This window comes from Triticum aestivum, chromosome 7A (genome assembly GCF_018294505.1).
Source record: "Triticum aestivum cultivar Chinese Spring chromosome 7A, IWGSC CS RefSeq v2.1, whole genome shotgun sequence".
NCBI lineage: Eukaryota > Viridiplantae > Streptophyta > Magnoliopsida > Poales > Poaceae > Triticum > Triticum aestivum.
In genome coordinates this window covers 132,116,599-132,188,687 of record NC_057812.1, presented here as the reverse complement: position 1 = coordinate 132,188,687, position 72,089 = coordinate 132,116,599, and the positions used below count along the sequence as shown (strand labels likewise).

General features: G+C 44.3%; 2 protein-coding genes across 2 annotated transcripts; both read left to right on the top strand.

Annotated features, from left to right (window-relative positions):
- The first annotated feature begins 42,307 nt into the window (after positions 1–42,307).
- On the top strand, positions 42,308–44,174 carry LOC123150470 (pentatricopeptide repeat-containing protein At3g29230). Its single transcript, XM_044570318.1, has one exon. It carries the CDS (start codon positions 42,533–42,535, stop codon positions 43,934–43,936), a length of 1,404 nt encoding a protein of 467 aa, XP_044426253.1. The 5' UTR covers positions 42,308–42,532; the 3' UTR covers positions 43,937–44,174.
- Positions 44,175–45,275: 1,101 nt separating this feature from the next.
- Positions 45,276–46,920, top strand: LOC123153478 (12-oxophytodienoate reductase 1). The gene is made up of 2 exons (XM_044572584.1): positions 45,276–45,710; positions 45,960–46,920. The coding sequence occupies exons 1-2, from the start codon at positions 45,371–45,373 to the stop codon at positions 46,727–46,729; spliced, it is 1,110 nt and encodes a 369-aa protein (XP_044428519.1). The 5' UTR covers positions 45,276–45,370; the 3' UTR covers positions 46,730–46,920.
- The last annotated feature ends 25,169 nt before the right edge of the window (positions 46,921–72,089 follow it).

Sequence of the window (72,089 nt, the reverse complement as noted above, 5' to 3'; positions counted from 1 at the left end):
ATCGGGTGTGATAAGCTCTACGTTCACATACAACAGGTGCAAGCCAGTTTTGCACGTGCAGAATACTCGGGTTAAACTTGACGTGCCTAGCATATGCAAATATGGCCTCGGAACACTGAGACCAAAAGGTCGAACGTGAATCATATAGTAGATATGATCAACATAGTGATGTTCGCCATTGAAAACTACTCCATCTCACGTGATGATCGGACATGGTTTAGTTGATATGGATCACGTGATCATTTAGATGACTAGAGGGATGTCTATCTAAGTGGGAGTTCTTAAGTAATATGATTAACTGAACTTTAATTTATCATGAACTTAGTACCTAATAGTATTTGCATGTCTATGTTGTTGTAGATCAATGGCACGTGCTACTGTTCCCTTGAATTTTAATGCGTTCCTAGAGAAAGCTAATTTGAAAGATGATGGTAGCAACATACAGACTGGGTTCGTAACTTGAGGATTATCCTCATTGCTGCATGCTACCTCTTGAGCATGCGTTGGTTTTCCCTTGAAGAGGAAAGGGTCATGCAGCAAAGTAGCGTAAGTATTTCCCTCGATTTTTGAGAACCAAGGTATCAATCCAGTAGGAGACTACACACAAGTCGCCTAGTACCTGCACAAACAAACAAGAACCTCGCAACCAATGCGATAAAGGGGTTGTCAATCCCTTCACGGTCACTTACAAAAGTGAGATCTGATAGAGATAATGAGATAAATATTTTTGGTATTTTTGTTGTATAGATTGAAAAGTAAAGATTGCAAAATAAATAGTAAACTAGAATTGTAGATCGGAAACTTATATGATGTAAAGTAGACCCGGGGGCCATAGGTTTCACTAGTGGTTTCTCTCAAGATGGCATATATTACGGTGGGTGAACAAATTACTGTCGAGCAATTCATAGAAAAGCGCATAGTTATGATGATATCTAGGCATGATCATGAACATAGGCATCACGTTCGTGTCAAGTAGACCGAAACGATTCTGCATCTACTACTATTACTCCACACATCGAGTGCTATCTAGCATGCATCTAGAGTATTAAGTTCATAAAAATAGAGTAAAGCATTAAGCAAGATGACATGATGTAGAGGGATAAACTCAAGCAATATGATATTGATACATCTCCAACGTATCTAGTTTTCCAAACAATTTTGCCCTTGTTTTGGACTCTAACTTGCATGATTTGAATGGAACTAACCCGGACTGATGTCGTTTTCAGCAGAATTACCATGGTGTTATTTATGTGCAGGAGCAAACGTTCTCGGAATGACCCGAAACTTCACGAAGACACTTTTCAGAAAATAAGAAAAATACCTGCCAAAGATGAAGGCCAGGGGGTCCACACTCTTGCCATGAGGGTGGGGGGCGTGCCCCCCTACCTCGTGGCCCACCTGTTGCAAGTAAATTTGTATGTGCCAAACTCTAAACCTTCAAATAAATATCTTGTTTTGTATGCTCAAATAGCTCATGTATCAACTAGGGCTGTCTATATCTTCCATGTTAGGCGGGTTATTCTCAAGAGGAGTGGACTCCGCTCCTCACTCATGAGATAAATGGTTGATCACCGGGATGCCCAGTCCCATGCTTTATGCAAACTAAATCAAAATAATTGCAAACAAAACTCCTTGTGGGACTCTTGTTAGTTGGAGGCACTCGTTGTTTCGAGCAAGCCATGGATTGATGCTTGTTAGTGGAAGGGGGAGTACAAACTTTACCATTCTGTTTGGGAACCACCTATAATGTGTGTAGCATGGAATATATCGCCATCTCTTGGTTTTCATGTTGACAATGAAAGTATACCACTCAAAATATTATTCACCTCTATTTCAAAACCGAGCTCTGGCACCTCTACAAATCCTTGCTTCCCTCTGCGAAGGGCCTATCTATTTACTTTTATGCTAAGTCGTCATCCTCTTATTAATAAGCACCAGTTGGAGAGCACCGCTGTCATTTGCATTCATTACTGTTAGTTTACATTGAGTATGACTTGACTGGATCTCTTTTACCATGAATTACAATGTCTTCTCAGCCCTTGGTCTTTAAAGGTGCTCTGCATTTATGTTTTGTGGTCTCAGTAAGGGCTAGCGAGATACCATCCTGTTATATCATATTATGATTGTTTTGAGAAAGTGTTGTCATCCGAGATTTATTATTATGGCTCGCTAGTTGATTATGCTATTGATATGAGTAAACTTGTGACCTATGCGTTATTGTGAATGTGGTTAGTTATAATCTTCGTTGAAAACTTGAATGTTGGCTTTACATATTTACAACAACAAGAGCAAACAGAGTTTGTATAAGTTTTTCTTTATCACTTTCAGTTTGTCAACTGAATTGCTTGAGGACAAGCAAAGGTTTAAGCTTGGGGGAGTTGATACGTCTCCAACGTATCTACTTTTCCAAACACTTTTTCCCTTGTTTTGGACTCTAACTTGCATGATTTGAATGGAACTAACCCGGACTGACGCTGTTTTCAGCAGAATTACCATGGTGTTATTTATGTGCAGGAGCAAACGTTCTCGGAATGACCTGAAACTTCACGGAGACACTTTTCAGAAAATAAGAAAAATACCTGCCAAAGATGAAGGCCAGGGGGCCCACCGTCTCTGCCACGAGGGTGGGGGGCCGCCTGCCCCCCTAGGGCGCGCCCCCTACCTCGTGGGCCCCCTGTTGCCTCTTGACTCCAACTCCACCTCCATATATTGAGTTTCGAGGAGAAAAAATCAGAGAGAAGAAATCATCGCGTTTTACGATACGGAGCCGCCGCCAAGCCCTAAAACCTCTCGGGAGGGCTGATCTGGAGTCCGTTCGGGGCTCCGGAGAGGGGAATCGTCGCCATCGTCATCATCAACCATCCTCCATCACCAATTTCATGATGCTCACCGCCGTGCGTGAGTAATTCCATCGTAGGCTTGCTGGACGGTGATGGGTTGGATGGGATCTATCATGTAATCGAGTTAGTTTTGTTAGGGTTTGATCCCTAGTGTCCACTATGTTCTGAGATTGATGTTGCTATGACTTTGCTATGCTTAATGCTTGTCACTAGGGCCCGAGTGCCATGATTTCAGATCTGAACCTATTATGTTTTCATCAATATATGAGTGTTCTTGATCCTATCTTGCAAGTCTATAGTCACCTATTATGTGTTATGATCCGTTAACCCCGAAGTGACAATAATCGGGATACTTACCGGTGATGACCGTAGTTTGAGGAGTTCATGTATTCACTATGTGTTAATGCTTTGTTCCGGTTCTCTATTAAAAGGAGGCCTTAATATCCCTTAGTTTCCGTAAGGACCCCGCTGCCACGGGAGGGTAGGACAAAAGATGTCATGCAAGTTCTTTTCCATAAGCACGTATGACTATATTCGGAATACATGCCTACATTATATCAATGAACTGGAGCTAGTTCTGTGTCACCCTAAGTTATGATTGTTACATGATGAACCACATCCAGCATAATTCTCCATCACCGATACATTGCCTACGAGCTTTCCATATATTGTTCTTCGCTAATTTACTTTTCCGTTGCTATTGCTATCATCACTACAAAATACCAAAAACATTACTTTTACTACTGTTACCTTTTTCTACCATTATCACTACTATCATATTACTTTGCTACTAAACACTTTGCTGCAGATATTAAGTTTCCAGGTGTGGTTGAATTGACAACTCAGCTGCTAATACTTGAGAATATTCTTTCGCTCCCCTTGTGTCAAATCAATAAATTTGGGTTGAATACTCTACCCTCGAAAACTGTTGCGATCCCCTATACTTGTGGGTTATCAAGGCTATTTTCTGGCATCGTTGCCAGGGAGCATAGATCTATTATTTGAGTCACTTGGGATATATATCTCCTTATCATTATGAAGAACTTGAGAGATCCAAAAACCAAGATCTATCCCTCAACTACGAGGGGAGGTAAGGAACTACCATCTAGCTCTGCACTTGATTCACCTTCTATTTTGAGTAAGCTTGCAACACCTACACCTGCTTTTGCTATTCGTTCTGATATGTCACATGTTATGGATGATGCCACTTCTGCTATGCATGATACCTATGACGAAACTACCTCTATGCCTGATACTACTATGCCACTTAGTGCTTTTCTTGATGAACAACTTGCTAGGGATAGAGAGATTGAAAATATTGAATTTGATGATACTGATGAAAGTGATGATGAAGAACCACTTGCCATTCCTAAGGGTTATGTTTTTGATGAAGATGCTTCTTTAGCTATTTTAGCTTGCAGAAATAGAACTGAACTTAAAAAATTATTAGCTAAATGGAGTAAGCAATCCCTAAATGATAGAATGAAACCTGACCCTGCTTTTGCAACTTCACCTATCTTTGTTACTGATAAGGATTATGAATTCTCTGTTGATCCTGATATAATTACTTTGGTTGAATCTGATCCTTTTCATGGTTATGAATCTGAAACTGTTGTGGCACATCTTACTAAATTGAATGATATAGCCACCCTGTTCACTAAAGATGAGAGAACTCACTACTTTTATATCCTTAAAATATTTCCGTTCTCATTAAATGGTGATGCTAAGATATGGTTTAATTCTCTTGATCATGGTTGTGTGCGTTGTCCCCAGGATATGATCTATTACTTCTCTGCTAAATATTTCCTTGCTCATAAGAAACAAGCTGCTTTAAGGGATATATATATATAATTTTGTGCAAATTGAAGAAGAGAGTCTCCCACAAGCTTGGGGAGGCTTCTCCAATTACTTAATGCTTTGCCTGATCATCCTCTTAAGAAAAATGAAACACTTGATATCTTTTATAATGGACTAACTGATGCCTCCAGAGATTACCTGGATAGTTTTGTTGGTTCTGTTTTCAGGGAAAGAACACCGGATGAAGCTGAAATTCTATTGAATAATATGTTGACAAATGAAAATAATTGGACACCTCTGGAGCCAATTCCTGAGCCTATTCCTAAACCAACTCCGAAGAAGAGGGGTATTCTATTTCTCAGTCCCGAAGATATGCAAGAGGCAAAGAAATCTATGAAAGAAAAAGGTATTAAAGCTAAAGATGTTAAGAATTTACCTCCTATTGAAGAAATACATGGTCTTGATTTACCGCTTGTTGAAGAAACATATAATCTTAATCCTTTACCTATTGAAGAAACTCATGGTCTTGATAACCCGACACAGGTAGTAAAGGTAAATTCTCTCTATAGATATGATAAAGCTGTAATCCCATTTACTAAAATTGCTAGCTCATGCTTAGATGAGTTTGATAAATTTATGGCTAAGCAAGAAGACTTTAATGCTTATTTTGGTAGACAATTAAAATAAAATTCAAATATGCTTGGACACTTGGGTGATTATATGGCTAATGTCAAAGGTGAACTTAAACTTATTAGTAAACATGCTTTTATGGTTACCACTCAAGTAGAACAAGTACTTAAAGCTCAAAATGATTTGCTCAATGAATTGAATAGTAAAGATAATGATTATGCCGTTAGAGTGGCTACTAGAACTAGTAGAATGAATTAGGAACCTTTGTATCCTGAAGGCCATCCTAAGAGAATTGAGCAAGATTCTCAGAGAAATAATTTAGATGCACCTAGTTCTTCTAAAAGGAAGAAAAAGAAAAATGATAGGACTGTGCATTCTTCTAGTGATCCTATTGCTGAAACACCTAAGAATCCAAATGATATTTCTATTTTTGATGCTGAAACACAATATGGTAATGAACCTGAAACTAGTGATAACGTTAATGATAATGTTCATAATGATGCTCAACCTAGTAATGATAATGACATAGAAATTGAACCTGCTCTTGATCTTGATAACCCACAATCAAAGAATCAACGTTATGATAAGAAAGATTTTGTTGCTAGGAAACATGGTAAAGAAAGAGAACCATGGGTTCAGAAACCCATAAATTTTCCTCCCAAACCATCCAAGAAAAAGGATGATGAGGATTTTGAGCGATTTGCTGAAATGATTAGACCTATCTTTTGGCGTATGCGATTAACTGATATGCTTAAAACCAACCCTTATGCTAAGTATATGAAAGATATTATTACAAATAAAAGAAAGATACCGGAAGATGAAATTTCCACTATGCTTTCTAATTACACTTTTAAGGGTGGAATACCAAAGAAATTTGGAGATCCAGGAGTACCCACTACACCATGCTCTATTAAAAGAAACTATGTTAAAACTGCTTTATGTGATCTTGGAGCCGGTGTTAGTGTTATGCCTCTCTCTTTATATCGTAGACTTGATTTGAATAAGTTGATACCTACTGAAATATCTTTGCAAATGGCTGATAAATCAACTGCTATACCTGTCGGTATTTGTGAGGATGTGCCTGTTATAGTTGCAAATGTTACTATTTTAACGGATTTTGTTATTCTTGATATTCCCGAGGACGATAGTATGTCTATTATTCTTGGAAGACCCTTTTTGAATACTACAGGGGCTGTTATTGATTGCACTAAAGGCAATGTCACTTTCCATGTTAATGGTAATGAGCATACGGTACACTTTCCGAGGAAACAACCTCAAGTTCATAGTATCAACTCTATTGGAAAAATTCCATCGATTATATTTGGAGGTTTTGAATTTCCTCTTCCTACTGTCAATAAGAAATATGATATTCTTATTATTGGAGATGTGCATATCCCCGTTGAGGTGACATAGTGTTATTCGAAATTTCTCTGGTTCCATGTTATTCGGAATGAGTTCGTTAACAAGACTTGATCAACCTTGTTAGTGGATTCCTTTTGATGATCATGAGATGGATGAAACTAGAAGGCACAACCTTTTGTACCCCACTTTTACTTTCTATTATTTATATTAAATAAAATAAAAATAAATATTTGTCTGCCTGTTATCTGAGTATCCGTGCAATATAAAATACCTCGAAAATAAAAGTTGTCCAAATGCCCTGAAAATTAAATATTATTTTTTCTACAATATTTGAGGATTTATGGAACTGAATGCACACCAGGGGGTCAACCACCTTGCCACGAGGGTGGAGGGCGCGCCCCCTGCCTCGTGGGACCACGGTGGCCCTCCTTCACTTATTCCTGCACCCACACACTTCATCTTCCTCCCCCAAACACGAATAACCAGCTCAAACCTGAGTCCAAGCTCGTTTTGCTGCCATTTTCGATCTCCTTGCTCAAAGCACCTCTCACAAAACTGCTTGGGGAGATTGTTCCTTGGTATGTGACTCCTCCATTGGTCCAATTAGTTTTTGTTCTAGTGCTTTATTCATTGCAAATTTGTGTTGCTTAGGTGACCCTATTCTTGAGCTTGCATGTCAAATTTATATGGTCAAAAGTAGTTTTGATGCATGATATAGGCCCTAGGCACTTGTAGGAGTAGTTGCTATCAATATTATTGAGTTTGGTTTACTTTTATTTTGAAGTTACTAAAAAATTTCAGAATTTTTCAGAGGAAGAAAAATGCTTAGGAAAATGTTCCAAGGTGGTTCTTCAAGGAAGCAAGGACCCATGCTTGCAATGCGTGATGCTGACGAAGAGCCACCAAGAGACGCTCCAGTGCGTCCTTGTGAGTGGCCTTCTGAAAAATTTATGGATCGAGCAGGAATAAAAGAAGAATTCAACTCATATTTGCATAACACTGATCTCATGAGCTTCAAGGAAGAGAAGTGCAGTCAGTATCGTGAGCTCACTAGCTCCTTTGTGAGGAGGTTTGAATTTTCAACTTCACGTAATTCTCCAACTGTCCTGTTTGATCTTTATGATAAAACTTATACCATGGACTTAGAGGATTTTACCACTGCATGCAAACTTCCACAATGGGGTAGTATAAGGGATCCTCGCAAATCTGAATTTAGAGATTTTCTTGCTAATATAACTGTGGGAGAATCTAGAGATATTACACAAGCTACCATAGGGAGCATTCACTTTCCTGCTATACATTATTTTGCTCTCTTCATAGGTATATGCATAAATGGTAAGGATGAGGCATGTCACATGTGTGTCCCCGATCTTAGTATTGTTAGGAGTGCTGTGCTAGGAGACAAATCATATAATTTGGGAGCCATTGTTGCACGTAGGTTGCATCCTAATAGACGTAATGGAGATTTCTTTGGTGGAATTTATGCAACCTGCATAGCTAATTTTCTTGGTACAGATGTACGCAAAGATGATATTGAACTACCTCCTGCCTATCTATATTTTAATGCTATGGTTCACCACCAGTTTGTCGAGAGGAACGAATCACCTCTCCAGTATCGACTAATCTTTGAGAGACACCGTGTTGTCCGTATTACTCTCCCTGCTCCTGCCTTCTTTGATTATCAGGCAAGAGGAGGATATACTATTACCAGAGAGGAGACAGATGAGTACGAGAGGAGAGAGGAGGCCGCTCGTCGCCATGCTGCTGCTCAGCAGGCGATAGCTGCCGCATCACAGTACGACCCCAGCTACTATTCTGGATATCTGCCAGGCCAGCCATGGCCATAGACCAACTTAGGCCAAAAGCCTAAGCTTGGGGGAGTACGTATTTCTCACTGACATTGCATTTATGCTCACACACTCATTGCTAGATGTCGGTGCTCATACTTTTTCATTGTATCATCCATGCTAGTTTACCTTCCTTCTTACACTTTCTTCTTGTGTGTTTAATAAACCTTAAGAAAACCAAAAAAAATAGGTGTAGCTTTTAATTAGTTTACTTTCCATGCTTGTAGTAGTAATTAAAAAGAAAACCCAAAAATATTTCCTGTTCTTCTTTTGCTTGTTGGGAGCTTTCCCGTGTAAATAGTTTTATTTCTTTTCTTTTCTTTGGGGTCGATAGGAGAAGACCATGATTAAATTGTTGAAGTGGCTCTTATATGCATTATTGTTGATCTGACAAAAGAGCCCATATTGCCTTGTCTTCTCCTGTTTATTGAATGCTTGCAGATTCCAGCTTAGTCCAATGCACGTGCACTATTATTATTATTCACACTATTCGGTCGTGCAAGCGAAAGGCAATTATGATGATATATGATGGACTGGCTGAGATGAGAAAAGCTGGTATGAACTCGACCTCTTTTGTTTTTGTAAATATGATTAGTTCATCGTTCCTGATTCAGCCTATTATGAATAAACATGTTTGCAATGACAACTAGAGATCATAGTTTCTTATGCCATGCTTGATTAGCTATGAGTTATAATGGTTTACCTTGCGTGCCAACATGCTATTAAAATGGTTATGATGTGGTATGATAGGGTGGTATCCTCCTCTGAATGATTTAAGTGACTTGACTTGGCGCATGTTCATGCATGTAGTTGAAACAAATCAACATAGCCTTCACGATATTTATGTTCATGGTGGATTATATCCTACTCATGCTTGCATTTAGTGTTGATTAATTTTAATGCATGTTCATGACTGTTGTCGCTCTCTAGCTGGTCGCTTCCCAGTCTTTTGCTAGCCTTCACATGTACTAAGCGGGAATACTGCTTTTGCATCCAAACTCCTTAAACCCCAAAGTTATTCCACATGAGTCCACTATACCTACCTATATACGGTATCTACCTGCCATTCCAAGTAAATTTGTATGTGCCAAACTCTAAACCTTCAAATAAATATCTTGTTTTGTATGCTCGAATAGCTCATGTATCAACTAGGGTTGTCTGTATCTTCCAAGTTAGGCGGGTTATTCTCAAGAGGAGTGGACTCCGCTCCTCACTCATGAGATAAATGGCTGGTCACCAGGATGCCCAGTCCCATGCTTTATGCAAACTAAATCAAAATAATTGCAAACAAAACTCCCTGTGGGACTCTTGTTAGTTGGAGGCACTCGTTGTTTCGAGCAAGCCATGGATTGATGCTTGTTGGTGGAAGGGGGAGTACAAACTTTACCATTCTATTTGGGAACCACCTATACTGTGTGTAGCATGGAATATATCGCCATCTCTTGGTTTTCATGTTGACAATGAAAGTATACCGCTCAAAATATTATTCACCTCTATTTCAAAACCGAGCTCTGGCACCTCTACAAATCCTTGCTTCCCTCTGCGAAGGGCCTATCTATTTACTTTTATGCTGAGTCGTCATCCTCTTATTAATAAGCACCAGTTGGAGAGCACCGCTGTCATTTCCATTCATTACTGTTAGTTTACATTGAGTATGACTTGACTGGATCTCTTTTACCACGAATTACAATGTCTAGTCAGTACTTGGTCTTTAAAGGTGCTCTGCATTTATGTTTTGCGGTCTCAGTAAGGGCTAGCGAGATACCATCCTGTTATATCATATTATGATTGTTTTGAGAAAGTGTTGTCATCCGAGTTTTATTATTATGGCTCGCTAGTTGATTATGCTATTGATGTGAGTAAACTTGAGACCTACATGTTATTGTGAATGTGGTTAGTTATAATCTTCGCTGAAAACTTGAATGCTGGCTTTACATATTTACAACAACAAGAGCAAACAGAGTTTGTAAAAGTTTTTCTTTATCACTTTCAGTTTGTCAACTGAATTGCTTGAGGACAAGCAAAGGTTTAAGCTTGGGGGAGTTGATACGTCTCCAACGTATCTACTTTTCCAAACACTTTTGTCCTTGTTTTGGACTCTAACTTGCATGATTTGAATGGAACTAACCCGGACTGACGCTGTTTTCAGCAGAATTACCATGGTGTTATTTATGTGCAGGAGCAAACGTTCTCGGAATGATCTGAAACTTCACGGAGACACTTCTCGGAAATAAGAAAAATACCTGCCAAAGATGAAGGCCAGGGGGCCCACCATCTTGCCACAAGGGTGGAGGGCGTGCCTGCCCCCCTAGGGCGCGCCCCCTACCTCGTGGGCCCCCTGTTGCGCCTCCGACTCCAACTCCACCTCCATATATTGAGTTTCGATGAGAAAAAAATCAGAGAGAAGAAATCATCGCGTTTTATAATACAGAGCCGCCGCCAAGCCCTAAAACCTCTCGGGAGGGCTGATCTGGAGTCCGTTCGGGGCTCCGGAGAGGGGAATCCGTCGCCATCGTCATCATCAACCATCCTCCATCACCAATTTCATGATGCTCACCGCCGTGCGTGAGTAATTCCATCGTAGGCTTGCTGGACGGTGATGGGTTGGATGGGATCTATCATGTAATCGAGTTAGTTTTGTTAGGGTTTGATCCCTAGTGTCCACTATGTTCTGAGATTGATGTTGCTATGACTTTGCTATGCTTAATGCTTGTCACTAGGGCCCGAGTGCCATGATTTCAGATCTGAACCTATTATGTTTTCATCAATATATGAGTGTTCTTGATCCTATCTTGCAAGTCTATAATCACCTATTATGTGTTATGACCCGTTAACCCCGAAGTGACAATAATTGGGATACTTACTGGTGATGACCGTAGTTTGAGGAGTTCATGTATTCACTATGTGTTAATGCTTTGTGCCAGTTCTCTATTAAAAGGAGGCCTTAATATCCCTTAGTTTCCGTAAGGACCCCGCTGCCACGGGAGGGTAGGACAAAATATGTCATGCAAGTTCTTTCCCATAAGCACGTATGACTATGTACGGCATACATGCCTACATTATATCAATGAACTGGAGCTAGTTCTGTGTCACCCAAGGTTATGACTGTTACATGATGAACCGCATCCGGCATAATTCTCCATCACCGATCCATTGCCTACGAGCTTTCCATATATTGTTCTTCACTTATTTACTTTTCTGTTGCTATTGCTATCATCACTACAAAATACCTAAAACATTACTTTTACTACTGTTACCTTTTGCTACCGTTATCACTACTATCATATTACTTTGCTACTAAACACTTTGCTGCAGATATTAAGTTTCCAGGTGTGGTTGAATTGACAACTCAGCTGCTAATACTTGAGAATATTCTTTGGCTCCCCTTGTGTCGAATCAATAAATTTGGGTTGAATACTCTACCCTCGAAAACTGTTGCGATCCCCTATACTTTTGGTTTATCAGATATAAACCCCATCTTTTTATCCTCGATGACAATAATAAAATATGTGCCTTGCTGCCCCTGCTGTCATTGGGAAAGGACACCGCAAGATTGAACCCAAAGCTAAGCACTTCGCCCATTGCCAGAAAGATCAATCTAGTAGGCCAAACCAAACTGATAATTCAAAGAGACTTGCAAAGATATCAAATCATGCATATAAGAATTCAGAGAAGAATCAAATATTGTTCATAGATAATCTTAATTATAAACCCACAATTCATCAGATCTCGGCAAACACACCACAAAAAGAATTATATCGAATAGATCTCCAAGAACATCGAGGAGAACTTTGTATTGAGATCCAAAGAGAGAGATGAAGCCATCTAGCTAATAACTATGGACCCGAAGGTCTGTGGTAAACTACTCACACATCATCAGAGAGGCTATGGTGTTGATGTAGAAGCCCTCCGTGATTGAATCCCCCTCCGGCAGATCGCCGGAAAAGGTCCCCAGATGGGATCTCACGGGTACAGCAGGTTGCGGCGGTGGAAAAGTGGTTTCATGGCTCCCCCTGATGTTTTCAGGGTAGAAGAGTATATATAGTCGAAAGAAGTAGGTCGGTGGAGCTGCGAGGGGCCCACGAGGGTGGGGGCGCTCCTGCCCCCTGGGCGCGCCGCCCTACCTCGTGGCCGCCTCGCTGATTCCTTGACCTCCACCCCAAGTCTCCTGGATTGCGTTTGTTCCAAAAAAGATCCTCGCGGAGGTTTCATTCCGTCTGGATTCCGTTTGATATTCCTTTTCTGCGAAACACTGAAATAGGCAAAAAAACAGCAATTTGCACTGGGCCTTCGGTTAATAGGCTAGTCCCAAAAATAATATAAAAGTGTGTAATAAAGCCCATTAAACATCCAAAACAGATAATATAATAGCATGGAACAATAAAAATTTATAGATACGTTGGAGACTGCTACCTCTTGAGCACTGCGTTGGCTTTCCCTTGAAGAGGAAAGGGTGGTGCAGTAAAGTAGCGTAAGTATTTCCCTCAGTTTTTGAGAACCAAGGTATCAATCCACTAGGAGACCATGCGCGAGTCACCTCGTACCTACACAAACAAATAAGAACCTCGCAACCAACGTGATAAAGGGGTTGTCAATCCCTTCATGGCCACTTGCAAGAGTGAGATCTGATAGAGATGATAATAATAAGATAAATATTTTTGGTATTTTTATGATATAGATTGAAAGTAAAGATTGCAAAATAAAGTAGATTGGAAACTTGTATGATGGAAAATAGACCCGGGGGCCATAGGTTTTACTAGTGGCTTCTCTCAAGATAGCGAAAGTATTACGGTGGGTGAACAAATTATTGTCCAGCAATTGATAGAAAAGCGAATAATTATGAGAATATCTAGGCATGACCATGTATATAGGCATCACATCCGAGACAAGTAGATCGAAACAATTCTGCATCTACTACTATTACTCCACACATCGACCGCTATCCAGCATGCTTCTAGAGTATTAAGTTCATAAGAACAGAGTAACGCCTTAAGCAAGATGACATGATGTAGAGGGATAAACTCATGCAATATGATATAAACCCCATCTTTTTTATCCTCGATGGCAACAATACAATATGTGTCGTTTCCCTTTCTGTCACTAGGATCGAGCACCGCAAGATTGAACACAAAGCTAAGCACTTCTCCCATTGCAAGAAAGATCAATCTAGTAGGCCAAACCAAACTGATAATTCGAAGAGACTTGCAAAGATAAACCAATCATACATAAAAGAATTCAGAGAAGATTCAAATATTGTTCATAGATAAACTTGATCATAAACCCAAAATTCATCGGATCTCGACAAACACACTGCAAAAGAAGATCACATCGAATAGATCTCCAAGAGAATCGAGGAGAACTTTGTATTGAGATCCAAAGAGAGGGAAGAAGCCATCTAGCTACTATCTATGGACCCGAAGGTCTGAGGTAAACTAATCACACATCATTGAAGGGGCCATGGAGTTGATGTAGAGGCCCTCCGTGATCAATGCCCCCTCCGGCAGAGCTCCGGAAAAGGCCCCAAGATGGGATCTCTTGGGTACAGAAGGTTGCAGCGGTGGAAATAGGGTTTCGTGGTGCTCCTGGATGTTTGTGGGGTATATGGATATATATATATAGGAGGAAGAAGTAGGTCGGTGGAGCAACGAGGGGCCCATGAGGGTGGAGGGCGCGCCTAGGAGGGTAGGCGCGCCCCCCTACCTCATGGCCACCTTGTTGATTGCTTGACGTCCACTGCAAGTCCTATGGATCATGTTTCTTCCAAAAATAACGTTCCCGAAGGTTTCATTCCGTTTGGACTCCGTTTGATATTCCTTTTCTACAAAACACTGAAATAGGCAAAAAACAGCAATGTGGGTTGGGCCTCCGGTTAATAGGTTAGTCCCAAAAATAATATAAAAGTGTAAAATAAAGCCCATTAACATCGAAAAAAGATAATATAATAGCATGGAACAATAAAAAATTATAGATACGTTGGAGACGTATCAGCATCCCCAAGCTTAATTCCTACTCGTCCTCGAGTAGGTAAATGATAAAAATAGAATTTTTGATGTCGAATGCTTTCTAGAATATTCTTCAATGTATTTTCCTCTATTGAGGCAAAAATGTTCAGATCCGAAAGATTCAAGATAAAAGTTTATTGTTGACATAAAAAAGTAATACTGCAAATATTCTAATCAAGCAATTATGTCTTATCAAAATACCATAGCCAAAGAAAACTTATCCCTACAAAGTCATATAGTTTGGCCATGCTTCATTTTCGTCACAAAATGCTCCCATCATGCACAACCACGATGACAAGCCAAGCAATTGTTTCATACTTAGCCTTCTCAAACTCTTTCAACTTTTACGCAATATACGAGCGCGAGCCATGGACATAGCACTATGGGTGGAATAGAATATGATGATTGAGGTTGTGTGAGAAGACAAAAAGTCTCACATTGACGCGGCTAATCAATGGGCTATGGAGATGCCCACCGATTGATGTCAATGCAAGGAGTAGGCATTGCCATGCAACGGATGCACTAGAGCTATAAATATATGAAAGCTCATCAATGAAACTAAGTGGGTGTGCATCCAACTCGCTTGCTCACGAATACCTAGGGCATTTGAGGAAGCCCATCATTGGAATATACAAGACAAGTTCTATAATGAAAAATTCCCACTAGAATATGAAAGTGACAAAACAAGAGACTCTCTATCTTGAAGATCATGGTGCTACTTTGAAGCACAAGTGTGGAAAAGGATAGTGAAAGTGCATTATATCGACTAGAGGGGGGGTGAATAGGCGATTTTTATGGAAGTCTTCAAAACGTGGAAGTTATGAAGACAAACGATAGAAATAAACCTATTACCCTGCAGCGGAAGGTAGACTACACTAGGCAAGCCATAGTCAAGTATTCAATAGAGTGAAAGCACAATGACTAATAGCAGCAATGTAGTAAGGATCAGGTAGGAAGATATTGTGAAGCCACACAGAACACGCAGTCACTCAGTGAAGACAAAAGATAGTGTGAACATACAATGACTTCACAAGGAGTAACAGTAAGTAAAGGGAAGGGAAGATGAAACCAGTGACTCGCTGAAGACAATGATTTATTGGACCAGTTCCAGTTGCTGTGACAACTGTACGTCTGGTTAGGGCGGCTAGGTATTTAAACCTTAGGACACACAGTCCCGGACACCCAGTCCTGAACACACAGCTCAGGACACCCAGTCCTCACCGTATTCTCCTTGAGCTAAGGTCACACAGACCTCGCCCAATCACTCTGGTAAGTCTTCAAGATAGACTCCCAAACCTTCACAGACTTCGTTCACCGGCAATCCACAATGTCTCTTGGATGCTCAGAACGCGACGCCTAACCGGCTGGAGGATGCACAGTCCTCAAGTGTAATAAGTCTTCAGATCACACATACAAGAAGACTTAAGTGATGCCTAATTCTCTTTGGCTCTGGGTGGTTAGGGCTTTATCCTCGCAAGGAATTCTCTCTCAAAGGCTTCGAGGTGGGTTGCTCTCAAACGACAAAAGCCGTACTCTGAATTTGAGCAGCCAACCGTTTATGGTTGTAGGGGGTGGGCTATTTATAGCCACTTGGCAACCCAACCTGATTTGTCCGAAATGACCCTGGGTCACTAAGGAACTGACACGTGTTCCAACGGTCAGATTTCAAACTCACACGGCAACTTTACTTGGGCTTCAAGCAAAGCTGACTTGCCCGACTCTGGACAAGATTCGCTCTCAAAGTCTTCACTCGAAGACATAGGTTTTGTTTAAGCATCACTTCAGTCATTCTGACTGGTTCTCTTGGACCCCACTTAACAGTACGGTGGTTCCTATGACTCAACATAGAAGAAAGAGAACTACGAAAGATCTAAGTCTTCGAGCTCCATAGGCTTCATGTGGTGTCTTCTCTTGTCATAGTCTTCAATGTGAATATCTTCATATACCACCTTTGACTTCAATGTCTTCATACATTTTTAGGGGTCATCTCTGGTAGGAAAACCGAATCAATGAGGGACTTCTACCTGTGTTATCCTGCAATTCTCACAAACACATTAGTCCCTCAACTAGGTTTGTCGTCAATACTCCAAAACCAACTAGGGGTGGCACTAGATGCACTTACAATCTCCCCCTTTTTGGTGATTGATGACAAACTAGTTGAAGTTTTCAACGGGGAATATAATCTGTGAAATTGTAAAGGATAAGGAATTGTCTTCATAAGTTGCAAGGGCTCCCCCTGAAGATGTGCATATAAGTAATTTGCTTTTGGAATGCAAATGCACATGGCAGGTTGTACTTGTGGAGATCCACTTCAACTTATGATGACAATCCACTATGCATGTGAAAGTATATGAAGATAATGACATGCATAATGGAAAATGGATGTCTGCAGAATGATCTAAGTGCGGAATTTATCGTCGCACATGCGGAATTTATCATCGCAACACAAGGTGGCAGATAAGTAGCAGATGACCATCGAGTTTAAGTGTTACAACTCAAAGAACCAAATGTAGCAAAACGAGATTTGTAAGCACGAAGCAAAATATAAAGCACTCGCCCATATGGACCCGCTTGAAGACTATCAACCTCATATGCTTCTCCCCTTTTGTCAGTAAGGACCAAAAAGGTTTGAAGACATAGAGCATCTACTCGATCCCATGAGGAGTAGGTGAAGCAGCAGGGTCGTTGGTGGTGTTTGGCGGTGCTGAAGAGTTTGGAGCAGAGTCGAAGCGTGCTGAAGGAGGTGGCAGTGAAGTAGCATCGTCTTCATCCTTGATCACTCTGGCATTCACAGTTGCAGCTGAGGAAGAGAACTCAGAGTCTTCAAGGGATGGAGTTCGTCGCAGCACTGCCCTTTGAGGAGGTGTGGAGTCAAACTTGAATCGCTCAGTGAAGCCATCCTCTTGAAGATCATCTTCAGAACACATCAGCGTTAGCCCTTTCCATGTGCGGCGAGAGGTTTCATGGGCAACAAAAGCATTCTTGGTGGCAAGATTGCGAATGCGATTAACATCCACCAAGAGGCTTTGCATCTGACGCTTCAGCCAGTCATGATGCCTATCCTGTTTCTGATAAAGAGCCACAAGAAGCTCTCGGTCGTTGAGAACACAAGTGCGCTTCTTGGGTCGTGGAGCAGTTGTACTGTCAGTGGCTTCAGTGAGACCAGGATGCGGTGCACGTGTAGTGCCAGCCAAAGGATACACACGAGCGACTGCTTCAACTCCTTCAATGTTCTGAGAAAAACTCTGATGCTCTGCATTCTGAAGACTTAGGGGTTCCTTGGCAGGCTCAGGATAGATGGCTTCAATCGACATATCCACATCAGGCAGAAAAATGTGATGATTGCGAGCAGATGGCTGATATGAGATAGTGGAGTGAAGTTTGATCAGCCGCATGATCCATGGGGCATAGAACTTCAAGTCAAACATATTAGAGCCTGATGCAGCAAGTTGGCGAATGAAGAAGTCATGTGCATTGAAGCATTTTCCATGAAGAATATAGAAGACCAAAGTCTTCATTGCACCTTCAAGCTTGGCATGTGGAGAGTGCCCTTTGATGGGCCAGAGAGTTCGCCTTATGATGTGATAAATAGTCCTTGGCAGATACTCTAGGTCTTCAACAAAGAACTCTTTGGGATATGCAGCATCTTGGGGTAATGGCTTCATCATACTGAGCATCTGACTCATGTTAGGTTCAGGCTTCTGAAAGATGCTCTCCACAGCTTCACTATGAAGTTGACAGCCAGATTCGTAGAGATCTCTGAGAGTGGGCAGACCAGTGAGCTCAATGATGTCAAAGGCTTTGGCTTCGTGATGAACGTTTCCTGTCATCCACTCCAGGACCCAAGTCTTCGGATCTCTGTTATACCCGCGGATGTGAAGTGTGGCATAGAATTGGAGCAGCAACTCTTCATTCCAATGCTCTTGGTCAGTGACGAATGGCAGCAATCCAACTTCTTTGAAGCAATCCAGAGCTTCTTCGAGACAGGGCAGACCAGCTATAGCTTCAATGTCAAGACGCTTGTGGCGGAAGATGCGACCTTGATTGTATAGAATGCAGGAGTAATAGCTTCGCTGCGGATAGCTCCAGAACCGATCAGATGATATCCTTTCCCTTGAGTAGGGGTTCCTGGAGCTACTGAAGAATGTGTTGTCTGCTCTGAAGCCATTGATATTGAAGGAGCCAGGTGCTGATGCAAGACCTGGGAACCTTGGCAATCTTGGGATTGGCTTCTGTACCTGAGGCATGTGCTCAACATGATAGTCGAACTGGGGACCGCCAGCAGACTCAGGAACAGAAGTGGTGGGATCAGTGGCTTCGCTGACTTCTGGTGCTTTTGTTGGTGAGGGCTCCACATTAGCTTCAGCCATGATAGCGTCAGTGGCTTCAGTGGTGTTGGTGGTGGCAGCCTCAAGATTTTCAACCTCCACTTGAAGAGCTGGAGGGTCGGTCACAATCATGTTCTCCTCGAGAACCGCTTCTTGGTGGGATAGGGGAGTAGCAGCTTGTGGGACTTCTTCTTCATCGGCTGATGCAGCCGGAATGTCTTCAGCAGTTTCAGCTTCAGACGCAGAGACTGGAGGCCTAGGTCCTTTGCGAAGCCTGCGCAATGCAGGCGACGCCTGTGTAGTTGGAGTTGGCTGGGCCTCAAAGTCTTCTTCCTCTTGTGGGTGATCATCCCATGAAGCATCCTGAGCGATTGGTGTCAGAGGACGACCAATGCTGATGAGTTCGCTGTTCTCGAGCTGAGGAAGGACTGCACCATCTTCTACATGGTCATGTTGACCAATGTCTTCAGCAGCGATGGGATCAGCTGCTGGAAAGTCTTCAGCTTCATGAGCCTCTGTGAAAGCAGGCTCATGGATTGTCAGTTGGCGTCCAGCGTCAGGACGAACCATGGAGATGGGTTCAACAATTAAGGGCTCTGTGGGAGCAGCCTGTTCCTTTTTGGTCTTCCGCTTCTTCTTGGAGGGAGCAGTAGCAGAGGCTTCAGGATGTTTCCTCTTTCTGGCTTCAGCCTCAGTAGTCCTCGTCTTCTTCAGTTCTGAAGCGGTTGACCTGGCCTTTGGCTTCGAGCCAGTCATGCTAGTTGGGAAGACAATGGGATCTGCTTCCTGCCTTGGTGCGTCGGGTTCAGCCGTAGCGGGCTTCTTCTTCTTCTTTGCAGCCATCCTGGGGTCAATGCCAGGACGCCCAAGGGCCTTGCGCTTCTCAGCCTCATTGTAGGCTTGCACACATCTGTCAGCCAGAACCTTCATGCGCTCACGCGAACCCTGAGCTTCTGCATGTTTCTTTAGAAAGGCTTCCTTGAGCTCGTGCAGCATAATCTTGAAGTTCTTCACTTCTTGCACGCTGAGCTTGGCCATATGCTTCTTGAACTGAGCCTTTTCAAAGTCAATCTTCTACTTCAGTTCAACAATGCGTTGGGCGATAGCTAGTTCTGAAGCAATGGCGCCATGGAAGGCGACACTGAGGCCAATGGGTAGTTGCAAATCTTCGAAGATGATGTTTGGCGTGTCAAACCACTCATCAATGAAGTTGTGGATGATTGTTACATCAAAGAGAGGCAGATCATTGAAGATTTCTGCTTCTTCTTTGCTCTTGATGAGTTGCTCAAGAGCATCATCTGCAAGATCTTCATCACTTGACAGATCAATGGCATCATTGCGCAGAATGGCAGCAGCTGTTAGCTCTTGGCCGGTGTGTGGCAGAGGCATCTTGACCTTCTGGGGCTTGGAGATGCGTGATAAATCTTCGGACTGCACACTGTCTTCAGGAGGTGCAGTTGCCAGTGGCTTCGCCCGTGAGATTTTTGGTGAAGGGGCAGGCTTTGAAGCTTTAGGCTTCTTCAACTTCTTTGGCTTCGGCGCTGCAGGCGCTTCATTTGATTCAGCGTCAGCTGCAGGCTCATTCACTGCAGTCCCTTGAACCAAGATATGGGTGATGAGGCCTTCAAGGTTGTAGAAAGGACCAATGACATTGGGTTCTGCATCTCGTGTGCCGTCAGCCCTTGGAGCTGAGGGACCAGGGTTGAAGTCTAGTCCCAATGTCTTCTTGTTTTGCTTCGCTGAGTTCTGGGCAAACTGGAAGTTGCACTTGAATAGAATGTCGTCACGACACCATAGTAGTGACGATGGGTGTGCATCAACAGGCTGTGGCCCACGGACCATGCAGGGATAGAAGCCTTGTTCAATGGCTTCATCTCTGGACCTGGGTTGAAGATTCTTGTATAGGATGTCTCCCCACGGTCTCTTGATGGCATTTTTCTCAGCATATTCCTGGGTTACAAATCGATATTTGAACCATTGTTCTGCCCAATATCTTCGAATCCATTGGATTCGGGTCTTGCACTGATTGTAATCCTCTTCAGGATCTGTCTTGTACAGTTCTGAGAGGTCATCTGGCAGATCTCTAGATGTTTCTCCACGACGCTTTCTGCCACCCTTCCTTGCTGATTTCTCTGAAGCCATGAACTTTAAACTGAAAGGCTTCAACACGTTCAAAGGCTTCAAAGATTTTCGCTTGCTGGACAAACAGGAACTTGCATCGGGAGAATTTATATGATGCTGTAAGAATTCTGCAAATGAATGCAGACTATGAGAACCAAGGGATTCTCCCACGGACATGTACCTGTGACAGCATTAAGGTGCGAGGGAAGGGGAAGAGGTCATATGCATTCTCAGAAGATTTTGAATATAAATCAGTTTATAAGACATTGACCTCATCGTGCGAAGACATTCACTCATAGATAAGGAGTTGGTTCCAGATTTGTACGAATCCAGAGATTAGTACAAGTGAGGAATCTAACTACTTTGTGAAGCATAAGTGAATATACTAGGCATGTTATGAGATGCAGTATGAGAGAGATCTAACTTGTGTGAATAGAAACTGCTTGTGGTAGAAAGTGACAAAGCCATAGGATCAACGATGCCGTAAAAAGGAAGTTTTATTTACCACACTAAGAACTGCTAGACGGAGTGGAAGATGAGGCCGAGCAGTTCGATCTTCCATGCCCTAACTTGGGGACGGAGGACACCTACGGCGACGGCGGAGAGGACGATGTCCGCCGTCGGCGTGAAGACGGCGTCGGAGAGGTTGCGGCAGCAAAGCGCTTCGTCGCCGGCATCGTCGAGGGCTAGCGGTGGCGCTAGGGTTCGTGCGAGAGTGGAAGAAGAGATAATGACCGCCGTGAAGTGTGTATTTATAGGTACAGAGGCAGCACTGTGTTATTACACAGGTGCCCCTGGCGATTCGCATCTGAGGAACACGTGGCCATTATGCAGAATTTTGGGGTTTGTTCCACGTCCCACGCACGCCTGGATTGTCGGGTGGTCGTTCCTACTTCTCCGGGTTTCATGTGGAGGAATGAGCATTGAAAGTGGGCTTAAGGTTTGTCTTTGTATCTTCTGCTGACAAGGATGCAGAGAAGACATTCGACAGTTTCAACAGAATGCATATGATTTGGAGAGATAGAGTTTGAGATAGATAGCATAGAGAGGTTAGGGTCCGATCACATTCACTTAGTTCAAAAGATTCAATCAAGAAGACATAGCTATAAGTGAATGTTGTAGAGGACAGAACACTAGTGTATATATATATATATAATCAACATAGTGAAGATAATCATGAAGACATGTTGAGATTGAAGCCAAACCAAATGTGAAGACATAGCAAGGTAACGCTATGAGTGAAACACTTCAAAATAGAACATTTGGTGGTGGCGTTACCCACCGTATAGGAAGTATTAGACCCAGACACGATGCACAATTATCGTGGCGCTCCGAAGTCAAATTCCACATTAATGTATTCACGCTTAGAATGTATGTCTTCATTGATTGAAGATATACTTTACTTCGTGTGTTACACATCTAAGTCATCAATATGCATAAGGGTTAGGATGTGTGCCTGATCACAGGACATTTGAGGATTCCAGGATATTTAGCTCACACCGTAACTTGCAAAATCTCTTCTCATCCAAGGGCTTGGTGAAGATATCTGCCAATTGCTCTTCAGTGTTAACGTGTATGATATCACTATCTTTCTTCACAACATGATCTCTGAGAAAGTGATGACGAATTTCAATGTGCTTTGTCTTCGAGTGCTGAACTGGGTTGTTGGCAATTTGATGGCGCTTTCGTTGTCGCAGTAGAGTGGCACTTGCTTCAGATGAATGTCATAGTCTTTGAGCGTTTGCTTCATCCACAGAAGCTGAGCGCAGCAAGATCCAGCAGCAATGTATTCAGATTCAGGAGTGGAGAGAGATACACAGTTCTACTTCTTTGAAGACCAACATACAAGTGATCGTCCCAGAAAGTGACATGTGCCTGATGTAGACTTGCGATCAACTTTGTCACCAGCATAATCAACATCCGAGAATCCAACCAGATCAAACTCTGAGCCCTTTGGATACCATAATCCTAGAGTTCGGGTGTGAGCCAAATATCGAAGAATTCGCTTCACAGCTAAGTGATGTGACTCCTTTGGTGCCGCTTGAAATCGAGCACACATGCAAACACTAAGCATAATATCTGGCCTAGATGCACATAGATAAAGTAAAGAACCAATCATGGAGCGGTATACCTTTTGATCGAACTCTTTACCATTGTCGTCAGGACCCAGATGATGCTTGGCTGGCATTGGCGTCGTGAAGCCTTTGCAGTCTTGCATACCGAACTTCTTCAGACAATCTTTGAGATTCTTCTCTTGAGATATGAAGATGCCGTTGCGTTGCTGTCGTATTTGAAGACCAAGAAAGAACTTCAGCTCTCCCATCATAGACATTTGATATTGCTCTTGCATCATATATCCAAACTCTTCACTGTACTTCTGATTGGTGCAGCCGAAGATAATGTCATCCACATATATTTGGCACACAAACATTTCACCATCATATGTCTTCGTGAAGAGAGTGGGGTCGAGAGAACCAGGTATGAAGCCTTTGCTCTTCAGGAAGTATTTGAGTGTGTCATACCAGGCCCGAGGGGCTTGTTTGAGGCCATACAGTGCCTTGTTGAGCTTGTATACCATGCCAGGATGTTTTGGATCTTCAAAGCTAGGAGGTTGTGCAACATACACTTCTTCTTCAATCTTGCCATTGAGGAAGGCGCTCTTCACATCCATTTGATAAAGAAGTATGTTGTGATGATTTGCATAGGCCAGCAGTATGCGTATGGCTTCAAGTCTAGCCACAGGAGCGAATGTTTCATCGAAGTCAATGCCTTCCACTTGAGTATATCCTTGAGCAACGAGACGAGCTTTGTTTCTGACAACTTGACCATGCTCATCTTGCTTGTTGCGGTATATCCATTTGGTGCCTATTATGTTGTGCTTCCGAGGATCGGGACGCTTGACCAGTTCCCATACATTATTCAGCTCAAACTGTTGAAGCTCGTCTTGCATAGCTTGAATCCATTTAGGTTCCATGAAGGCTTCTTCAACTTTCTTGGGTTCTGTTATTGAGACGAATGCGAAGTGCCCACAGAAATTTGCTAGCTGAGTTGCCCTTGAATGAGTGAGTGGACCAGGTGCATTGATGCTATCAATTATTCCTTCAATCTGCACTTCATTGGCAACGCGAGGATGTACAGGGCGAAGATTTTGCTCTTGTTGATCATTGTCGTTGTTAGAAGGAATGTCTTCAGGCTGAGCATTGTCTTCATGTTAATCAGGTGCTGAGATGATAAGTTCTTCTTCAGGATGAGCTTCAGAAGGTATAATTTCTCCAGTTCCCATTAGCTTGATTGATTCACTGGATGGAACTTCATCTAGCACATTTGGCAGTTGCTCTCTTTGTGAACCGTTGGTCTCATCGAACCGCACATCCACTGTTTCAACCACTTTGTAATGAAAGAGATTGAAGACTCTGTAGGAGTGCGAATCCTTTCCATATCCAAGCATAAAACCCTCATGTGCTTTTGGTGCAAACTTTGAGGTGTGATGTGGGTCCTTGATCCAGCACCTGGCGCCAAATACTCTGAAGTAACTGACATTTGGCTTCTTGCCAGTAAGGAGCTCATAAGATGTCTTGTTCAGAAGCTTGTGAAGATAAACACGATTGATTGTATGGCATGCAGTATCAATGGCTTCAGGCCAGAATTTTCTTGGAGTCTTGTATTCATCTAGCATCGTTCTGGCCATATCAATGAGTGTTCTGTTCTTGCATTCGACGACCCCATTCTGCTATGGCGTGTACGGGGCTGAGAATTCATGTGTGATGCCCAAGGTATCAAGATATGTATCAAGGCCAGTGTTCTTGAATTCAGTGCCATTGTCACTTCTGATATGCTTTATCTTGGCGCCATAGTTGTTCATTGCTCGATTGGCGAAGCATCTGAAGACATCCTGCACTTCAGTCTTGTAAAGGATTATGTGCACCCAAGTATATCTAGAATAATCATCAACAATGACAAAGCCATAGAGACAAGCAGTAGTAGTAAGAGTTGAGTAATGAGTGGGACCGAAAAGATCCATGTGAAGCAGTTCGAAGGGTCGAGTAGTGGTCATGATTGTCTTCGAGGGAAGTTTGGCCCTCGTCATCTTTCCTGCCTCACAGGCACCACATAAGTGATCTTTCTTGAACTTGATGCCCTCGATGCCTATTACATGCTTCTTCTTTGCTAGGGTGTGGAGGTTCCTCATGCCAGCATGCCCAAGCCTCCGATGCCAGAGCCAGCATTCTGAAGCTTTTGCTAGAAGACATACGGCAAGTTGTGGTCCTGCTGAGAAATCTACCACGTACAAATCATCTTTTCGATACCCTTCAAATACTAGAGACTTGTCAGATTCCATTAGAACAAGGCAATGATATTTTCCAAATATTACGATCATGTTTAAATCGCAAAGCATTGAGACAGACATTAAGTTGAAGCCAAGGGATTCAACAAGCATGACTTTATCCATGTGTTGATCCCTTGAGATTGCAACTCTACCTAGACCTAATACCTTACTTTTACCAGTGTCAGCAAATGTGATGTGGCTCTTGTCGGATGGACGTAAGGTTGAGTCCATAAGAAGGCTTCTTTTGCCAGTCATGTGATTTGTACACCCACTATCAATAATCCATTCTGAATACGCTCGTGTCGTACCCTTGGCACCGTGTGCCATGAAGCAGTAGGTAGAAGCGGAGTAGTCCTTGTCATTTGCATCGGTGTCGGTGATGAAGTCATTGTCTTCAGTGTTGAAGATGGACTTGCCAACGTATGCTATAGCCAGACTTGCGACGCCTGAATCGGACTCCTCCTCAGACTCCACCTCCGCCTCCTCAGAAGCGGACTCCTCCTCTGAATCCATTTCCTTGCCAACAAACGCACGTGCCTTGCCAGATGAGCTCTTCTTGTGTGATGAAGACTTTGAGGAAGACTTGGAAGAAGACTTTGAGTATTTCTTCTTCTTCTTGTCGTCAGAGTCATATTCACTCAGAGATGAAGTGGCCAGGTTTCTTGCACTTGTGACATGTTTTCTTCTTGTAGTCATGAGCAGAAGCTTCATCATTCCTTGAGCTTGATCGGGAAGACTTTCTGAAACATTTCTTCTTGGTGAATTTTTGGAACTTCTTCACAAGCATAGCAAGTTCCCTTCCAATGTCTTCAGGATCATCCGAACTGCTGTCAGATTCTTCTTCAGATGAGGAGACGGCTTTTGCCTTCAAGGCACGAGTTCGCCCATAGTTTGGACCGTAGATATCTCTTTTCTCAGAAAGCGTAAACTCATGTGTGTTGAGCCTCTCAAGTATGTCAGATGGATCGAGTGTCTTGAAATCAGGACGTTCTTGAATCATCAGGGCTAGGGTGTCAAATGAACTATCAAGTGATCTCAGTAGTGTCTTGACGACTTCATGTTTGGTGATCTCAGTAGCGCCGAGGGCTTGAAGCTCATTTGTGATGTCAGTGAGTCGGTCAAATGTGAGCTAGACATTCTCATTGTCATTTCGCTTGAAGCGGTTGAAGAGGTTGCGCGGGACACTGATTCTCTGATCTCTCTGGGTTGAGACGCCTTCATTGACCTTGGAGAGCCAGTCCCAGGCCAGCTTAGATGTTTCCAAAGCACTCACACGGCCATACTGTCCTTTGGTCAGATGACCACAGATGATATTCTTGGCAGTAGAGTCCTGTTGAACGAACTTCTTGACATTAGCAGCAGTGACACCTTCTCCAGCCGTGGGAACGCCGTTCTTGACGACATACCATAGGTCAACGTCAATGGCTTCAAGATGCATGCGCATCTTATTCTTCCAGTAGGGATATTCAGTTCCATCGAAGACGGGGCACACAGCAGAGACTTTAATTATCCCTGCAGTCGACATAGCTAAAACTCCAGGTGGTTAAACCGAATCACACAGAACAAGGGAGCACCTTGCTCTGATACCAATTGAAAGTGCGTTATATCGACTAAAGGGGGGGTGAATAGGCAATTTTTATGAAAGTCTTCAAAATGTGGAAGTTATGAAGACAAACGATAGAAATAAACCTATTACCCTGTAGCGGAAGGTAGACTACACTAGGCAAGCCATAGTCAAGTATTCAATAGAGTGAAAGCACAATGACTAATAGTAGCAATGTAGTAAGGATCAGGTAGGAAGATATTGTGAAGCCACACAGAACACGCAGTCACACAGTGAAGACAAAAGATAGTGCGAACATACAATGACTTCACAAGGAGTAGCCGTAAGTAAAGGGAAGGGAAGATGAAACCAGTGACTCGCTGAAGACAATGATTTGTTGGACCAGTTCCAGTTGCTGTGACAACTGTACGTCTGGTTAGGGCGGCTAGGTATTTAAACCTTAGGACACATAGTCCCGGACACCCAGTCCTGAACACGCAGGTCAGGACACCCAGTCCTCACCGTATTCCCCTTGAGCTAAGGTCACACAGACCTCGCCCAATCACTCTGGTAAGTCTTCAAGGTAGACTCCCAAACCTTCACAGACTTCGTTCACCGGCAATCCACAATGTCTCTTGGATGCTCAGAACGCGACGCCTAACCGGCTGGAGGATGCACAGTCCTCAAGTGTAATAAGTCTTCAGATCACACAAACAAGAAGACTTAAGTGATGCCTAATTCTCTTTGGCTCTGGGTGGTTAGGGCTTTATCCTCGCAAGGAATTCTCTCTCAAAGGCTTCGAGGTGGGTTGCTCTCAAACGACAAAAGCCGTACTCTGAATCTGAGCAGCCAACCGTTTATGGTTGTAGGGGGTGGGCTATTTATAGCCACTTGGCAACCCGACCTGATTTGTTTGAAATGACCCTGGGTCACTAAGGAACTGACACGTGTTCCAACGGCCAGATTTCAAACTCACACGGCAACTTTACTTGGGCTTCAAGCAAAGCTGACTTGCCCGACTCTGGACAAGATTCGCTCTCAAAGTCTTCACTCGAAGACATAGGTTTTGTTTAAGCATCACTTCAGTCATTCTGACTGGTTCTCTTGGACCCCACTTAACAGTACGGTGGTTCCTATGACTCAATACAGAAGAAAGAGAACTACAAAAGATCTAAGTCTTCGAGCTCCATAGGCTTCATGTGGTGTCTTCTCTTGTCATAGTCTTCAATGTGAATATCTTCATATACTACCTTTGACTTCAATGTCTTCATACATTTTTAGGGGTCATCTCTGGTAGGAAAACCGAATCAATGAGGGACTTCTACCTGTGTTATCCTGCAATTCTCACAAACACATTAGTCCCTCAACTAGGTTTATCGTCAATACTCCAAAACCAACTAGGGGTGGCACTAGATGCACTTACAGATAGTAACATTGTCCCTTCTCTCTTTTTCTCTCTTTTTTTTATTCGGGCCTTTTTTTATTTTGGCCTCTTTTCTTCTTCTTCTTTTTTATTTTTCGTTCGGAGTCTCATCCCAACTTGTGGGGGATTCATAGTCTCCATCATCCTTTCCTTGCATGGGACAATGCTCTAATAATGATCATTACACTTTTATTTTCTTACAACTCGATACTTAGAACAAAATATGACTCTATGTGAATGCCTCCGGCGGTGTACCCAGATTGCAATGAATCAAGAGTGACATGTATGAAAACATTATGAATGGTGGCTTTGCCACAAATACGATGTCAACTACATGATCATGCAAAGCAATATGACAATGATGATGCGTTTATAGTAAATGGAACGGTGGAAAGTTGCATGGCAATATATCTCGGAATGGCTATGGAAATGCCATAATAGGTAGGTATGGTGGCTGTTTTGAGGAATATATAAGGAGGCTTATGTGTGATAGAGTGTATCATATCACGGGGTTTGGATGCACCAGCGAAGTTTGCACCAACTCTCAAGGTGAGAAAGGGCAATGCACGGTACCAAAGAGGCTAGCAATGGTGGAAGGGTGAGAGTGTGTATAATCCATGGACTCAACATTAGTCATAAATAACTCACATACTTATTGCAAAAATCTACAAGTCATCAAAACCAAGCACGACGCGCATGCTCCTAGGGGGATAGATTGGTAGGAAAAGACCATCGCTCGTCCCCGACCGCCACTCATAAGGAAAGCAATCAAAGAACACCCCATGCTTCAAATTTGTCACATAACATTAACCACACATGCATGCTACGGGACTTGCCAACTTCAACACAAGTATTCATCAATTTCACAATTACTCAACTAGCTCACTTCTAATATTACCACCTTTATGTCTCAAAACCATCTATCAAGCATCAAACTTCTCTTAGCATTTAAAATTTATAACCAAAGTGAATTACCATGATGTTCTAAAGGACTCTCAAAATGATATAAGTGAAGCATGAGAGATCAATTATTTCTATAAAACAAAACCACCATCGTGCTCTAAAAGATATAAGCGAAGCACTAGAGCAAAAACTATATAGCTCAAAAGATATAAGTGAAGCACATAGAGTATTCTAATAAATTCCAATTCATGTGTGTCTCTCCCAAAAGGTGTGTACAGCAAGGATGATTGTGGTAAAATAAAAAGCAAAGACTCAAATCATACAAGACGCTCTAAGCAAAACACATATCATGTGGCGAATAAAAATATAGCTCCAAGTAAAGTTACCGATAGACGAAGACGAAAGAGGGGATGCCTTCCGGGGCATCCCCAAGCTTAGGCTTTTTGGTGTCCTTGGATTTTACCTTGGTGTGCCTTGGTAATCACCAAGCTTAGGCTCTTGCCACTCCTTGTTCCATAATCCATCAAATCCTTACCCAAAACTTGAAAACTTCACAACACAAAACTTAAAAGAAAATCTTCGTGAGCTCCGTTAGAAAAAGAAAACAAACCACCACTTAAAGGTACTGTAATAAACTAATTATTTATTTATATTGGTGTTAAACCTACCGTATTCCAACTTTTCTATGGTTCAGAAACTCTATTACTAGCCATAGATTCATCAAAATAAGCAAACAACACACGAAAAACAGAATCTGTCAAAAACAGAACAGTCTGTAGTAATCTGTAGGTTTCGACCACTTCTGGAACCCCAAAAATTCTAAAATAAATTGCTGGACGTGAGGAATTTATCTATTAATCATCTTCAAAAAGAATTAACTAAATAGCACTATCCAATAAAAATTGCAGCAATTCTCGTGAGCGCTAAAGTTTCTGTTTTTTACAGCAAGATCAAAAAGACTTTCCCCAAGTCTTCCCAACGGTTCTACTTGGCACAAACACTAATTAAACACAAAAGACACAAACAAAACAGAGGCTAGAGAAATTATTTATTACTAAACAGGAGCAAAAAGCAAGGAATAAAAATAAAATTGGGTTGCCTCCCAACAAGCGCTATCGTTTAACGCCCTTAGCTAGGCATAAAAGCAAGGATAGATGTAAGTATTGCCATGATAATGATAAGATAAATCGCGAAAGCTCATATCATACTCCCTACGTTCAGCAGCAAGCTTCCTTTGTGGAAAGCAAAAATAACCAAAAGGGCTAAATTTAATGGGACAAAAGTCCCCAAGATCAAGCTCGGGAGGTATTGGTTCTTCCTTTGGCCCCTCATATTGCACAATCAATTCATCATTATAAGCATTCTTTTGGTAAAAAGTCATGAGCCTTTGTTCAAGGGAAAAACCTAGCCCATTGTTTTGGATGGAAAAATTATCATTAAGTTCATAGATCCTATTTACAAGAGCATCGGTAGGAACATTTTTTCTAAGGTTTTCATTAAAAACAACATGATCTGAAGATCGTAAACGCATAATGTTTTCTTGATAGAAAAGGATCGCTTATATGGGAGGACGGCCAACATCCACCCTATAATGCGCAAAAATTTCATTGGCTTCTTTTATTATAAATCTGAACTCATGAGCTAAAAAGATGGTTGCTCTTCGCTTAACAGAAGAATGCTCAATATTAGAAAATTCTAGGAAAATCCTTTGTATGGAAGGATGCATATGTAAAAATTGTCTTTCGAGTTCAACTATGAGCAAAGATATAGCATCTGCGAGACTACTAGTTTTATGAAGGATAGATCCACTCATGGTGGGCAAAGCACCGGCACAAGTAAAGAAATCTTGAATAACTCCCTTCCCAATAATATTACCGCTACTAATAAGAAACTTTTTAGTGTGCAAAATAACAGGATTTTCAAGAGGATCATTAGTAGCATCAAAGTTTTCCATATTATTATCCTTATCAACGATAACCTCCCCAGTTTCAGACATGATGGCAACAGATTGCAAAAAGAACGAGCACACAGAAGGCAGGAAGGAAAAAGAGGCGAACGAAAAAGAGGGCGAATAAAATGGCAAGGATGAAGTGGGGGAGAGGAAAACGAGAGGCAAATGGCAAATAATGTAATGCGAAGGATAAGAGTTGTGATGGGTACTTGGTATGTCTTGACTTGGCGTAGATCTCCCCGGCAACGGTGCCAGAAATCCTTCTTGCTACCTCTTGAGAACTGCGTTGGTTTTCCCTTGAAGAGGAAAGGGTGGTGCAGTAAAGCAGCGTAACTATTTCCCTTAGTTTTTGAGAACCAAGGTATCAATCCAGTAGGAGACCATGCACGTGTCACCTCGTACCTACACAAACAAATAACAACCTTGCAACCAACGCGATAAAGGGGTTGTCAATCCCTTCACGGCCACTTGCAAGAGTGAGATCTGATAGAGATGATAATAATAAGATAAATATTTTTGGTATTTTTATGATATAGATTGAAAGTAAAGATTGCAAAATAAAGTAGATTGGAAACTTGTATGATGGAAAATAGACCCGGGGGCCATAGGTTTCACTAGTGGCTTCTCTCAAGATAGCATAAGTATTACAGTGGGTGAACAAATTGTTGTCGAGCAATTGATAGAAAAGCGAATATTTATGAGAATATCTAGGCATGATCATGTATATAGGCATCACGTCCGAGACAAGTAGACCGAAACGATTCTGCATCTACTACTATTACTCCACACATCGACCGCTATCCAGCATGCATCTAGAGTATTAAGTTCATAAGATTAGAGTAACGCCTTAAGCAAGATGACATGATGTAGAGGGATAAACTCATGCAATATGATGTAAACCCCATCTTTTTATCCTCGATGGCAACAATACAATATGTGTCGTTTCCCTTTCTGTCACTGGGATCGAGCACCGCAAGATTGAACCCAAAGCTAAGCACTTCTCCCGTTACAAGAAAGATCAGTCTAGTAGGCCAAACCAAACTGATATTTCGAAGAGACTTGCAAAGATAAACCAATCATACATAAAAGAATTCAGAGAAGATTCAAATATTGTTCATAGATAAACTTGATCATAGACCCACAATTCATCGGATCTCAACAAACACACCGCAAAAGAAGATTACATCGAATAGATCTCCAAGAGAATCGAGGAGAACTTTGTATTGAGATCCAAAGAGAGAGAAGAAGAAGCCATCTAGCTACTAGCTATGGACCTGAAGGTCTGAGGTAAACTACTCACACATCATCGGAGGGGCCATGGAGTTGATGTAGAGGCCCTCCATGACCAATGCCCCCTCTGGCGGAGCTCCGGAAAAGGCCCCAAGATGGGATCTCTTGGGTACAGAAGGTTGCGGCGGTGGAAATAGGGTTTCGTGGTGCTCCTGGATGTTTGCGGGGTATATGGATATATATATATAGGAGGAAGAAGTAGGTCGGTGGAGCAACGAGGGGCCCACAAGGGTGGAGGGCGTGCCCAAGGGGGTAGGCGCGCCCCCCTGCCTCGTGGCCGCCTCGTTGATTGCTTGACGTCCACTCCAAATCCTCTGGATCACGTTTGTTCGAAAAATCACGTTCTCGAAGGTTTCATTCCGTTTGGACTCCGTTTGATATTCCTTTTCTATGAAACACTGAAATAGGCAAAAAATAACAATTTGGGTTGGGCCTCCGGCTAATAGGTTAGTCCCAAAAATAATATAAAAGTGTAAAATAAAGTCCATTAACATCCAAAACAGATAATATAATAGCATGGAACAAACAAAAATTATAGATACATTGGAGACGTATAAGAGACGTATCACTACACAGAAGAATTGCGTCCTGGAAGCACCGCTAGGTACAAGACCCGCTGTAGGAGCAACTCCGGACGTTATGAACGTCTGGTAGAGCAAACCTGGTGACTACTCGATAATTCAGTGTGTCATGCTTTACGGCTTAGAATCAGGACTTCAAAGACGTTTTGAACGTCATGGAGCATATGAGATGTTCCAGGAGTTGAAGTTAATATTTCAAGAAAATGCCCGAGTTGAGAGATATGAAGTCTCCAACAAGTTCTATAGCTGCAAAATGGTGGAGAATAGTTCTGTCAGCGAACACATACTCAAAATGTCTGGATACCACAACCACTTGACTCAGCTAGGAGTTAATCTTCCTAATGATAGTATCATTGATAGAGTTCTTCAATCACTACCGCCAAGCTATAAAGGCTTCTTGATGAACTATAATATGCAAGGGATGGAGAAGACTATTCCCGAGCTCTTCGCGATGCTAAAGGTTGCGGAGGTAGAAATTAAGAACGAGCATCAAGTGTTGATGGTTAACAAGACCACCAGTTTCAAGAAAAAAGGGCAAAGGGAAGAAGGGGAAATTCAAGAAGAACATCAAGCCAGTTGCTGCTCAAGGGAAGAAGCCCAAGTCTGGACCTAAGCCTGAGACTGAGTGCTTCTACTGCAAAGGGACTGGTCACCGGAAGCGGAACTGCCCCAAGTATTTGGCGAATAAGAAGGATGGCAAAGTGAAAGGTATATTTGACATACATGTTATTGATGTGTACCTTACTAATGCTCGTAGTAGCGCCTGGGTATTTGATACTGGTTCTGTTGCTCATATTTGCGACTCGAAGCAGGGGCTACGGATTAAACAAAGAATGGCTAAGGACGAGGTGAAGATGCACGTGGGAAATGGTTCCAAAGTCGATGTGATCGCCGTCGGCACGCTACCTCTACATCTACCATCGGGATTAGTTTTAGACCTAAATAATTTTTATTTGGTGCCAGCGTTGAGCATGAACATTATATCTGGATCTTGTTTAAATGCGAGACAGTTATTCATTTAAATCAGAGAATAATGGTTGTTCTATTTATATGAGTAATATCTCTTATGGTCATGCACCCTTGATGAGTGGTCTGTTTTTACTGAATCTTGATAGTAGTGATACACATGTTCATAGTATTGAAGCCAAAAGATGCAGAGTTGATAATGATAGTGCAACTTATTTGTGGCACTGCCGTTTAGGTCATATTGGTGTAAAGCGCATGAAGAAACTCCATTCTGATGGACTTCTGGAATCCCTTGATTATGAATCACTTGTACTTGTGAACCATGCCTCATGGGCAAGATGACTAAAACTTCGTTCTCCGGAACAATGGAGCGAGCAACAGAGTTATTGGAAATCATACATACTGATGTATGTGGTCCAATGAACATTGAAGCTCGCAGCGGATATCGTTATTTTCTCACCTTCACAGATGATTTGAGCAGATATGGGTACTTGATGAAACATAAGTCTGAAACATTTGAAAAGTTCAAAGAATTTCAGAGTGAAGTGGAAAATCATCGTAACAAGAAAATCAAGTTTCTACGATCTGATCGTGGAGGTGAGTATTTGAGTTATGAGTTTGGACTTCATTTGAAACAATGCGGAATAGTTTCGCAACTCACGCCACCTGGAACACCATAGCGTAATGGTGTGTCCGAACGTCATAATCGCACTTTACTAGATATGCTGCGATCTATGATGTCTCTCACTGATTTACCGCTATCATTTTGGGGTTACGCTTTAGAGACAGCTGCATTCACGTTAAATAGGGCACCATCTAAATCCGTCGAGACGACACCTTATGAACTGTGGTTTGGCAAGAAACCCAAGTTGTCGTTTCTTAAAGTTTGGGGCTGCGATGCTTATGTGAAAAAGCTTCAACCTGATAAGCTCGAACCCAAATCGGAGAAATGTGTCTTCATAGGATACCCAAAGGAGACTGGTGGGTACACCTTCTATCACAAATTCGAAGGCAAGATATTCGTTGCTAAGAATGGATCCTTTCTAGAGAAGTGAGTGGGAGGAAAGTAGAACTTGACGAGGTAATTGTACCTTCTCCCTTATTGGAAAGTAGTTCATCACTGAAATCAGTTCCAGTGATTCCTACACCAGTAAGTGAGGAAGCTAATGATGATGATCATGAAACTTCTAATCAAGTTACTACCGAACCTCGTAGGTCAACTAGAGTAAGGTCCGCACCAGAGTGGTACGGTAATCCTGTTCTGGAAGTCATGTTACTTGACCATGACGAACTTACGAACTATGAGGAAGCGATGATGATCCCAGATTCCGCAAAATGGTTTGAAGCCATGAAATCTGAGATGGGATCCATGTATGAGAACAAAGTGTGGACTTTGGTTGACTTGCCCGATGATCGGCAGGCCATAGAGAATAAATGGATCTTCAAGAAGAAGAGTGACACTGACGGTAATGTTACTGTCTACAAAGCTTGACTTGTTGTGAAAGGTTTTCGACAAGTTCAAGGAGTTGACTATGATGAGACCTCTCACCCATAGCGATTCTTAAGTCCGTCCGAATCATGTTAGCAATTGCCGCATTTTATGATTATGAAATTTGGCAAATCGATGTCAAAACTGCATTCCTTAATGGATAACTTAAAGAAGAGTTGTATATGATGCAACTAGAAGGTTTTGTCGATCCAAAAGGTGCTAACAAAGTGCGCAAGCTCCAGCGATCCATTTATGGACTGGTACAAGCCTCTCGGAGTTGGAATATACGCTTTGATAGTATGATCAAAGCATATGGTTTTATACACACTTTTGGAGAAGCCTGTATTTACAAGAAAGTGAGTGGGAGCTCCGTAGCATTTCTGATATTATATGTAGATGGCATATTGTTGATCAAAAATGATACCGATTTTCTGAATAGCATAAAAGGATACTTGAATAAGAATTTTTCAATGAAAGACCTCGGTGAAGCTGCTTATATATTGGGCATCAAGATCTAAAGAGATAGATCAAGACGCTTGATTGGACTTTCACAAAGCACATACCTTGATAAAGTTTAAGAAGTTCAAAATGGATCAGGCAAAGAAAGGGTTCTTGCCTGTATTACAAGGTGTGAAGTTGAGTCACACTCAATGCCCGACCACTACAGAAGATAGAGAGAAAATGAAAGGTGTTCCCTATGCTTCAACCATAGGCTTTATCATGTATGCGATGCTATGTACCAGACCTGATGTGTGCCTTGAGTTTAGCAGGAAGGTACCAAAGTAATCCAGGAGTGGATCACTGGACAATGGTCAAGAACATCCTGAAATACCTGAAAAGGACTAAGGATATGTTTCTCGTATATGGAGGTGACAAAGAACTCGTCGTAAATGGTTATGTCAATGCAAGCTTTGACACTAATCCGGATGAATCTAAGTCACAAATCGGATGCGTGTTTTCATTAAATGGTGGAGCTGTCAGTTGGTGAAGTTCCAGGTAGAGCATCGTGGCGGGATCTACGTGTGAAGCGGAATACATAGCTGCTTCAGAAACAGCAAATGAAGGATTCTGGATGAAGGAGTTCATATCCAATCTAGATGTCATACCTAGTGCATCGGGTCCAATGAAAATCTTTTGTGACAATACTGATGCAATTGCCTTGGCAAAGGAATCCAGATTTCACAAGAGAACCAAGCACATCAAGAGACGCTTCAATTCCATCCGCGATCAAGTCAAGGAGGGAGACATAGAGATTTGCAAGATACATACGGATCTGAATGTTGCAGACCCATTGACTAAGCCTCTCTCACGAACAAAACATGATCAGCACCAAGACTCCATGGGTGTTAGAATCATTACACTGTAATCTAGATTATTGACTCTAGTGCAAGTGGGAGACTGAAGGAAATATGCCCTAGAGGCAATAATAAAGTTGTTATTTATATTTCCTTATATCATGATAAATGTTTATTATTCATGCTAGAATTGTATTAACCGGAAACTTAGTACATGTGTGAATACATAGACAAACAGAGTGTCACTAGTTTGCCTCTACTTGACTAGCTCATTGAATCAATGATGGTTATGTTTCCTAACCATAGACATGAGTTGTCATTTGATTAATGGGATCACACCATTAGAGAATGATGTGATTGACTTGACCCATCCGTCAGCTTAGCACGATGATCGTTTAGTTTGTTGCTATTACTTTCTCCATAACTATACATGTTCCTATGACTATGAGATCATGCAACCCCCGAATACCATAGGAACACTTTGTGTGCTAGCAAACATCACAACGTAACTGGATGATTATAAAGGTGATCCACAGGTGTCTTCATTAGTGTTTGTTGAGTTGGCATGGATCAAGATTAGGATTTGTCACTCCGATTTTCGGAGAGGTATATCTAGGCCCTCTCGGTAATGTACATCACAATAAGCCTTGCAAGCAATGTAACTAATGAGTTAGTTACAGGATGTAGCGTTACAGAACAAGTAAAGAGACTTGCCGGTAACGAGATTGAACTAGGTATTGAGATACCGACGATCGAATCTCGGACAAGTAACATACCGATGACAAAGGGAACAACGTATGTTGTTATGCGGTTTGACCGATAAAGATCATCGTAGAATATGTAGGAACCAATATGAGCATCCAGGTTCCACTATTGGTTATTGACCGGAGTCATGTCTCGGTCATGTCTACATAGTTCTCGAACCCGTAGGGTCCGCACGCTTAACGTTCGGTGACGATCGATATTACGAGTTTATATGTTATGATGTACCGAAGGTAGTTCGGAGTCCCGGATTTGTTCACGGACATGACGAAGAGTCTCTAAATGGTCGAGACGTAAAGATCGATATATTGGAAGCCTATGTTTGGACACCATAATGGTTTCGGGTGAAATCGGGAGTATACCGGAGTACTGGGAGGTTACCAGAACCCCCCGTGAGGTATATGGGCCTTATTGGGCCTTAGTGGAAGAGAGGGGAAAGAAGCAAAGGAGGGGGCGCCCCCCCCCAAGCCCAATCCGAATTGGGAGGGGGCCGGCCCCCCTTTCCTTCCTTATTCCCTCTCCATCCTTCTCTCCTAGAACCAACAAAGGGATGGGGGGAATCCTACTCCCGGTGGGAGTAGGAATCCTTGGGGCGCGCCTAAAGAGGCCGGCCCCCTCCCCCTCCTCCACTCCTTTATATACGGGGGAGGGGGCACCCCATGGACACACAAGTTGATCATTGATCTTTTAACCGTGTGCGGTGCCCCCCTCCATCATAATCCACCTCGAAAATATCGTAGCGGTGCTTAGGTGAAGCCCTGTTCCGGTAGCAACATCATCACCGTCATCACGCTGTCGTGCTGACGAAACTCTCCCTCGAAGCTCTACTAGATCGTGAGTTTGCGGGACGTCACCGAGCCGAACGTGTGCAGATTGCGGAGGTGTTGTACCTTCGGTGCTAGATCGGTCGATCGTGAAGACATACGACTACATCAACCGCATTGTCATAACGCTTCCGCTTACGGTCTACAAGGGTACGTAGACGATACTCTCCCCTCTCATTGCTATGCATCACCATGATCTTGCGTGTGCGTAGGATTTTTTTTAAATTACCGCGTTCCCCAACAGTAATGAGTTATGTTTGGATATATTTGCATAGAAGTTATATTGTCATGGATCCTCCGACATGTGGTGTTTGCTTAGGATATTTTGCTAGCCAAAAATTTGTACTAAGTAGAGATACTACTTGTGCATCCAAAAACCCTTAAACCTAGTTTCTTGCCATGAGTGTCCACCATACCTACCTATGGATTGAATAAGATTCTTCAAGTAAGTTGTCATCGGTGCATAAAGCAATAAAAATTGCTCCTAAATATGTTTGATATTTTAATGTAAGGGAAAATTGAGCATTGTACGAACTTGTGATGGCAAAGTAATAAAAGTGACGGACTGCATAATAAAGGTTGCTATCATAAGGGGAAATATAACGTGACGTTCCTTTGCATTAAGAGCTTGGGCATACAAATAAAAAGCGCATGGCAACCTCTGCTTCCCTCTGCGAAGGGCCTATCTTTTACTTTTCAGTATTTACTTTTATGCAAAGAGTCAATAGTATAATTTCTCATTTCAAACACAACTATTCTCTAGTGGGCAAGCATCATGTGGTGGGGAAAGACCTAGACACATATGACCAGTCAAATATATTTGATCATGATTTATTATTGTTGACAATTATCTCTATGATAAATGAGTTGGGAGGCGAAATATTAAGCCCCTATCTTTCTCTGTGTTCGATGGCTGCATTTGTTCTAAGAATATGCTTTGAGTAGTAACAATCATGGAAGACTATATGATGATTGAGTATGTGGAGCTCTTAATTAGACTTTGTTGAATAAGTTGAATTGCAATTGCTTGGTGACTGAGAACATAGGTTGTTGAGTTTCAAGAGAATTCATTGTTCAAACCTTAACATGTGAATTGGTTGCTATTTTAATATGAGAAGTTTTATAAGAAATAATTGTTGTTATGATGCTAGGAAAAGTGATTGAAATTGTCATTGATCAAACTTTTGTACTTTGGTAGCATTCACACTTCATAAATTATTTCTTCTATCATTTACCTACTCGATGACGAGTAGGAATTAAGCTTGGGGATGCTGATACGTCTCCATATCTATAATTTATGAAATATTCATGCTAATATATTATCATTCTTGGATGTTTTACAATCATTTTATAGCAACTTTATATCATTTTTGGGACTAACCTATTCACATAGTGCCCATTGCCAGTTGTTGTATTTTGCTTGTTTTTTATATCGGAAAATCAATATCAAACGGGGTCCAAATGCAACGAAACTTTTTGGAGATTTTTTTGGACCAGAAGACATCCAGGGGGCCAGAGAAACACCTGAGGGGTGCCCCGAGGGGGGCACAAACCAACCAGGCGTGCCCAGGTGGGTTGTGCCCACCTCGGTGGCCTTCTGCACCCCCTCTTCACCCTATAAATCGTCAAATATTTCAAAAACCCTCGGGGTTACCCTAGATTATAAGTTCCGCCGCGCAAGCCTCTGTAGCCATGATAAACCAATCTAGACCCGGTTCCGGCACCCTGCCGGAGGGGGGAATCATCACCGGTGGCCATCTTCATCATCTCGGCGGCCACCGTGATGAGGAGGGAGTAGTCCACCCTCGGGGCTGAGGGTTTGTACCAGTAGCTATGTGTTTAATCTCTCTCTCTCTCTCGTGTTCTTGATGTCACGATCCTGATGTATCGGGGGCTTTGTTAATATAGTTGGATTATATGGTGTTCACCCCTCTCTATCTTGTCATGATGAATTGAGTTTTACCTTTGAGATTTTGGTTTATCGGATTGAATACTTTTATGGATTTGAGAGCACTTAATATATGTCTTGCATATGAATACCCGTGGTGACAATGGGGTATTATTTTGGTTCACTTGATATATATTTTGGCACTCAACTCGTGCATTCCTGAGGTGACATTGGGGTAATCTATGCATAGCGGTTGATGCACGTTCTCGTCTTTGTTTCTCCGGTAGAAATCTTGAAGCACTCTTTGAGGTTCTTTGTGTTGGAATGAGTATTATGAATCTGAATTTGCTTTGGTATTATTTTAGTACGAACTCTTGATAGATCGATCAGAAAGAATAACTAAGTGTTATTTCAGTATGAACTCTTGATAGATCGATCGAAAACAATAACTTGGTGTTATTTTAGTATGAACTCTTGGATAGATAGATCAGAAAGAATAGCTACAAATAATTTCTTCTTATGTTCTCCGCTAGATAAGAACTTTGGAGTGATTTTTCGTTGCACGTTGAGGGATGGTTATGTGATCCAATTGTATTAGCATTGTTGAGAGATTACACTAGCGAAAGTACGAACCCCAGGCCTCATTTTCAATCATTGCAATACCGTTTATGCTCCGTTTTATCAATTGCTATCTTGTTGTTTTTTATTGTTCTTATTACAAAAACCAATATTTATTATCCATACTACACTTGTATCACCGTCTCTTCACCGAATTAGTGCACCTATACAAATTATCATTGTATTTGGTGTGTTGGGGACACAAAAGACTTTTTATTATTTGGTTACAGGGTTGTTTGAGAGAGACTATCTTCAGCCTGCGCCTCTCACGGATTGATAAAGCTTAGGTCATCCACTTGAAGAAAAATTCCTACTGTCCTATAAAATTATGCGCTTTGAGGACCAACACGTGTCTACAAGAATAAAATTGCGTAGTAGACATGAAGCTCTTTTCTGGCGCCGTTGTCGGGGAGGTGAGTGCTTGAAGGTATATCTTTAAATCTTGCAATTGAGTCTTTTTGTTTCTTATTTTATCACTAGTTTGGTTTTATAATAGAAAACTACAAAGAAATGGAGATTGGATTACCTCCGGTTTTATTTATTTTTATAATGTCTATTTTGAAAATAAGGATTCCGATAATTGTGTTAGACGCTCGCGAACGCTCATGAGCACTTGTTAAAGGTTCAACCATACTAGGTGTCATTGTATCAAATATCAAGTTTGACGACCACAACCCGCTTGATGCCATCGCCTCCGTTCGACTACGAGATAAAATGATAAAAGACTAGTGTCATGTGGTAAGGAATAAGCAATGCGACATAAGATATCTAAAGTGGGGAGTGGGCTACCCAATTGTGTTTACATGAAGTAGTCATGAGTTACTAAGAATATCAACAAGTTGAACGGAGCTTGTCACAAACTCGGTTGCTCGGATCCTAAGTTAATGAGATTGCCTCAGTTCGTTGACAAATGAGCATGTGACAATCAAACGAGCGCTCGTTAAGCTCACCGAGCATTGAGCTTTATTCCCACCCCCGGTGCGAAACGAGGTAGGAAATATTCTCGAGATTATAGGACTGAAAAGAAAGCAATGTGGACGTGAAGAAGGTAGATAGTCTAGGTGGGAATAATTAAGGCTACCTTTGGTAATACAAATTATCAAAATCCGCATGCCCTCTTTTTTTTAGTCTTTTAGTGTTTGTTTGATACGTTTTCGTCCTTCCTAATTTTTCCATAACATACTATTAAATAACCACATCGCAACACATTTCGTCGACTCCAGATCGACCCTAAATGGTCGCCGCCTGACAGATGGAAGCCATCCCTATATTTTTCAGTGAAACATTGTCAGAGGGGAGGTGCTCCTGTCGTTTTGTTAAGGAAAAGAGAGTTGGCCTGGTTTGTAAGAAAAATTAGGCCGAAACAACACAACATTAAGGAAAATACGTGCACCCTGTAATTTGCTTGCATTTTCGTAGTCAATTGTTTCAGCCAACAAATAGGAAGTGTTCGTATATTTTTGTAATCCAAGCACAACAAGGGCTGAATTCAGTGTGTCTTTGACGATTGCAATGGATCAATGCAAAGTCACGAAAGCATTTAGGTGCGTAATTTTTCACAATGCCGAATTTGACAAAAACTCGTTGCACAAACCGAAGCCGCCTGCCAAGTGCTTGAGTGTCAACCTGAGTTTTTTTTTTTTTGTGAAACAAGAACCTGAGAATTCCGACTTGCGCTCAAGTTCACTGTGAATTCAGAGGGCGGCTAATGGAAATTCAGTTTCCTGGGAGAGAAGACACGGCAGATGCAGCCGAGGACGCTCCCGCGCGGCCGCGCCGCCGTCCTGCGCGCGGTCACGGGATGCCGCGGCCGCCGCGAAGAGCAGGCCCTCCACTGCCTCGTCTGCAAGCTCGGCCTCGCCTCCGACGTCGTGCTGGCGACCGCCTTGCTCGTCCGCTACGGCAAGCGCGGCCTCCTGGCTCCGGCCCAGCGGCTGTTCGACGAGATGCCGCGCAGGGACGCGGTCGCCTTCAACGCCATGCTGGCCGCGCTCGGCGCCTCGGGTAGGGCGGATGACGCGCGGAGGCTGTTCGACCGAATGCCGGAGCCGGACAGGACCCCCGCGTCGTGGAACACCCTGCTCACGTGCTACTGCAGGGCCGGCGACCTCGCCTCCGCCAGGGCAGTCTTCGAGGCGAGCCTGCGCGCGGCGACGAGCAGCGTCGTGTCGTGGAACGCCATGGTCGACGGGTACTGCAAGGCCGGGCGGATGGACGCTGCACGGGAGCTGTTCGACCGGATGGGCTCATCACTGCGGGACGTCGTCACCTATAACACGATGATGGCCGGGTACTTGCGCCGGGGAGACCCAGCCGCCGCCATCGCGATGTTCCGCCGGCTGACGCAGGAGGGGGATCAGGAGACGCCGAGGCCCACCGCGGTCACCATTGCCACCGTGGTGACGGCTTGCACGCAGGTGGGGGACTTCGGCTTTGGCCGGGCGGTCCATCTCTCCGCCCGGCAGCTGCTGGGGACGAGCCCCGACGCCGTGCTGAGCAACGCCCTCATGGACATGTACTTCAAGTGCGGGAGCGTGGACCGCGCGCTCGAGGTCTTCAGCGCCATGCCGCCCGGCGCGCCCAACCTCTTCTGCTGGAACACGGTGATCGCGGGGCTGGGCAGGAACGGCCGCGGCGAGGACGCCGTCAGGGCGTTCCGCGACATGGTCGAGGCGAGCAAGAAGAACAACGAGGTGAAGCCGGACTCGGTGACGTTCGTGGCGCTCCTGTCGGCGTGCAGCCACTCGGGCCTGGTGGCCGAGGGCCGGGCGCTCTTCGGCGAGATGCTGCCGGCCCACGGGGTGGCTCCCGGGGCGGAGCACTACGGCTGCATGGTGGACCTGCTGTGCCGCGCGGGGCTGCTCGGCGAGGCCGTGCGGCTCGTGCGGACGATGCCCGTCCGCCCCAACGCCAAGGTCCTGGGGTGCCTGCTGCTCCACGCGCGCGGCTCGGGGGACGGCGTCGCGGCGAGCGAGTGGGCGGCGGGGCGGATCGCGGAGCTGGACGGCCGCGACGGCGCCGCGTACGGGCTGTCCAACCTGTACGCGTCGCTGCAGAGGTGGGATCACGTCGAGAGGCACCGGAGCAGCGCGGCCGTGGCGAGCGGTAAGGAGCCTGGACGGACCAGCTACGATCCGCATGCGCGCTAGTTCGAGGCACCGACTCGTATGTTTTCTGCAAGGAGGACACACACGTGCACACACACGGCACCGCACGACGGGAGCAGTGATAGGGAGCCCACGTCTGCAGTGACGTTGGCGCGGCGTAAGCACTTGCGGTAGCACTCAACGGATGGGAATGCGAGAGAACCTTCCCGTGTCTTCTTCCTATCGGCACCTGGGGCAAAAGTGACCGTTCGGTTTTCTACTCCCTCCGTTCGGAATTACTGGTCGTAGAAACGGATGTATTTAGATATATTCTAGTTCTAGATACATCTATTTTCGAGACAAGTAATTCCGAACGGAGGAAGTATATGCAAAAAAGGAAAAACAAATTGCACGAATTGATTGGGAAAAGAATTACTGCAGGTAATCAGAATTTTGAAGTAATCTTCATATACTTTGTTTACAAAGGAAATTTTCAACCTATTCATAATAAATCATGACAGTACAGAGAAAATCATATGTTACAAAAATTGCAACGGGTCTATAGAGCAATCATCGCCGTGCTAAGACTTTACAGGACCAACACACTAGACCAACCATCATCGATGAAGAAATTTATAGTGCGAAAGGATCAAATATGTAAACACACGAACAAAGACTGGATCACCGGAGACCAGAACCGACAGAATCTCATGATATGCGACAAAGACACACCTCCACACACTCTTCAAAGATATGCTAGGCATACCATCGAGGCGGGAATCAAACATGGACGCACCTCCACGGTCCAAAGACCATCGGATGTGAGACGGACTGACGACTGTGCCGACATGAGGAGGAAGAAACCTAATCCTGTGGGAGTCGTTTCAGGAAGAAAAAGAACATTTTATCTTATACTACTACATATCTATTGTATAAACCGTTATTTTCGTTTTATTTTCGCGAAAGAAACTGGATAGCGGCTGCATGGGGTAATATAACCCGTGATAGTCTAAAAAACTCCACCATTGCATATATGTCGACCTGAAATCACCTTCTTAATTAAATGATCTAGAAAAACGTCATTGTGCTATGCATGAGATTTCATTTTCGTGAAGTGCACGCTAACAAAAGCCTCTAGTCCAGGATACCTGCTGATGAACCAGCATTGACACCGACTACTAGGATCGATAACCACACATTTGATTAGTGCGCAAACGGAACACGACCACATGCTCCGTGGTTCACACACACGCATACGCTGACGGAGAGAGTGGCAAGTTCAGGGAAACGGGAACAGACCGGCTGGTCAAACAAAGACGACAACGCCACACGGCCACACGGGAGGGGTCCAATCACCAGCACCTATAAATACACAGCCAGGCCCTCATCCTGATTCAGCCACAGACATACAGAAACAGAGCTCAGAAGCAAGCAACAGAGCAAGATTTTTACAGATTCCTTTGCAATTTGCGTAGCATCCAGTTCACGGCGAGCAAGATGGTGGCCAAGGAGGCGATCCCGCTGCTGACGCCGCACAGGATGGGCCGGTTCGAGCTCTCCCACCGGGTGGTGCTCGCGCCGCTCACGCGCTGCCGCTCCTACGCCAACGTCCCGCAGCCGCACGCCGCGGCCTACTACTCGCAGCGGGCCACCAAGGGCGGCCTGCTCATCGCCGAGGCCACCGGCGTCTCCGCCACCGCGCAGGGGTACCCGGAGACCCCCGGCATCTGGACGCAGCAGCAGGTCGACGCCTGGAAGCCCATCGTCGACGCCGTCCACCGCAAGGGCGCTCTCTTCTTCTGCCAGATCTGGCACGTCGGAAGGGTCTCCACCAACGGTAAGTTGGGAATCCGGACATGCTATTTTTCTGAGAGAGAAGAATCCATGCTATTTTCTGTTGATAAACTGTACTACCGCTCTGAGATTTATTTGTTGTCACTATCATCCGCTCTGAGATTTACTTGATCCTTTCCTAAGCAATTAGGCATTTAGGCATCCATGTTTTTTTGTGTTGGTAACCTATTTGATCCCACCGATTGATTAATTGTTACTTATCTTGCTCTCTGTTTATATTCGAACAAACCAGATTTCCAGCCAGATGGACAGGCGCCGATCTCCAGCACTGACAAGCAGATAACACCTGATGCTGAGTCCGGCATGGTCTACTCCAAGCCCCGACAGCTTCAAACGGACGAGATACCGCTGATTGTCGATGACTTCAGACGTGCTGCCCGGAATGCCGTCGAGGCGGGGTTCGACGGCGTGGAGATCCACGGGGCACACGGGTACCTATTGGAGCAGTTCATGAAAGACAGCTCTAATGATCGCACCGACGAGTACGGTGGCAGCCTCGAGAACCGGTGCCGCTTTGCGGTGGAGGTAATTGATGCTATAGTCCATGAGATTGGTGCGGATCGCGTAGGCATCAGGTTGTCTCCATTCGTGGACTACATGGACTGCTTCGACTCGGACCCACATGCACTTGGGATGTACATGGTACAACAGCTCAACAAGCATCAAGGGTTTGTCTATTGCCACATGGTAGAACCCCGGATGGCAATTGTGGATGGTCGCAGACAAATACCCCACGGGCTTCTGCCATTCAGGAAAGCATTCAACGGCACTTTCATTGCCGCTGGAGGGTATGATCGAGAGGAAGGCAACAAAGTGGTGGCCGACGGCTATGCTGATCTCGTTGCTTATGGGAGGATCTTTCTAGCTAATCCAGATTTGCCAAAGAGATTCGAGCTCGACTCACCATTGAACAAGTACGACCGTAACACTTTCTACACGCAAGATCCTGTCATTGGCTACACAGATTATCCTTTCCTTGAAGGCGGCTCGAATGCCGAGTAGTTCACCCACTCGACTTGAATTAGTGATGTGCTTGATTTTATAAAGTATGTAATGATTTATTCAATGTGTGTATGCACGGGGCATGTGCACTGTATCATTTTCACCAATAATTTACTTTTGTTTTCCCATGTAATGCCAATATGTCAAGATATTATTTTTTACATCAACAATGACATCACTGCCTTCAACAACCTGTAAGACAAATTCTATTCCCACGGTATCCAAAACAATGGCGCGTCTTTACCGGTTTGTTTCATTTTGATGAGGAGGGGACTTCCCTATCCGGTCTATTCCAATAGCGGCTTCAGTTACAACTTGAATTTCCAAAAGGATTACAACTTGAATTTCAACAACATTGAACACTATGATTCTCTACTAATTGAACTATAGGTTGTTCCTCCCTTTGGAAGTTACCTCATAGGTGGGGGAGACTTCAGTTGCTACAATTTTTACGAGACGTGGTCGATGAGCGCATGTGCATCCTGGATGCGGGATACAACCACATTTTTTAAGATCATAAAGTATGTAATGATTTATTCAATGTGTGTATGCGCGGGGCCTGTGCATTGTATCATTTACACCAATAATTTACTTTTGTTCTCCCATGTAATGCCAATATGTGAAGATATTTTTTCCATCAACAATGACATCACTGCCTTCAACAACCTGTAAGACAAATCATATTCCCACGGTACCCAAAATAGTGATGTGTCCTTACCGGTTGGTTTTGTTTTGATGAGGAGGGGACTTCCCTGTCCGGCCTATTCCAATAGCGGTTTCAACAGCCACAAGGGCTATAATAAAGTCTGCGAAAAATATCTCCTTTTAATTGTCAACTGTCAAATAAATCAGAAAATGTTAGGAGATCTTCATTAATTGAATTCAGATAAGTTCAAGACATATTAGAGTTCTAACCATGTTTCAGCTTGTGATCAATCCATAGATACTAATAAAAAAATACACTAAAAAAGGTACATTCTCAAACATCATTAACTAACTCCTTATCAATCATGATTCATTTCAATATGAGGGCAAGAATTGAACCAATTCAATTAATTACAATAGAACAATTACACAATAAAACAGAAAAGAAAGATGGTAATTGTTGGTGGTAGATGGGTTTTACTAAATCAAAATTGTGATTCTTCAGTTATTTATGTCTGCCCCGCTAGCCTTTATTGGGACACCGACATAGCTCGTATGCACTGTTAGATCTAGTTGGCCTTGATTCCCTTTTTATTGTGCCATTCCAGGTAGGCGTTGTGCTGATGCACAACGTTGCAGGTAGGTTAACCTTGCGCACATTCCTAATGTAAAAAGTAGCCTTCTATCGATTCGTTTGCCGTTGGGATGTCCGGTTACAACGCGTCGGGTACGTCTATGCGGTCAAGCACGTGATTCTTGAGTCCTACACGGTCGGGCACAACCGATAGTCTTGCGTGCGAGGCCGCCGATTAGAGTAATAGTACTATTGAATTTATTATCCATCTGGAGTAGATCATCAAAGTTTAACCCAAAATATAAAAAGTATAAGACTACCAAAATATGATCCATATGCTATAGAAAGTAATAGTAATATTGAATTTGTGCTCAAAAGAGCATACAAATGGTGACATACTAACATATACTCCCTCCGTTTCAAAATAGATGACTCAACTTTATACTAGCTTTAGGAGGGAGTAGTATATATTCTATAGGGATTTTTACATCTGTGCCCCATGTAAATGATGATTACATGGACTGCTTCGACTCCGACCCTGAAAGTGCAACTATCCCTAGGTGGTTTTGGTAATTCCTAACAACATATAGCTCATTGAGCTAATGCTATTTCAAGATTAATATTTCAGGAAAGCTCAATGATTGGCATGGCATGGATGAGAAAAGTGGACCCCTCAAAATGCTAAGGACAAAAGGATTGGCTCAAGCTCAAAGCTCAAGACTCTATATTTTCTATTTTAGTGATCCAAGATCACATTGAGTCTATAGGAAAAGCCAATACTATCAAGGAGGGATGAGGTGTTGCTTAATGAGGCTCTTGCTCAAAATGCTTAGTGATATGCTCCAAAGCCCTCAACTACTTTCTCACATCCACATATGACCTAAACCAAAAGTCAAACTTGGCCCCACCGATTCTTTCTATCCGGCGCCACCGAGTTCAGATGTCATAGCCACTACCACAAACCCTAGGAAAATCGGTCTCACCGATGGGGATCTCGGTCTCACCGAGATGGGATTGTAATCTCTCTATTTCCCTTCGTAACGTTTCGGTCCCACCGAGATGAACGATCGGTCCCACCGAGATTGCAATGTAAACTCTCTGTTTCCCTTTCGTAACATTTCGGTCTCACCGAAATTAGCGCATCGGTCCCACCGAGTTTACCTGACCAACTCTCTGGTTAGATTATTACCAAAATCGGTCTCACCGAGTTTGTGTAATCGGTCTCACTGAGATTACGTTATGCCCTAACCCTAACCATATCGGTCCTATCGAGTTGCTTGTCGGTCCCACCAAAAATCCTAACGGTCACTCGATTTGCTGAATCGGTCCGACCGAGTTTATCAATTTGGTCCCACCAAGATTGGCAAGTTGTGTGTAACGGTTAGATTTTGTGTGGAGGCTATATATACCCCTCCACCTCCTATTTATTCGTGGAGACAGCCATCAGAATGAACCTATACTTCCAACTTACTTTTTCTGAGAGAGAACCACCTACACTTGTGTTGAAGCCAAGATATTCCATTCCTACCATATGAATCTTGATCTCTAGCCTTCCCCAAGTTGCTTTCCACTCAAATCTTCTTTCCACCAAATCCATATCCTGTGGGAGAGAGTTGAGTGTGTTGGGGAGACTATCATTTGAAGCACAAGAGCAAGGAGTTCATCATCAACACACCATTTGTTACTTCTTGGAGAGTGGTGTCTCCTAGATTGGCTAGGTGTCACTTGGGAGCCTCCGACAAGATTGTGGAGTTGAACCAAGGAGTTTGTAAGGGCAAGGAGATCGCCTACTTCATGAAGATCTACCACTAGTGAGGCAAGTCCTTCATGGGCGACGGCCATGGTGGGATAGACAAGGTTGCTTCTTCATGGACCCTTTGTGGGTGGAGCCCTGGACTCGCGCAGCCGTTACCCTCCGTGGGTTGAAGTCTCCATCAACGTGGATGTATGATAGCACCACCTATCGGAACCATGACAAAAACATCTGTGTCTCCTATTGCGTTTGAATCCTCTAAACCCTTCCCTTTACATTCTTTGCATGCTTTACTTTTTGCTGCTCATATACTCTTTGCATGCTTGCTTGAATTGTGTTAAGATTGCTTGACTTGTCCAAAGTTGCTAAAATCTGCCAAGAACTAAAATTGGGAAAATGATAAGTTTTATTTGGTCAAGTAGTCTAATCACCCCCCTATAGACATACTTTCGATCCTACAAGTGGTATCAGAGCTTTGGTCTCCATTTGCTTTGATTTCCATAGCTTTTGGTAGTCATAGCCTTGGTTTCACAACCTAGGAGAGTATGGCGTCTAGCGAGGGAAATTACCACCGTAGAGGTCCTTACTTTGATGGTACTAATTTTACTAGTTGGAAGCATAAGATGAAATTGCATATTCTTGGACATAACCCCGCCGTATGGGCTATTGTGTGTATTGGCTTGCAAGGTGAATTCTTTGATGGGAGAGAACCGAACCATGAAGCTACCACGGAAGAGTTGAAGATGCTGCAATACAATGCTCAAGCTTGTGATATCCTCTTCAACGGATTGTGCCCTGAAGAATTCAACAAAATCAGCCGTCTTGAGAATGCAACAGAAATTTGGGATACTTTGATTGATATGCATGAAGGTACCGACTCCGTCAAGGAATCCAAGTTGGATGTGCTTCAAAGTCAGCTTGACAAGTTCAAAATGAAGGATGGTGAAGGTGTCGCTGAAATGTACTCTAGGCTTGCTCTTATCAGAAATGAGATTGCCGGCTTAGGAAGTGAAGAGATGACTGACAAATTCATCATCAAGAAGATCCTAAGAGCTTTGGACGGAAAATATGAGACCATATGCACATTGATTCAAATGATGCCCAATTACAAAGATCTCAAGCCAACGGAAGTCATTGGAAGAATTGTTGCTCATGAGATGTCACTCAAGGATAAGGAGGAGCTCCATAACAAGTCAAGTGGTGCTTACAAAGCCTCATGTGAAGCTCCCACATCATCAAGTGAGAAACAAACCTTCAATGAAGAATTGAGCCTAATGGTGAAGAACTTCAACAAGTTCTACAAGAGTAGAAGCAAAGAGAGAAGTTCCAAGTCAAGGTCCTACAATGACAAAAGATCTTCTAGTCGAGAGAGAAATTGCTACAATTGTGGAAGACCCGGACACTATTCCAATGAGTGTACGGCACCCTACAAGAGAAGAGAAGATTCTCCAAAAAGAAGAAGTAGAAGAGAAGAATCACCATCAAGAGAGAGAAGGAGTAGAGATGATCGTTGTGAACGAAGAACATTCCGGAGAAGCAAGGATTCGTAAAGGAAGGACAAGTCATCAAGGAGCTACACAAAACGAAGACATCAAGCTCATGTTGGTGAATGGGTATCCGGCTCCGACTCCGACAATCACTCCGAGAGAAGCTATCACTCCGATCTAAATATACTCAAGATGAAGGTGTTGCCGGTCTAGCACTTGTGTCAACCAACTCCTACGACATATTTGATTCACCAAATGAAGTACTTGGAAGATGCTTCATGGATAAAGTCCCAAAGGTATCACACCCTGAGTATGTTGATCTCCTAAGATAATAGTGATGAAGATGACTTGTTAGGTGATGATGATTTACTTGTTGACAACTCTAGTGATGAATACTATGATGAAACGTCAATTAATCATGCTAATCAAGATAAAACGAATGACAATGATAAGGAGAATATTGAGTTTCTAACTAAAGAACTAAACACTCTTAAGTTAGCTCATGAAACTATCTTAGGAGATCATCGAGAACTTTTAAGGACTCATGAGAAATTACGTTTTGAAAATCTCAACCTTGAGCAAGAGCATGAGTTCTTAAAGGCAGTCAATGATGATCTTCGCAAGAAAAGTTCTTCTTACATTTCCAAGCATTTACTCTTATCCACTTACATGCCTCAAGTCAAGTCTAGTAACAAGAACAAGGAAGATTCTTCCTCTAGTTGTAACAATAATCATGCTAAATCTAATGTTGTTGCTTCTAGTAGTTCTCTTGGTTCCACTAATGATTCTCTTAGCCAAGTTACACTTGAGCAAGAAAATAGCTTATTGAAGGGAATTATAGAGAAAGGTGTTTACAAGAGCCTTTCCGGGAGTAAGCAATTCGAGGAAATTGTACGCAAGCAAGGAAGGCACCGGAAGAACCAAGGTGTTGGTTTTGAACGAAAGTTCAATGCTAATGGAGTTGAGTGGGAAGAAGATCAATACCCCAAGACGAAGTTTGTTCCTCAACAATAGAAGTATGATCCTACTTCCTTCAAAGGGACACATGCTCAAGATGATCTTCCACCACAGGACCACGAGAAAAAAGGCAAGGATAAGATTCAAGAGGAAATTGATGCATTTGAAGAAGCACCCAAGGCCCTGGTCAAGTGGGTTCCCAAGACTACATCAAGTTCTACTTCATCAAGTACGACTACAACTCCAAGGATTCCCATCAAGATGATGTGGATCCCGAAGAAGAAGAACTAGAGGGTTCTTGAGGGTGACTCCGCCAACATACTTCACTCTTATCATTTTGGCAAGAACAAGTGCAATCAACTTCCACATCTTGCACTAGTTCAAGGAGTCACAAACCCTCTTGTTGGTAGGACAAGGGACAAGGTAACCTAATGCTTTCATAGACATAATCTTGTGTGTGCATCACTCTATGTCTATGGATATCCTTGTTTGTTCCTTGTGGGACTAACCCGTGTAGGTATTGAAAGTGCAACTCACTCCAAAGGATTGCTCCAAATGATCTACATCAACATTGAGCATCCACATCTTCAATACCTACATGAAGTCATCATCGACAAAACCCAAGGTTAGTTCATCCCTCTTAGGGGGGATCTCACATCTAGGGGGAGCTTTACTCTAAGAATTGAGCTAAAGCAAACTCTAATGGTGTGAACACAACAACACTTTATGTAAAAGTGGTAACCCCACTTGTGCTTAAACGATGAGTATGACCTATGATCAAATGTTCTCATTTGACTCCTAAGTCAATATACTCATATATATAGATGACCTAGTCATCGCCAATTGCTTGATAGATGCTAGAATTGGTTGTGCATGCTTTGCCACATATTTCATTTGCCATTTTATTGTGTGAGCATGTTGGTTGCATAATTTACTCATTCGGGACATCCACTTGTTGTTTTGATTGTTTGGTTCCTTTTTCTTTTGCCAAGTGGATGGACAAGAATGCCTAAGAACCTTCTCTAGCTATCTATGCTTTTCTTGTCTCAAATTCTATTCATGCTACATCACAAAGTTTGATAAAGTCAGATTCGAACCACTTTGTGTGAGGAGCACTCAGAATCCCCGATTTGTCATAGACATAAACTTCCAAAACTTCTTTGTGCGTTTCGGTCTGACCGATTCATCCATTTAGGTCATACCGAGATCACTAAGTCGATCTAGGTTTTCAATCTCGATGCAACCGATTTGAACTTTTCGGTCACACCGAGTTGCAGTAACTTCTTGCAGTTATGCATCTCGGTGCCACCGAGTTGTTCCACTCGGTCACACCGACAAGGTCAGGTTATATATATCCCCGGGCCAAAATTTGGAAAATTCTTCGAACCCCTTCGCCCGCGCTCAGCCTGCTCTGCCTCCCTGGGTCTCCGGATCGTCCTCCTCATCGCCAGCTGCCTCCCGCCGCTGGTCTCCGTCGCCATCAACGGAAATCGTCTCCTTGCTGCCGTAGCAGGTCCATCGCCGCACTTAGGGTATGGACTTGATCCTTGTGCTAATCTCACTCCGATTCCTAGCACATTGTTTTCCCATGTATCTTGCCACGATTGAGATCACTCTATCCAGCGAAATCACTCCGTAGTTTAGTTGTGGATTGAAAATTTAGGGTTAGGTTTCCGCCGAAATCATCTCGGACCAACCGAGTTGTTGAAATCGGTTCCACCGATTTGGCTAAGGCCATTGCACATGTGATTCTCGGTCTGACCGAGAATTGCAAATCGGTGTGACCGAGTTCAATTCTTTGTGAAACCCTAGCACTCTCAGTGCCACCGAACTGTGACTCGGTCTGACCGAGTTCAGTTGTTTAGGTTCCAAAAGCTGCTTCGGTATCACCGAGTTTTCAAATCGGTAGATCTGAAATGCTTTCTGTGGAAAACTAAAACTAAGTATTTAAATCATTCTTTTGCAAAAACCTCTGTACTTTGTGATGCTCATCCAATCTATCTCATCTATATCTATTCACAGGGTATGTTGTCAGTGTTTGCATCATGTCAGATCAGAGTGACAGTCAGAACAAGTCTGAGGAGCAAGTTCACATAAGTGAGGGCACTAGTCCCTCTAGCAGCTTTGATGAGGGAAGCAGGAGTACACCCAGCAACTTGCCTAAGGCAGCCACCAGGGCCAGAAAGAACAGAACCTCAGATTCCGAGGATGAGGACTATGTGGCTGTTGAGGAAGAGGCCACCTCAAAGAGGAAAGTTCTGAAAAAGGAATATGGCACAGCTGCTGCCACTAAGGCAGGAATGAAGAAAAGGGTTCCTACCAAGAGAGTTCCTATGTCAAAGGCCAGATCATCCACTCAAGAAACTTTGGGATCTGCACCCAAAGAACAGGTTGTGTCAGAGAAGAAAAGGAAAGAAAGGGTCAAGAAGACCATTGCCAGAGTTATTGGTAAACCTTCAATGATGAGAGATTCTGAAGAAGAGGAAGAGGAAGAGGATGCAGCACCAACACCCAAAGCTCAAAAGCTTATGGGAGATGCAATTAAGGCAGGAGCTGCTCCATCTAAGCCCAAAACTGCTGCTCCAGCTCCAAAGCCAAAACCCAAGAGGAGTACCAGGAACATCCCTGCTGAGGATAAGAACAAGGCCCTAGTGCCTCAAGCTGCTGAAGAAGAAGAGGAAGATGATTCTGTTTTTTTGAGGAAGCTGAAGCCCAAGATCCCTGATCACAATGATGCACACCCAGTTGCAGAGAATATGAAAATCAGGAAGGATTCAGGATGAGGCTATGGAGAGAGTCTGATCCATATGCCACTAGGAGAAGGACTGCTGTGGACTACAGATTCCACACTAAGGAACAACAGGACTTCTATGAGACTGTTTTACTTGACAAGAAGCCCATAGTGTGTGAAATGAGATGGGTTGATTGGAAATTCATTAAGGAAAATGAGGATCACATCCCTGGTGTATATGACAGCTTCAAGGCATTTGGAGTTGATGAGTTTGTGGTTCAGAAGCTCACAAAGTGGAATGATGAGCTTATTATGCAGTTCTACTCCACAGCTCATTTCTACCCAGATGGAAGGATTGTCCGGATGTCTGAAGGTACTAGGTACCAGTCAATAGTTGAAGAATGGGAAAAATTGATCAATGCTCCTGAGGAGAATGAAGATGACTTGGATGTCTATGCCAAGAAGAAGAAGGATCACAACACCATGGCACATATGTACAGAGAGACCCCAGATGCTGCTCTTGAGACACACAAATTTGGATCAGTACATTACCTTCTGTAAGGTTTGCCAACAATCAACTGGATCCTCATGCACACTCTATTGCCAAAGTCAGGTGATCACAAGATGATCAGAGGCCACGCAATTAACCTGCTTCACATATTTGATGTGCGTCAAAAGTTCAAAGTCATGAGCCTAATTGTGGAAACTATAAAGAGAACAGCTGTAGATCACAAGAGAAGTTGTGGGTATGCCCCACAGATCCAGGAGCTAATCAACTCCAAGATGGGCACTGGCACATATCTCTTGTACAAGGAACATATGCCCATCTACCCAGACTTTAAGGACAATACTGTTGGGGGACGTAGCAGAATTTTAAAATTTTCTACGCATCACCAAGATCAATCTATGGAGTCATCTAGCAATGAGGGAGAGAGGAGTTCATCTACATACCCTTGTAGATCGCGCGTGGAAGCGTTCAAGAGAACGGGGTTGATGGAGTCGTACTCGTCGTGATCCAAATCACCGATGACCTAGCGCCGAACGGACGACACCTCCGCGTTCAACACACGTACGGTTGGGAAGACATCTCCTCCAACTTGATCTAGCAAGGGGGAAGGAGAGGTTGATGAAGATCCAACAGCACGACGGCGTGGTGGTGGAAGCAACGGTGATCTCGGCAGGGCTTCGCCAAGCTCAGGGAGAGGGAGGGGTGTCACGGGAGGGAGGGGGAGGCGCCAGGGGCTAGGGTGTGGCTGCCCTCCCTCCCCCCACTATATATAGGGTCCCTAGGGGGGCGCCAGCCCTAGGAGATCCAATCTCCAAGGGGGGGCGGCAGCCAAGGGGGTGGCTTGCCCCCCAAGCCAAGTGGGGCGCCCCCACCCCTAGGGTTTCCAACCCTAGGCGCAGGGGGAGGCCCAAGGGGGTGCACCACCCCACTAGGGGCTGGTTACCCTCCCACTTCAGTCCATGGGGCCCTCCGGGATAGGTGGCCCCACCCGATGGACCCACGGGACCCTTCCGGTGGTCCTGGTACAATACCGAGTACCCCCGAAACTTTCCCAATGGCCGAAACTTGACTTCCTATATATAAATCTTCACCTCCGGACCATTCCAGAACTCCTCGTGACGTCCGGGATCTCATCCGGGACTCCGAAAAACTTTCGTGTTACCGTATACTAATATATCAACAACCCTAGCATCACCGAACCTTAAGTGTGTAGACCCTACGGGTTCGGGAGACACGCAGACATGACCGAGACGACTCTCCGGTCAATAACCAACAGCGGGATCTGGATACCCATGTTGGCTCCCACATGCTCCTCGATGATCTCATCGGATGAACCACGATGTCGAGGATTCAATCAATCCGTATACAATTCCCTTTGTCAATCGGTACGTTACTTGTCCGAGACTCGATCGTCGGTATCCCAATACCTCATTCAATCTTGTTACCGGCAAGTCACTTTACTCGTACCGTAATGCATGATCCCGTGATCAACCACTTGGTCACATTGAGCTCATTATGATGATGCATTATCGAGTGGGCCCAGAGATACCTCTCCGTTATACAAAGTGACAAATCCCAGTCTCGATTCGTGCCAACCCAACAGACACTTTCGGAGATACCTGTAGTGTACCTTTATAGTCACCTAGTTACGTTGTGACGTTTGGCACACCCAAAGCACTCCTACGGTATCCGGGAGTTGCACAATCTCATGGTCTAAGGACATTCAGAAAAGCTATAGCAAACGAACTACACGATCTTTGAGCTATGCTTAGGATTGGGTCTTGTCCATCACATCATTCTCCTAATGATGTGATCCCGTTATCAATGACATCCAATGTCCATAGTCAGGAAACCATGATTATCTTTTCATCAACGAGCTAGTGAACTAGAGGCTCACTAGGGACGTGTTGTGGTCTATGTATTCACACATGTATTACGATTTCCGGATAACACAATTATAGCATGAACAATAGACAATTATCATGAACAAAGAAATATAATAATAACCATTTTATTATTGCCTCTAGGGCATATTTACAACAGTCTCCCACTTGCACTAGAGTCAATAGTCTAGTTACATTATGATGAATCAAACACCCATGCAGTTCTGTGTTGATCATGTTTTGCTCTAGGGAGAGGTTTAGTCAACGGATCTGCCACATTCAGGTCCGTATGTACTTTACAAATATCTATGTCTCCATTTTGAACACTTTCACGAATGGAGTTGAAGTGACGCTTGATATGCCTGGTCTTCCTGTGAAACCTGGGCTCCTTGGCAAGGGCAATAGCTCCAGTGTTGTCACAGAAGAGAGTCATCGGGCCCGACGCATTGGGTATGACTCCTAGGTCGGTAATGAACTCCTTCACCCAGATTGCCTCTTGTGCTGCCTCCGAGGCTGCCATGTACTCCGCTTCACATGTAGATCCCGCCACAACGCTTTGCTTGCAACTGCACTAGCTTACTGCCCCACCATTCAAAATATACACGTATCCGGTTTGTGACTTAGAGTCATCCAGATCTGTGTCGAAGCTAGCATCGACGTAACCCTTTACGACGAGCTCTTTGTCACCTCCATAAACGAGAAACATATCCTTAGTCCTTTTCAGGTACTTCAGGATATTCTAGACCGCTGTCCAGTGTTCCATGCCGGGATTACTTTGGTACCTTCCTACCAAACTTACGACAAGGTTTACATTAGGTCTAGTACACAGCATAGCATACATGATAGACCCTATGGCCGAGGCATAGGGGACGACACTCATCTTTTCTCTATCTTCTGCCGTGGCCGGGCATTGAGCCATGCTCAATCTCGTACCTTGCAATACAGGCAAGAACCCCTTCTTTGACTGATCCATTTTGAACTTTTTCAATATCTTGTCAAGGTACGTACTCTGTGAAAGACCAATGAGGCGTCTCGATCTATCTCTATAGATCTTGATGCCTAATATATAAGCAGCTTCTCCAAGATCCTTCATTGAAAAACACTTGTTCAAGTAGGCCTTTATGCTTTCCAAGAATTCTATATCATTTCCCATCAACAATATGTCATCCACATACAATATGAGAAATGCTACAGAGCTCCCACTCACTTTCTTGTAAATGCAGGCTTCTCCATAAGTCTGCGTAAACCCAAACGCTTTGATCATCTCATCAAAACGAATGTTCCAACTCCGAGATGCTTGCACCAGCCCATAAATCGAGCGTTGGAACTTGCACACCTTGTCAGCATTCTTAGGATCGACAAAACCTTCCGGCTGCATCATATACAATTCTTCCTTAAGGAAACCATTAAGGAATGCCGTTTTGACGTCCATTAGCCATATCTCATAATCATAGAATGCGGCAATTGCTAACATGATTCAGACGGACTTCAGCTTCGCTACGAGTGAGAAAGTCTCATCGTAGTCAACCCCTTGAACTTGTCGATAACCCTTAGCGACAAGCCGAGCTTTATAGATGGTTACGTTACCATCCGCGTATGTCTTCTTCTTAAAGATCCATTTATTTTCTATGGCTCGTCGATCATCGGGCAAGTCAGTCAAAGTCCATACTTTGTTTTCATACATGGATCCTGTCATGGTTTTGTCACGGCAGATGTCCTAGAGAAAGGACTTAGTCATGGAGCCATCGCGACGGGTTAGCTTGAAGGGGTTAAAGCGGACACAGGGACGCAAGAGAGTTTATACTAGTTCGGCCCCTTCGATGAAGGTAAAATCCTATGTATAGTTGTGATGGAATTGATGGGGTTTCGATGAACAGGGAGCAAACAAGCTTCTCCTATGTCTCGAGTTGTTTTCTGTTGTTCCTAAACCGCCGCCGGGTCGTCCCCTTATATACACGGGTGACGCCCGTCGGTTCACAGAGTCCCAATACTGGCTCATAGATGTGTCCGGTTTGGTCTCTACTTATTCCTAACTTACAATACAAGTTAAATACCAACGCCGGTTTACGGCTACAGGCCTTGAACCTACTATGGGCCTTGAGCCCTCATATGCCTTCTTGGGCTTTAACATACTTAACTACTGACGAAGTTAACCCAGCCCAGATAGGCCAGTTTACGCCCTAGTAGTGATATCCCCAACATTAGGCCCCAGATTGATTTGAACATGTTCATGTCAATCCTTTAGCAAAAATCTTCATCTTCAATATCTTCTTGTAGTTTGTTGAACCGCCATGATGTCATCTTCTCTGGTCGTTGTAAACCGGTGTGACGTCACCTGTTATAAAGGACCTTAATAGGTCTGCGACAATTAAGGCGTCATCTTCGTTTCCAAACCCACGGTCCCTTGATTTTCGCGCCCGACTCCTGTCCCTTGCCTTATAAATAGGACCGAAGGGTCATTTCTTTTTCCCCTCCGTGCCCTTGTGCTTCGTCTTCCTCGCGTCGCCCAGCTTCAGAGCTCCACCGCCACCGTCAACCTCTGCATCAACCTTGGCCGCTGCATCAACCTGGGCGCACCAGAGCACCGCAGCAACCTTCCGCGTCTTTCTCATCTCCAGTAAGTCTTCTGTTCTTTTCAACACAGATCTGCTCTAGGGTTTCATGTTCTTCTAGTGTTCATCGCCTGTTTCGTGTTCATACGATAACTCCTAGATGCATCTGTGAATCCTTACTCTGTGTAGCGGTAGCTTTTAGCATCCGCCTTCAGTTTCATGCCTCAAGACCATAGATCTATATGTATCTCTGCCCATTGATTCAGTACTGTTCTTTTTTGAACCTTGAATATTTTCCTTATTTTCTGAACTTGCTTCAGATCCGTCGCTGCAGAGAAGTCTTATGAAATCTGTTTATGTAAACTTAGTCATCTGCTTCAATGTTTAGACCAGTCGGTTTAACTTTGTAGAAAAAATTGCCAAATCGGTATATACCATTAGTCCCCTTGTTGAACCGCCAGATGTTGTTGCTTCATAAAACTCCGGTTTAGATAGATCTGTCTCCGGTTTAACATTGCACATACCAATGTACCTTAATCAATGCATTTTTGAACCGGGATCATCTACCTTGTAGATTTCATCATGGCGAAGCAAGTATATGAGTGCAACTGGGTTCCTTCTCGCGTCACAGAGGCTCAACTGGACGATTTAGTCCTGATCGGCGCCTTAGGTAGCAAAGATACCATCCATTGGAGGGCTCCTGGCAAAGAATGCCCTCCCACACCTCAAGAAGGAGAGGTCGTCGTTTTCGTAGATCACTTAGCCCGAGGGCTTTAAGCCGCCCGGTTCTAAATTTTACCGGGACGTTTTAGCCGATTTTCAACTCCACCCACAAGACACTGGTCCCAACTCTGTTACAAACATGTGTCACTTCCAAGTGCTCTGTGAGGCGTTCTTTCAAGAGGAGCCCACAGTGGAGTTGTTCAGAGACTGTTTCCATCTAAACCGCCGTACTGAGTTTTCTGATGGTTCCAATACGGAATTGGGCGGTGTGGCGATTCAGAAAAGGAAAGAGGTCACATACCCTCATGCCAAGCTGCATAGCCACCCCAAAGAGTGGAATCAAACATGGTTCTATTGCAAAGACACCTCCCCTGCTGGTGAAAATCCTTTGCCTGGCTTTCGTCCGGAGCGGCTTAGCAATACACACCCCTTTCCGCAAAGGTTGACTGCCAAAGAGAGAAGCAAATACGCTCCTCAACTGTCCAAGCTCAGAGCCTTTATGGCCAACGGTTTAACAGGGGTTGATCTCGCTCGCTGTTGGATATCATGGAGCATACTACCCCTTAGTCAGCGCTCCGGTTTGATGTGCGAGTATACTGGCAGTGTTGATGACCCACTGCGACATGCCAACATCCAGCTCACCGATGAAGAAATCACAGAGGCTGTGAATAAGATGCTGAATGAACCGGAACACATCTGTGCTAAAACCGGCCTGCTTCCCTTCTGTGCCACCAACAAACCGCCAGCTGTAAGAGTTTGATTTTTCTTTTTGCTGAATCTGTTATTGATATATGTGGTCATTGTTTAATATCAGTGTCTGTGTAACCAGGGCAATGATCCGTTTTGGAGCAAGAAACTGCCGCAGGAGAAACCAGAAAAACCAGACAAACTGGAAAGAGCAACCCGGCAAAAGAGTAAAGCTGTGAAGAAGACTGCCCATAGGAAAAGAACCACTGCATCCTCTAATCCGGCCCCTGATGATGATGTGGATAATCCGGACCTTGAGGTAGGGCTTGACTCACTTGGCTTATTTTTCATCCGTCTTATTGATGATGATATTTGTCAGGATGATGCTGAAGCCAGCCATGCTGATGCTGCAGAGGTAATTATTCTCTCTTCTGATTCAGAACCTTTGCCTTCACTAAAAATCCGTCAGGCAAACCGGAAAGTTAAATTTTCTCATCCTCTTGCTTATTTGGATCCCAAATTTCTTATGAAGACCCAACAACACGAAGCTCATCGTACAACCCGGCACAGTGGCCAGGTAGTTACCTCCGCCGGTTTACCGAATAGTCCGGTTCGGAAACGCCGTTCAGAGGTCTCTAATTTGCTTGTCAGTACTTGTCCTAAAGCGGGCTGCTTTTGTCAACCTCTTAATCCATCTGACTCCGATTACCAGGTTACTTCCCACTCATCCTCTGGCGAGTCATCGGCTACTCAGCTGCCACCGCTCAAAACGGTGCTTGGGTAAGTTATACTTATCATAATGTTTGCAGTGCATCACCTTGGAACATATGCTGTATTTGATTTTGTTATTCCTTTCAGGGCCAAGCCTAGGCCAAGTAAGAAGGCTCGCCTGGACAAAGCGGCCGAAGAGGATGCCGTCCTTGAACCAGGCAAAACACCGGATCTTGAAGCGGCTATTCCTGAGGATATACCCAATGATCCACCGCAGCAAGACAACGATCTTATTGCTGAAGAGAGACCTATTGATACCTCAAGTCCTGTCAATCAGCCAACAAGCTCCATCCGGATTGAGAAATCCACCGGTCCGGCAAAGCCTACTGACAAGCCAACAGCCCCAGTGCAAACCGGCGATGCCAAGGATGATGAGGTTGTCATTACTGGCATTGGCCATACAGAGCCAAGCAATCCTGTCGCTTTGTCCAAACATACTGCCAAGGAAGAATTTGCTGCCTTTGGCAAAGGCAAGTGGAATGCTGATCTGGCGACTTACGCTGCTCTGAACGCCCAAGATATCCATTCCGGCTACCTGAACCGGCTGTATACCAGTCGTGACTATGAAGCCGGTCTGGTTAACATGATGAAAGATAAATATGAGGTAACTTCCATATGCTCTTTCCTGCTTGTATATTTCAATTCTTGTTGACGCTCCTAGCCCCCGAGGGCCGGTTTGTAATCTTCTTTCAAACCGGGACTTACTAATATAAATCTTAATGCTTTGAAATTCGCTGATGTAGTCCCCAAGGGCCGGTTCAACTTAGCGTAGTTAAACCGGGACTTTAAGTAATTGAGATCGCCGCATCAGAATATATACGAGCAAATAGCCATTAGCCCCCAAGTGCCAAGTTGAATACTTGTATTGATCTTGGGACTTTGTAAGCAATTGAAAGATGAAGATCGAATATGCATTAGCCCCCAAGTACCAAGTGCATAACTTGTTATGTGGTTGGTACTTCAATCCTTGTACCGTTTTGCTGAATCATATAACTGTCTGCATGCAGGCTGAGCTGAAGACGAAAGAAAGCCAAGTCGCCGATCTCCAAGAAAATCTGAAATCCCAACAAGCTGAAACCTCCAAAGCAAAAGAGGAATTAACCAGCGCTTTAAGCGCCATGGAATAGCTTAAGGAGAGCCTCAAGAAGAAGCGGGTGGATTGGGCCACTGAAAAATCCGCTTTAATCAAATGAGCAGAAGATGCCGAGGCTGCACTAAAACCGGTGGCGGATGAACTGACCAGCATAAAGCGGCACGTGCATGCCATGACCACTGCTATCTTTGGTAAGCCGGTTTGACTTCTGAATTGATTCCGCCGTCTTACAGAGCTGCCGGTTTGTTAACCCTTTATGATATTTCAGGGACACACATTGGTCACTTGGGGTTAGATGTGCGGAAGAAATTGAAAGCCGCCTATACGTTGATCGAACAACTGTACACTGGTGCACAACGTATCATCTGTACTGCATCCCACAACAAACCGGCGCCCACTTTGATTCAGGACACTCTGATGAAACTGTCAGTGCTTCCTTCCCGGGTTGAAGAGCTGAAGAAATCTGCTGCTCGAACTGGTGCGATCAATGCCTTAATCCGGGCAAAAGCTTGGGTGCCGGATTTTGACCCTATTGAAGCGGCTCAGGGCTATCCCAGCTTGAAGGAAGATGGGTCAGAGTTTAATGAAGCAGATCTGCGAGCAATAAACCGGGAGGTGCGTCCGCTAGCTTGTCAATTGGCTGAAGAAGCAGACTTGTCTCATTATCAAGCCCAATATGACAATCAAAACAAGCGAGTAGCTGCACCAATTCATGAAGCGGAAAATCTTACCCCTCCAATCCGTAAGCATACTTACGCTCCCGATATTGACCCGTCATTGCTGATCCAGGATGAAGCTGTGTTTCAAGCATTAATGGGAATCGACTGGAAAACTGTTGATTTCCAGCCGCTGGGTAGAGAAACTGAAGCTGAAGCGGCGCGGGATGACCCACAACCATCAGGCCGGGCTGGTGACCAAGCTTGAACCGGAAGCCGGTTTAAAACTGCTTCTCCCTTGCGAAAAACAATGATCTTATTGTGGGCACCATGTTGCCTTGTAATAGGCTAGCTGATACTTTTGATGCTGATATGCCTTCGTGCATAATTACTGCAACTTGCTCTTCCTTTGGGTGATGAACTTTCCAAAGTACTTTCTGCAATAAAAATCTTAAAGTGCCACCGCGGTTGTACCGTCAGGCGGAATATGATGCCTGCATACATGAAATCAGAACATCCGATTTTTTTAAGTATATGACCAAATTTTGAGATACATAATACCTGCCATCATTTGGACGTGAAGTTGGCTTGGCCAATCTTGAAGCGGAGTTTTATAAACCCACACTGTTGGAGGAGATAGCAGCTCCTGTATATATATGATGCCGGTTTACCATGTAAACCGCGCCGGGTTATAATAAACACCGTGTTACTCCGTAATAGGATATTAACAAAAAATCAAACCGAGCAAATAGTCTCCGGATTAAAATGGACCGTGTTCCGTCAATTGATAGTTTGAACCGTCTTAAAACTTTGTCGGTTTAAAAAACGCAATAAAAAGAAAGAAATATCTTTCAAAGAAAAATGTGAAGCAAAGGCAATGACAAAAACCGTTTGCAAAAAGAGGCTTATTTGAGCTGATCAGATGGCGTTACCATGGTCGGACACGACCAAGCTCCCGATAGGTGTAGCTATGGTTCAAGTCAGCCAGGTCCCCAAATGAAACCGTGGCATTTATGCCGATCAAGTGGCATGGAAATGGTTCGGGTTCGACCAAGCCCCCAAGTGATTCTGTGGCCTTAGGCCGATCAAGAGGCATGACTGGTTCAGACGTGACCAAGTCCCCAAGTGATCTGGTGGCTCTCGCCTATCAAGAGGTATTGCATTGGTTCGGACACGACCAAGCCCCCAAGTGATATAACATGATGCTTTTGAAAAGCTAACTCAAGGGGTAAACCGGAGACCGCTTTAGAACAACTCCGTGTAACCACACATGATGTAAAAGAACAGATACCCCGCTTTAGCTGAGGTTCTGGTTTATTATATTTAATCATAATACATACATCGTCGTAATATGTACATAGGTAGAGCCAATGGCTCAGGTATAGTAAGGCCGAAGATGAGCTATGTTCCATGGCCTGTTGGTCTCCTCCTCTGATGTACGTGAGTTTTTATGCTCTCGAATATCGATCAGATAGTATGGCCCGTTGTGCAGATTCTTGCTGACCACGAAAGGCCCCTCCCAAGGCGGGGACAACTTATGCATATCAGTCTGATCTTGGATGATCCGAAGCACCAAATCTCCTTCCTGAAAGGTTCTGGTTCTGACTCGGCGACTGTGATAACAACGAAGATCCTGTTGGTAAATCACCGATCGGGTGGCTGCTATGTCACGCTCTTCATCTAACCAGTCCAAAGCATCTTGCCATGCTGTCTCGTTGTCTGCTTCAACATAAGCCGTCACACAAGGTGAATCATGATGGATATCACTGGGGAGAACCGCCTCCGCTCCATAAACCATGAAGAACGGTGTTTATCCTGTTGATCTGTTGGGTGTGGTATTGATGCTCCATAACACAAATGGTAATTCTTCTCCCCAACAACCCGGCGTTCTCTGCAAAGGAACCATGAGCCGGGGCTTGATGCCTCTCAAGATCTCTTGATTAGCCCTTTCTGCTTGACCATTGGACTGTGGGTGTGCCACTGATGAAACGTCAAGCCGGATGTGCTCCCGTTCGCAGAACTCCTTCATGGCACCCTTGGACAAATTGGTACCATTATCTGTGATGATACTGTGTGGAAAGCCAAACCGGAAAATCACTTTTTTGATAAACTGAACCGCCGTGGCCGCATCACACTTGCTAACCGGTTCTGCCTCTACCCACTTTGTGAACTTGTCAACCGCCACCGGGAGGTGGGTCTTCTTATCTTTGGACCTTTTGAAAGGCCCAACCATATCCAGCCCCCAAGTCGCAAACGGCCAAGTAATTGGAATCATTATCAATTCTTGAGCCAGCACATGAGCACGTCTTGAAAACTTTTGGCAACCGTCACATCGTCTGACCAGATCCTCCGCATCAGCATGAGCAGTTAACCAATAGAAGCCATGGCGAAACCTTTAGCTACCAAAGATTTTGAACCAGCGTGGTGACCACAATCTCCTTCGTGGATCTCACGCAAAATTTCACAGCCTTCATCAGGAGACACACAGCATTGAAACGCCCCTGATATACTGCAATGATGCAACTCGCCATTGACAATAGTCATGGACTTGGACCGCCGGACTATCTGTCGGGCCAGAATCTCATCCTCTAGTAACTCGCCCCGGTTCATGTATGCCAGGTAGGGACGCGTCCAATCCGGAATGACATGAAGAGCTACCACCAATTGAGCCTCCGGGTCAAGAATAGCCAAATCCGCTTCACCAGGGAGCTGGACCGACGGGTTGTGCAGCACATCCAGAAAAATATTGGGCGGGACCGGTTTGCGCTGAGAGCCCAGCCGGCTTACAGCGTCCGCCGCTTCATTCTTCCATCGGTCCACGTGGTCCACCTGATAGCCTTTAAAATGACCTGCAACAATATCCACCTCACGACGATATGCTGCCATGAGTGGGTCCTTGGAGTCCCAAGTGCCAGACACTTGTTGAGCCACGAGGTCCGAGTCACCGAAGCACTTAACTCGACTTAGGTTCATCTCCTTAGCCATCCGGAGACCATGGAGCAAGGCTTCATACTCAGCTGCATTGTTAGTACAAGGAAACATTAAGCGGAGAACGTAACAAAACTTATCACCTCACGGGGAAGTTAATACGACTCCAGCCCCCGAGCCTTCCAATTGCCTGGATCCGTCAAAATGGATGGTCCAATATGTGTGATCCGGCTTTTCCTCAGGTGCTTGCATTTCCGTCCAATCATTGATGAAATCAACCAGTGCTTGAGACTTCACCGCCGTCCGAGGCACATACTTCAATCCATGCGTCCCAAGCTCTATAGCCCACTTGGCAATCCGGCCAGTCGCTTCCCGGTTCTGGATGATATCCCCCAAAGGAGCAGAACTGACCATCGTAATTGGGTGCCCTTGGAAGTATTGCTTAAGCTTCCGGCTTGCCATAAAAACTCTGTACACCAGCTTCTGCCAATGCGGATACCTTTGCTTGGACTCAATGAGTACCTCGCTGATATAATAGACCGGACGTTGAACCGGATGCTCCTTACCTGCCTCCTTTCGCTCCACCACAATAGCCACGCTGACCGCACGAGCATTAGCAGCAACATATAGCAGTAACGGTTCCTTGTCAATGGGAGCGGCGAGCACAGGCGGATTGGCCAATTGCCGCTTTAAGTCCTCAAATGCTTCATCAGCAGCAGAACTCCAGACGAACTGATCTGTCTTCTTCAACATCTGATACAAAGGGATTGCCTTCTCACCAAGGCGGCTGATAAAAAGGCTTAACGCGGCAATCCGGCCTGCCAGGCGTTGAACATCATTGATACACTTCAGTTTAGCCACGGAGGTGATGGCTGTGATCTTCTCCGGATTAGCCTCAATTCCCCTGTTGGACACCAGAAAACCCAATAACTTGCCCGCCGGTACACCAAAGACACACTTGTCCGGATTAAGCATCATCTTGTACGTCCTTAGGTTATCAAAGGTTTCCTTCAAATCGTCAACCAGAGTCTCCTTCTCCCTGGACTTAACCATGATATCATCCACGTAAGCATGTACATTACGGCCAATCTACTTGTGAAGACAATTTTGTACACACCGTTGATAAGTTGCCTGGGCACTTTTGAGCCCAAAGGGCATAGACACATAGCAGAAGGCTCCAAAGGGAGTTATGAATGCCGCCTTCTCCTGGTCCTTAACTACCATTTTGATCTGATGATAACCAGAATATGCATCCAAAAAACTTAAACGCTCACAACCCGCCATAGCATCAATGATTTGATCAATACGGGGGAGGGCAAAAGGATCTGCTGGGCAAGCCTTATTAAGATCTGTGTAATCCACACACATGCGTCAGGTGCCGTTTTTCTTAAGGACTAGCACCGGATTGGCAAGCCACTCAGGGTGAAAAACTTCAACAATAAAACCAGCTGCTAAGAGCCTGGCTACCTCTTCTCCAATCGCCTTGCGTCTTTCTTCGTTAAACCGGCGGAGGAACTGTTTCACCGGTTTGTATTTAGGATCCACATTAAGGGTGTGCTCAGCGAGTTGCCTCGGTACACCTGGCATGTCAGAGGGCTTCCATGCAAAAATGTCCCGATTCTCACGGATGAACTCGATGAGCGCGCTTTCCTATTTTGGATCCAAGTTGGCACTGATGCTGAACTGCTTGGACGAATCGCCAGGTACGAAGTCAACAAGCTTAGTTTCTACTGCCAATTTGAACTTTAGGGCCGGATCATGCTCCGTAGTTGTCTTTTTTAATGGAGTCATGTCCGCCGGATCCACACTGTCCTTATAGTACTTCAGCTCCTCTATGGCACAAACCGACTCTGCGTAAGCCGCATCTCCTTCCTCGCACTCCAAAGCAATTTTACGGCTTCCGTGAACCGTTATTGTCCCCTTGTAACCTGGCATCTTGAGCTGCAAATACACATAATCGGGCCGTGCCATAAACTTGGCGTAGGCCGGTCGCCCAAACAGGGGGTGATGTGGACTTTGGATTTTCACCACTTCAAACGTCAATGTCTCCGTCCTGGAATCATGATCATCTCCAAAGGCCACTTCCAGAGCTATCTTACCAATAGGATATGCTGACTTGCCAGGTACTACACCATGGAACACCGTATTAGACGGTTTGAGATTTTTATCTGTTAGTCCCATACGACGGAAGGTCTCATAGTATAAGATATTAATGCTGCTCCCTCCATCCATGAGCACTTTGGTGAACTTGTAACCTCCCACCTGAGGCGCCACCACCAGAGCGAACTGACCCAGATTATCAACCTGGGGAGGGTGATCCTCTCTGCTCCATATGATTGGCTGTTCAGACCAGCGTAGATAACGGGGCACGGCCGGTTCAGCAGAGTTGACTGCCCGCCTCTGAACCTTCCGGTCTCGCTTGTCCAAGCTAGTGGTAAAGACATGGTACTACCCACTATTCAATTGCTTTGGGTTGCTCTGGTAACCTGACTGTTGCTGCTGCTGGTTGTAACCACCCTGGTTGTTCTGATTATTTTGACTGTTACGTCCGCCCGGATTACCGTTAAATCCTGAACCGGAATTTCCTCCACCGTAACCCGGCCTGGATCCTGAGCCACCACCGGAGCCGTGATCATACCGGAAAGCATTAGAATTCTTGAACTCCTGCATAATGAAGCAATCCTTCCAAAGGTGGTTTGATGGCACCTCCTTCGTCCCATGTCTTGGACAGGGCTGGCTCAGTAGATAATTTAGGCGGTCCGGGTTAGGGTTGGGTGCCCCACTGCGATTTTTCGGTTTACCCTTGCGTCGCTGGCCATTGTCCTGTGCGTTGGTATTAGCCACAAAGTCCATGTTACCATCCGCTTTACGCTTGCCTCCACCACCATTGCCTGCCCAGTGATGCTGCTAACCTTTGGAGTTGCTGTTCCTCTTTCCCTTCCCTGTCTTGTCATCATCAGATTCGGGATCCTTGGTACTATCAGAATCAGCATACTTTACCAAAGCAGCCATGAGGGTCCCCATGTCAGTGCAATGGCGCTTCATCCGTCCCAACTTCAGCTTTAGGGGCCCAAACCGGCAGTTGCCTTCTAGGGTTAAGACTGTAGTGTCAGCGTTGATGCGGTCTGATGAATGCAACACTTGTGAGACCCGGCGCACCCAATGAGTCGTCGATTCTCCTTCCTCCTGGACACAGGCTGCTAAGTCTACTATCGACATGGGCTGCTTACATGTATCCTTGAAATTATTGATAAACCGGGCTCGTAATTGGGCCCATGAACTGATAGAATTGGCCGGTAAGCTTTTTAACCAAGTGCGAGCCATTCCTTCAAGCATCATGGTGAGGTATTTCGCACATGCCGCATCATCCACATCCAGCATCTCCATGGCCATCTCATAGCTCTCCACCCATGTCTCTGGGGGTTGATCCGCCGTGTAATTTGGTACCTTGTGCGGGCCCTTGAAATCCTTGGGCAGGCGCACATTGCGTAAAGCGGGGACAAGGCAAGGCACCCCCAAAGAGCTAGAAGTAACACCGGGTTCGACCGAAATAGTTGGACGAACCGGCGTAAGCTGCCGAGCCTGATATTGTGCGGCTAACTCGGCCTCCCTGCGTGCTCGGGCCCGGTCCATCACTTCCTGAGCGTTATCAGCACCACCCGCCGGGTTGTTGCCGCGGGGTGCTCCACGTCGTTCATTACTTGACACTACCGGTTCTTCCATACGCCTGCTATAGCTCCGGCTTGGGCGAGGGGTCGAGTGGATCCGGTCGCGGCTGTACGAGTATGCTTCCTGTTGGTCCAAAGTTGTCCTAAGAAGTTCCTTGACCCGTCGCGTCTCTATCGCCTGCGGTGAGTCACCTTCAATTGGAATGGCCTCTAGCCGTGCAGTAGCAGCGACGAGATTGTCCATTGTGTTGGAGTAGTGACCCGGAGGTGTTGAAACAGCATGAGGTATAACGGTGTTTTGACGAGGCGGATCCATCCGACGAGGCTGAACCGGCGCACCGGTCCCAGGAGCTTCTGTCCGGTTCCCCTCCAGGGGATTACTGGTTCCTGCTCCCGGGGTGTTGAAAAGGTCTCTGGCCTCGAAAACCAGAGGCAAACGGGATCGATACTTCCGCCTCATGACTTCATGCAACGCGTTCTGGTCCAACATGAGCCTGTAGGCTTGTGCGTCTAGAGCGGCCTGCTCTGTGGTCATCCTGGTATCCTTAGCTGCCAAGTCCGCCTTGGCATGGATGATCTGTTCCCTTACCTTTGCAATCTCCGTGTTGTGGACGTCCTGATCCGCCGGATTAGCTTCCGCCATAAGCACAACCAATGCATCAAATAGCTCTGATAGAACTTGAGCCGGCAGGCGCACAGGGCCTCCTGCCCCGGCAGCCGCCGCCGCTGCTGAACCGGAGGTTGTTGCCGCAGCGGTCGAAGAATGAAGCGCTGCTTGTGCGCCGGCCATGAATATTCCAACTCGGTTGGGCAGATCAGAGGGGTCTGGAATACTTTCATTAATTAGACATACCCATATCTACTCAAGTCATCAGTGAGGGTGAGAACATAACGATAGCCACCGCGAGCCTCAACACTCATTGGACCGCACACATCAGTATGTATGATTTCCAATAAGTTGGTTGCTCGCTCCATTGTTCCTGAGAACGGAGTCTTGGTCATTTTACCCATGAGGCATGGTTCGCACGTGTCAAATGATTCGTAATCAAGAGACTCCAAAAGTCCATCTGCATGGAGCTTCTTCATGCGTTTGACACCTATGTGACCAAGGCGGCAGTGCCACAAGCATGTGGGACTATCATTATCAACCTTACATCTTTTGGTATTCACACTATGAATATGTGTAACATTACGCTCGAGATTCATTAAGAATAAACCATTCACCAACGGAGCATGACCATAAAACATATCTCTCATATAAATAGAACAACCGTTATTCTCGGATTTAAATGAGTAGCCATCTTGAATTAAACGAGATCCTGATACAATGTTCATGCTCAAAGCTGGCACTAAATAACAATTATTGAGGTTTAAAACTAATCCCGTAGGCAAATGTAGAGGCAGCGTGCCGACGGCGATCACATCGACCTTGGAACCATTCCCGACGCGCATCGTCACCTCGTCCTTCGCCAGTCTCCGCTTATTCCGCAGCTCCCGCTTTGAGTTACAAATGTGAGCAACCACACTGGTATAAAATACCCAGGAGCTACTACGAGTACTGGTAAGGTACACATCAATTACATGTATATCACATATACCTTTAGTGTTGCCGGCCTTCTTGTCCGCTAAGTATTTGGGGCAGTTCCGCTTCCAGTGACCACTTCCCTTGCAATAAAAAACACTCAGTCTCGGGCTTGGGTCCATTCTTTGGCTTCTTCCCGGCAGCTTGCTTACCGGGCGCGGC

Bases quoted from the DNA above. Each gene is read 5' to 3' on its own strand.
- LOC123150470 (XM_044570318.1), top strand. From the start codon at position 42,533: ATGCAGCCGAGGACGCTCCCGCGCGGCCGCGCCGCCGTCCTGCGCGCG.
- LOC123153478 (XM_044572584.1), top strand. From the start codon at position 45,371: ATGGTGGCCAAGGAGGCGATCCCGCTGCTGACGCCGCACAGGATGGGC. The intron at 45,711-45,959 runs GTAAGTTGGGAA...CGAACAAACCAG, and splicing joins CGGAAGGGTCTCCACCAACG to ATTTCCAGCCAGATGGACAG.